The 72,089-nt window shown below is 39.5% G+C and overlaps 1 long non-coding RNA gene across 1 annotated transcript; it reads right to left on the reverse strand.

Annotated features, from left to right (window-relative positions):
* Positions 1–35,771: 35,771 nt before the first annotated feature.
* LOC110302789 (uncharacterized) lies at positions 35,772–38,794 on the reverse strand. Its single transcript, XR_002378838.1, has 3 exons — positions 38,732–38,794; positions 37,703–37,757; positions 35,772–36,023 (listed from the first exon to the last, which is right to left on the reverse strand). It is a non-coding gene; the product is annotated as an uncharacterized LOC110302789 (long non-coding RNA).
* Between the last annotated feature and the right edge of the window lie 33,295 nt (positions 38,795–72,089).

Here is a 72,089-nt window from a genome sequence, read left to right on the forward strand (position 1 = left end):
ATGCCTCCAGTGACTCAGACTGAATACAAATGATAATTATCCGAAGTTCAAATTTAAGATGACTTACATGGATTTCAAACTCACTAAAACCTTTAGTACCTTTAATATGGGCTCCAACTCCCACAGCACATTCTTCTTGCATGAGATAAAAATCTAAAGGCACAATAAGCATTAATTACCATTTCCTTTGCTCATCATTCACTTGAAAGCAATTTATCACTCTCTATCAAGGCTTTCTCATTTGTTCACAATATAAATAAAAGATAAAGGCCTTTAGTTCATTTTCATCTCATGACGTTTCCACGGCTGCTTCTCCTACCCTTTGATTTCTCTGTATGAAGCTTTGCTTACAACCCATTGTATTTAGCCTTTTTGTTCTTGGGCACAGTTGGAATGAAAATAACTGTATGCGTCTGGCTTCAGTCTCCTTGGCATGAGAAGTGTTGGAACAAGCAGAGTTTTAGCATTTCTGGTGCTGTTCAGAAAATTGCACTTTTGAACTTAGACAATAAAGGAGAATGCCACCCCCATAGTTCTTCTTTGTTAATGCTGTTTTTCCAATTTTTCCAGCTGTTAAATACATGAGTATATTTTCTACTGACTTCAATAGCATTAACTATGCAGGGGCTACATATGTGTGCCATAGTGTGTGGATAGATAGATGGATGGATGGACGGATAGATCTATACATAGATACACAAGGTACATAGATACATGGATGAACGGATGGATGGATGATACATACATACATACATACACAGATACATAGGTGCATCGATAGATACATGGATTGGTAGATGGATGGATGATAGAAAGATGGATATATACATAGACAGACTGACAGAAAAGACAGAAACAGAAACAGACAAACCACTTGGAACTTTTAGAAATAGTTTCAAGGGTGTATCTTTAGATCTGAAGTATCAGTTAGCCATACCCCACCCACCTCACCCCCACACCAGTCTCAGCAGTCTCAACAATGCAGCTTTTATGACTGTCTCTCTTTGTTCTACTAGCCATAATTTATGCTTTTTAAAAGAAATATTATCTTATTTATAAATGTGGATATTTCTTTTGACAGCATTCTTATTGTAAACTTTGAGAATAACCACTGATCTTACTAGCATGCTGTAAGATTACTATTCCATAGTAATTTGCAAGAAAGAAAATATTGGTAGTTTTGTAATCACCCTATTTTCAGCTTTCTTTTGGGAGAATATAAAGGGAACAGTGATGTCTGATCTATTAAACAACCTTTTTGATACATTTTATATTTAGAAGAATTGAAATGTTGTACTTGAGCTGAAATAGAAAAGACACTATATGGCTTAGGCATCAGTACATGTGACTGGTGGGATATCACAGTATGGATTGTATTGCTATGTAGGCACTCAGCAGGAACAGAGCAGAACAGCAAAGATTATCAGTCTGCCATGGCCAAGTGTCTGTTGGGTGGATTAGGAATTCCTGCCAGGACACAATGATAAGTGGGTGGCTTGAGTTCTCTTTCTTCCAGATGTGGCTTATCTCTTGCCATTGTCTTCTCCATCTCATGCTGATGAAGAAAGAGAAAATATTTATAGTGTCATTAACTGTAAGACTTTCTTCTTGGAGGGAAACCAGGACAAAGCAAGGAAACTGAACCAGAACATATCTTTGCTTCCTGCTCCTGTTTCTGAATTACTGGACTCCGCTACTCAGGTCCTGGGGGTTGGGATGTGAAGTTTCCCTATGTGTTCAATGCTTGGTCTCTGGAAGAACTGGTTTTGGAAAGTTGTGGAAGCTTTAGGAGGTAGAGCTTCACTGGAAGGAAAGAATTACTTGGTACAAGCTTAGCACTCTTTAACACTGATGGGCTTCATGCCTGCTCTGTGTCCTGACTTCAGACAGACGCAGTGTGACCTGTGACCTCATGCTCCTGTGACCATGCTTGTCGTGCCACAGACAGATGAATCCCTTCTTAAACAGTGAAGCATAAAGGACCCTTCCTCCTCCATGTCACTTCTTGTCAAGAATCTGCTCACAAGGATGAGCAGAACATGTGTCACCTGATTTCTTATCTCCGCTCCTCACATCTGTGTTTCTATGTGATCTCTCACAAGAGAATGTCAGCAGCTCATACTGTGTTTTTAATGCACTCTTCTTATTCATGTATCACATCTAGATTCCACCCTGACTCCCTCAGAAAAATGGCAGTCCTCCCAGAAACCTCAAACACACACATGGCATATCAAGCTACAATAAGATCAGGCATGTACCATCACATCAAGGCTGGATAAGGCAATGCAGCAGGGGGAAAATGACCCCACAAATAGGCAAAATCCCACTAGGATTTTCACAAGAACACAAAGTTACTCCTCCATAACATATACGCAGGGGACCTACAGGCTTCCTGATCTCTGCAAGTTCCCATGAGTCCTGGTCAGATGATTATATCACTTGCCAATCAAAAACAAAACAAAACAAAACAAAAATCTACCTATGTCCTAAAAGAAAAGAGATAGAATAGAAGGTGGACCAATCAGTAGCTGAAAGAGATTCTGGGGTAAAGTCACACATTGGAGGATTTGCCCAGGAATATGATGGACATGAGGATGGAAGCTGAATGGAAGTAACCCGCTATGTGGCAGAACTTGATAAATAGAATAAACAAGGTATTATGTTATGTTCTAATTGGGGAACAGACAAAGCTTATGGCCTAAGGTATTTGTAAAAATGTTTGAATCTCAGAGTCATAATTCTGGGAGCCTGGGGCCAGGAGGTAAAAAAAAGAACCTCAGATTTTACACAGGTGGGCTTGGGAACAGAAGAAATCAGGTAGGATGGAGAGAGGATAAAATATTGGGAGAAACAACTGGAATGGTTGGGGCAATTTCAGGATCCTGTGCAAACCTAGTGCAATGGAAACTCCATGGAATCTGAGATTACCCCTGGCAAAGACTCCCAGCAGATACAGGACCTGAACTGGCCAGTTTCTGAAACCAGGCAAGGCCTCAAGGGAAGGAATTGGGACACCAACCCAGCCACAAAACCTTACACTTATAGTCTGTTCTGCCTGCAAAGTGTACTGGGACTGGAGACTAGCAGACCCACCCATCATCCAAGAGATTAGAGACTTCATCCCAGCAGCTGATGGTAGTAGGTGTAGAGTCTCATAGCTAAACATTGCAAGAGATTTTCTCTTGTCAAAAAAGAGATTTTCCACAAGAAATTTTCTCTCCACACTGGTGCCTCCCATTCCACCAATTCAGGCAGACTCCTACCGCTCAGGCACAGGCTGAACCAGTCAGAATTACTCATGTGCTACTGCTACCCTGATCCTGGACGAAAATTCCCTCTTCTGTGCATTTGAACTGAATACATCTGCAGGTGTTCTGTCTCATTCCTGGAATGATTTTCAATTCTGAAAAGATGTGAAAGAAAGACTTTGGGGAATCCCTTATCTATCTAACATAGCCATTTTTTTCTACTGGTGTTTGGTCTGACTCTGATATTAGCAGATAAAAGATAATTTCCATTAAGGAGCTCTCTGTACAGCCCTGTGTTAACCACGTCCCATTTCTGTATGTGAAGGACATCTAATGGAGACACTTCAGCTATGGCAAAGGGCACCGTGAAGAAGAGGGTTGCTCTGTCGCCTCCAAATGGTATAATTGAGGCAATTAACATCTCTGACTACTTACAGTCTCAGCTCTCTGTTCCCAGATAAGGTCTTATGCTAACCACATAAAGGTAAAATTACATAGTGACTGAGATAGACTGATATCAGTAAGGCATTTAAATAGCAGAGCCAATTCTCTATATCTGGGATAGGGAGGTTCTTTATCTTTGAATGTTGCTACTGGGACTCAGCCGAGATGATTTTTCTTCTTGCAGCTTTGCATCTCTTCCTGGTACTCTGAACCTGTTATTAATTACAATAGCCTGCACCATTTATTCTTGACATTGCAAAAACAGGAAATCTGAGAGCCTAACCTAAGTACTTGCAGTGCATTAGGTGAGATGTTTTGCTAAAATCCAGAGAATAACTGACTCTAGGAAAACTGAAATTATATTTGTTCAAAACATTTAGTGTATAGCAAAACAAGATCCTGAAAATATATGTGGAGAGTGTCCTGTATCCTGGGCATGGAAATGGGATGATGGCTATTTTAAAAATATGTATTTAGGACTAGGGAGCTGTTTCAGTTGTTACTGTGAGTTCAGTCTTCACATCTTGTAGGAAACCAGTAGATTATGCTGGAACTTGCTTGTCATGCAGCACTGAGGAGAGCAAGATGGCAGAGCCGAGTGCACAGTGTCCATCTGGTCAACCCTGATTTGGATATGCCAAGGCTGGTGGATATACTTGGGATGTCTCCCCTTCTCTGAGGAGAAAGAGAGGGGGACTGATGGAGAGGGCATGGGGGGGGGACTGGGAGGAGAGTAGGGAGGGGAAGTTCCCATCAGGATGTAAAGTAAGTAAATTAATTAATAAGTGGGGAAAAGGCACCCTGCACTAAAACAAAAGGGCTATACCTGAGGCAGTCCTCTGCACACACACAAGTCCATGAACACAAACCCCTACGCATGCACACACATACAAAGTGCCACATTAGTTAACTGTCATTTGAGTGCAAATATGAACATCTGCTTTGCAAGTCCTGCCCTAATCATTAATTAGTAGGCCTGTTTTGGGGACCTACTTTTGGAATAGCACTTTTCAAAATGTTAGGTACCATTTGACTCATTCTTGTTTTTGTTAATGAAATGCATAGTATCTAGAAGAGATGGTATAATACAGTAAAGTGATGCTGCTTATAAGATCTGGCACAAAACTAGATTTTCATATATATATATATATATATATATATATATATATATATATACACATACATACATATACATATATATATATATATATATGTATACATATACATACATACATATACATATATATATACTGCAGATATACACAGGGACAAACTAGACTGAAGCCTAAAATCCATCAGGACAAAATCCTTTTCAGAGGTCTATGTCTGGCACCTGGGCCCATGTTGGAATCATCTGGACTCTGAAAGTGTTGGCAGCCTAGTCTCCGCTGTTTCCTACAACACAGAGGCATCTTCTTTGGGCTAGCTTTACTCCATGCAGGTAGCCTTCCTGCATAGATTTACCATGATTCTCAAATATTTGGTGTCTCCATTGCACACTAGGTTACATCTTCTCTGATACATGCAGTGGTCTCCCAGGGCCTCCTTGCAGTGAACCTGATCCTGCTGGACCTCCCAGGCTTCAGAAAATCTTCCCATAATCCTTATGTCCTCCTCCCTTTTAAAACTCTTATCAAGTATCTTGATCCTGAGATCAGCTCAAAATATACCATGTTCTGCTTGCATCAGAGTTACAGTGGCTCATATGTGCCCAGCAAACGCTGGGGTACACAATGCTTTAGGAGATTGTTTTTCAGCAGGGAACTCCTTCCGTGGGTCATCTGTTTAGGCTCTGTTCTTTGAGTGGAGTTTTCTTTTTACATTGGAGTCTTTGATGGGGAGAAGAGGGCTTGGTATAGAATGACCTCTAGGTAGTTCCTAATACAGTCCTTATTATCCTCTGAAACATCCTGAGCCAGGGACCCAGTTAGCATTTCTCTTAACACTGTGATCTTCCAACTCCCCTGCCCTGCACTAATGGCCCATTACTGGTTTCTTTTAGCACTCTGGGCCTCTAGAGCCCTAAGCTCAAATCCTCCCCTAAGTTCCCTATAAACTTGCTCTGAAGGCCGGAAAAATCACATGGTCAGGTCTCCTCAATACCAATTTTCTTATAGCTATGAGAATGAAATGCTTGAGACTGTCAACTTAAGGCATGAGTGGCAGAGTATTATGACTGGTGTATTAACGGAAACTGTTGATCCGTGTTTTAAAATGAAGGTCCACAATTATTTAAATGGTAAAGTTGTCAAAGAGGTCCATTCTTGCGGAGCTACACTAGAGGTATCAACTTTGAAATGTTTAAATTGTGTAAGTAAAAGAAGAGGCAGCACATACCTTTAGGAGGAACCTAAAGAAGGGTTTACCCAAGAGGTTAAATGTGGGATTAATGTCTAGTAACCATGACACTGGATTTGTTCTGAGAGCAGCTGACTGTCTTTGCTACGTCACTTTCTGGGCAGGCTCCATGCTAACCCTCGTAGCATTCACCCACTCTCCAGACTCTTCACCTAGTGTCACACTTATCCAACAGCCATTTATTTATTTATTTATTTATTTATTTATTTATTTATTTATTTATTTATTTATGTTAGAATATCCCCTTAGGTGTTTTTGTTATAATCCTATCTGATTACATACAGAACAATTTGCTTCTACTGTTGCCTTTTGTGTGAGTGTGGTATAGGTGAATGTGATATGTGCTCCTATTTATTAGGGTAGGGGTGGGTACATATGATTGTACATGCATGGGAGACAGAATAGGACATTGAAGGTCTGGATTCATCACTATTCCTCTTTTTCCCTTGAGCTAGTCTGTCTTTCCTTGAACTTGGAGCTAGGCTGGAAGCCAGCAATCCCCAGCAATCATCCCTCTGACCTTGCACAGTACTGGGGACTGTGGTTTCTTTTGTGCATATCTATCCTCAGGATTTTCTGGCTAGGCTGGGGTTCTGTATTCAGGTCTGAATGAAAATGAGGACACAATCTCTTCTGGGTATGTTTGAAGAGTCTGGTTTTTATTGTAGATGTGAGGGAGAGAACAGACAGAGGCTTCTCAAGGAGACCAGAATGAACATGGTTAGCAGAATGGACTAAGCCATGAGAGGAGGAAGGTTGAGGCAGGGAAGAGGAGGAGAAGAGAGAAGGCAAATGGACTAAGAGAGGAGTCAAGGACCAAGAGGAGATACAAGAGAGCACATGGCCAAAATGACTCCTTATGTGGGAAAGAGACGGTGGATAAGGAAAGAGAAGCTCAGGGGCTTGAGAGGTTTAGGGTAGAGGATGGGGATGGAGTGTTGGAGAGGCCAGACTCTATAGCAGGTGATTGGTGGAGAACCTGGTGGCCAGTGTCCACTCGGGTAAGATAAGTAAGTGCCTCATTTAGCCATTTGTTCAGGGCTTCTTTGTGACCTTACAAGGTCCTAATGCTCGTGCAGGACTAGAAGCCACTTTCCACTGCTCCACCACACTCTTCTCACAATTTGGCTCTTCTGTGAGATTCAAAATAGACTTCTCGGGATCTATCTTTGTGCTAAAATGGTTATCTTCTTTTCTTCAATTTTTCCTAATAATTTTGTGCATTTCAAATATCATCAACTCCTGCCTGAGCTATTGTAAGCAATGGAGTTTGCTGGGATAATGCCTGTACCTAATGCTCAGCAGATGGCTTGAACAGTCTAGTAGATCTATGGAAAATGGCTGTGTACTTTTTACATCATTGCCAGTAATGCATGAGAATTCTTTTTATTCCCCAGTGGGACATAAATTTCAGGAGAAAAAAAAATAAAATGCACTTTCTTTTCACTTGCTGTGGAGAATTTAAATCCCAGCTTCGTGCAACTTTCTGAATTATATTGATCTTAATGTGATTATTTTCAAGACCAAATGCACAAAGATGACTTCAGAATGTTAGCCATAATATCAAAGTGTAATTTCCATAAGATAACAGTCATCTGTTTTAATGGTACAGTTTTAAGAGCTTTAGATATATACTTATACATTTTCATGAATATATTAAATTTGGATTAAACATATAAATCTATATACTCTGACCTCATAAAACAGTTGGAATGTTTTCCAATGTTGTATGTTTTGTAAGAGAGCTTATATGGAAATCATTTTCTTCTTAAATAGGATAGGATAAATATAAAGAAAACGATCTCTATGGAACTTCAAAAGTAACCAATATAATAAAATTATACCTAGTTTGGCATAGGATAGATGGTTGTTCTTAATGTTAAGAGTGTGTATCTCTCTTACAGAGGATCTAAGTTTGGATCTTAGTACCCCTGTCAGGTGATTCACAATTATCTATAACTCCATCTCCAGAGAACACAATACTTCTTCTAAAATCATAGCCACACATTCCCAGACATATACACATGGCTAAAATATAAAAATAAATCTAAAAGAAAAATTATAGGTTGTTATAGGTTATCATATATCACTGTTTATACAGATATGCATTATACATTATTATACAATTATACAATAGATACAATTATATCTATCTGCTGAAACACTCATCATAAGACTTTTGTAGTTGTTTTCCCTAGTTTCCTGAAACATGTTCTGTGTTACCATCATTACATTGCCACTCTGTGTGGTAGAAATTCAAAGCCTACCTTTCAATAGAACCACAAGGTTGTGCCTGTTGGCCAAACCCAATCCTTCCTCCTGTCCACCTTTCCAGACTCTGGGAGTCACTAATGTAATCTCAGTATATATGAGGTAAGCATTTTAGATTCTACCTCAGAGATAGATGAAGCACTCTATTTCAACACAGGGCTTTTATCATTTAGCCCTATGTTGTTGCTAGTGATAGTCTCTCTCTCTCTCTCTCTGTCTCTCTGTCTCTCTGTCTCTGTCTCTGTGTGTGTGTGTGTGTGTGTGTGTGCGCATGCATGCACTCCTGAGCCAAGTCATCATTGTGAATTTTCCCATCCTTATTTATTTTCAAATTAGTCTGCCTTTATTTGTAAAGAGGAAACTCAATTAACATATTAGAAAGGAAATAGTCATATTTTAAAACATGCATAGTGTACTGTTTGGGTTTTGTTAACCTGACATAGACATTTCTGAAAAGAGGGACTCTTACTGCCTCTATAAGACAGGCCTGTAATTCTGTGGGGATATTACCTTGACAAATGATTAAGGTGGGAGAACCTTGCACATTGCAGTTCTGTGCCACCGGTGGGCAGTTGGTACAAGAAGCTGGGCAAGCCATGGCAAGCTCACCAATACACAGAGTTCCTCCCTGGCTGCTTCAGGTTCCTGCCTTGGGTTCACTCCCTTCCTTACTTATGCGACAGGGTATGACCTGAGAGCTATAAGCCGAAATAAACCCTCACCTCTCCAAGTTGCTTGGCTCATGGAGGTTGATCAAAACAATAGAAATCCTAATCAGAACACATATGGTGTTTTGCCACCAATCCAAAGCAGTTAGCATTTCCTATTCTGACTATTTCTCTATGATGGAGGATTCCAGCATCTCTATCCTAGAACTTCATCAACATAAAATAGATGCTTGTGAACTGTAGCCATCGCGCTGTGCTGGGGTGTGTCCAAATTTATTTCTTCTATTAAACTGTGCCTGGGCATCTGTGATGATTTTTATTACTCTTCAACACTTCTAGGTTCTATTAATACTATATAAAGGCAGATGTTTCTTAGTTTCTATACATGAGACAAAAGACATAGTTTCCATGAAAAAATTTTAAAAAAGATTTTTTTTCATTTTACCTCCTCCCAGTTCCATCAGTTTTGATTAAAATATATTCATTTCTTATTCTGTATAACAGAATATTTTTCATTATATAAAAAGTATAAAATTGCATTTTCTTGAGCCATTTACTAATGGATGGACAATTAGGCTGTTTTTATTTCTGACAGTTGTGGATACCATAGTAACCAAATTGCAAAAGCAGGCATTCCTTAATACACTGACTGCATTTTTGTGTCTATCATATACCCAGAGGTGGGATTACTCAGTCATGAGTAGCTAGCTCCATTTTTAAAATTTAAGAATTTCCATATTGTTCTCTATTACAGATAATTATTTTTGTTCCATCAACAATCACTAAGGACCATGCTATTGCCTCAATCTTACCAGTATCTGTTTGCTTTATACTTTAATAATTGTTCTAATTTTGAGTAATAACTTGTGATTCTGGCTTACATTTTCTTGGTAGTTACATATAGCATCTTTTGATGTACCCATTGGTCAGTTTATCCCATATTTTATAAATGTCTATTTAAAAATCAGGTGATCATTTAAACTGGATTATTGGGAGGACTTTGGTTGTATATTTTGCTTTTGAGTTGGAGGATCTTCTCCATGTTGATTGTTTTCATAGCTCTCAGAAAGCTGTGTGTGTGTGTGTGTGTGTGTTTAATCTCTCTTCCACGGTACCATAAATAAATGTAATTTTAAACATTTTTAAAGAGTAGATTCTTTTCTTGTTAATTAAAATGCAGAGGACAGCAACGAATTGCTGGATCTAAGCTAGGAGGAATATACTGTTCTGCTTGAACTAAATGGCACTTATTTCACATATTAAATGGAGGGGTTCAAGAACAATTGTAGGTTCTAAAGGTCTCTCGTTTATGAATTGATGAGGATGCAATGAAGGGAGCTGGTGTTCAGGAATGGAGGAATCATGGAAGAGCCAAAGTGCCCCATGGTGCTGGAGAAGAATACTCTCAGTGACAACAAGTCCCCCAATCCTCCTTCTCTGGAGAAGTGATAGTAGTTCCCTTCTCAGACAGAGACCTACTTGCCTTGTGGTCCCTGATTCTGCAGGAAGAATGGAAACTTCAGAAATATCATTGTGCAAGGATTGTTGCAAACAAAACTAAGAGTCAGCATTTCATTGTGTGTACATATATATATATATATATATATATATATATATATATAAAGCAGCTTCATCAAAATAAAATTCACATATCATACAATTTACCTACTTGAAGTAAATGGCTCATTGGCATGTCCATGGAACTATTGTCAAAGTCTGTTGTAGATCACTCACATCTCTCCTAAAAGAAAGCAGCATTTACTCATTATTACTGCTTTCCACACCATTTTTACCCTGAATCACTGGCAGACCACTGATTTATAAACAAACAGAAGAAAGAAAGAAAGAAAGAAAGAAAGAAAGAAAGAAAGAAAGAAAGAAAGAAAGAAGCCAAAGGAAAATCATAGGAAACACACATAGACTTAAAGAAATACACATTGTCACACCCAGAAATTCCATGACATAATCAGAAACCATAATATATACACAAATGACCTGCAAGGTGAAAGGGAAAAGAAGTTTCAACAAAATATTATGAGACAAAGAACTTCCCAAAATGCCATTGAATTTGTTTTATATTGGCCATCTCCTGCTGGGCCTGTCTTTAAGAGTGTTTTGCCCCCATACTCTTTCCTTAATAAGGGGGAGCAGGAGAGGTGTGTGGGAGAGACAGAGAGGACCAGAAAGCCAGGAGAATGAATGGAAATCTGCAACTGCCCTAGGAAGATGGAATCTCTAAGACCTCCTAAAGACCTGGGATGGGGAAAGCTTCCAGGAGTCAATGTGGGTGACCTTCGCTGATGCCTAACAGTGGGGACATGGAACCTGAAGAGGCCATCTCCTATAGCTAGGCAGGACCCAATGGAGGGATTAGGACACCAACCCACCTCCAGAACTTTCAACCCAAAATTTGTCCTGTTTACGATAAATGCAAGGACAAAGATGGAACAGAGACTGAATTAATGGCAAACCAATAATTGGCCCATTTTGAGATCCATCACGTGGACAAACACCAACCCTTGACACTCTTGCTGATACTCTGTTATGCTTACACACTGGAGGCTATCATAACTTTCTCCTGAGAGGCTCCTCCCTACAGCAGTCTGAAACAGATGCAGATACCCACAGCCAAACATTGGACAGAGTTCGGGAGTCTTATGGAAAAGTTGTAGGGAGGACTGAGGGCCCCAAAGGGCATAGGAACTCCACAGGAAGACCAACAGAGTCAACTCACCTGGGGCCCCTTGGAGGCTCTCAGAATCTGAACCATCAACCGAAGAGCATAGACAGGCTGGACCTAGGACCCCCTGCACATATGTAGATATGTGGTTTGGTATTCATGTGGGTCCCCTAACAACTGAAGCAGGGGCTTTCCCCTAAAGCTTTAGAATCTGTTTCCCAACAGGCTGCCTTGTCTGGGTCTTAGTGGGAGAGGATGAGCCTGATCCTGTGGAGACTTGATGAGACAGGATGGGAGGATACAGGGGTTGGGGGCAGGGGAAGGGAGATACTCTCTCAGAGGAGAAGGACTCAGTGAAGCTGTGATGCCAGGAACAGGAAGGAGGGCAGTGCTTTGGATGTAACTAACTAACTACTTTTGAAAAAAAAATGTGTGTTTTGTATATCAGTAAGACTTTGTTAGAGAAAACTATGTTTTCATTTGTGAGTGACTGTCAGTTGGAGATTGCTTTCTGGGTTAGGGATGGGGGCTTGTATCCACATCCTTTCTCTACTCTAAGACCCCAACCAGCTTAGACCTGTGCAGGTCCTGTGCATGATGCAATTCTCCATGAGCTCATATATGCATCAGTACTTTTGTGTTTAGAAGGCCTTGTTTCCTTAGCGTCTTCCATCCCCCCAGGCTAGTACAATCTTTCTGCCTCCTCTTCCACAGACTTCACTGAGGCCTGAGGGGAGGAATCTGATGGACTTGGTACACTCAGGGTTGAGTGTTCTTGTCTGTTGCAGGAGGAAGCTACTCTGATGACAGCTGAGCTAGGCACTGATCTATGAGTATAGCAGACTGTCATTACAAGTCATTTTATTGCTATGTTCCTTTAGCAGAACAGTAGTATTTGATTTCCCCCTAGTTCTCTGGACTGTCTAGTCTCAGCTTCTTGACCACCCAAGCAGTGTCATGCGTGGGTGTCAAAGCATTATTAATTTAATGCAACCCCACATCTCTATTTTGATGGATGTCTCTGAGCTTTAGACACATTATCCAAATAATACTTTGCCCATTCTATCATCCTATATATTTCTTCATGTTGCCTTTAGCAGTTTCAGTTTCTGGTTTTACATGTCAATTTTTAATATGTATTAAATTTGATTTTTGTGACAGGAGAGGACTCACCTAGTTTTATTATTCTGGAGGGAGACAGACAACATCCTTAGCAGCTTGCTAAGACCACTATCATTTCTCCAATCTATTTATTAAGTCCTTCTTATAGGATCTCACAAGCTGGATGCATTGAGTTTTCATTTTTATCCTATTTGAAAATTTTTCAAGTTTATTTACTTATTCTTTGACATACTTCTCGTTAAACTTAAAATATTTAGGATTTAGTGGGTACGCATTTATTGATCTGTAATTTAATGCTGGTATGGCTCAAGGACACACCGTTCATCATCTTATTCGATTTCCTTTTATGAAAAGTTATTTTCCAGTGTCACATATTGTCTGTGAAGTTATGATCACACTTCAAAAGTATGTACATTTTCTATGAAATAGTCTACAAATGACAGCTAAGTGAAATTGGTTGAAAACATTGCTCAAGTCTTCTCGCTGACTTTTCTGTCTGCTTTATGTGTTTCTTCCTGGAAATCTCCAATGGAAATGTGGATTGTCTTGCATCTCTCCTAATTTGCTTTTTATATCTGATTGCCTTAGAACATTTCATGGCAAAGTAATATCCAATATGGACTTAGAAATTATTTCTCAATCTGACCTTCCACTCTGTTATATTACCTTCTTCTCATTTGTCTGCAAGGAATGTATACTTTTCTATTACATTTGTTGTAACTGATGTGTTTGTTTACTTCCTATGCACAGTTAAATAGCATCTAGCAGCCAGGTGTGGTACTGTACACCTATATTCCCAGTAGCTTGAGAGGCTAGGGCAGGATTGTGCTTGAGAGTTCAAGACCTGCCTTCTGGGAATCAGGCTACCCTGAGGGAGCAAGGTCAGTGTTAGACTAAGATTCTGCCTCCTTTAAAGTTAATAGCATCTTACTTGGTCACATGTTTTAACTGCCCTAAAAATTGACCTTGGGACTGGAGAGATGGCTCAGTGGTTAAGAGCACTGACTGCTTTTCCAGAGATCCTGAGTTCAAACCCCAGCAACCACATGGTGGCTCATAACCATCCATAATGAGATCTGATGCCCTCTTCTGGTGTGTCTGAAGACAGCTATAGTGTACTTACATATTATAAATAAATAAATCTTTAAAAAAAATCCTCTGAGTTGCTGTGACTTTAGTATTCACATTCAGTACAGTTACCCATCAATCTGATTTTAAGTGTTACTAAATACTTTTATCTTCTTGTTTATGCCTGTCTTGGCATATTTAAGGACATCATTGTAGTTTTTGTCCAATGTATCATCTCTTTATTTTTTCTATGTGTGTGTCCTTGTTCATTTTTTTAATTAGGTATTTTCTTCATTTATATTTCCAATGCTATCCCAAAAGTCCCCCATGCCCTCCCCCCCTACTCCCCTACCCACTCACTTCCACTTCTTGGCCCTAGCATTCCCCTGTACTGAGGCATATAAAGTTTGCAAGACCAATGGGCCTCTTTTTCCACTGCTGGCGGACTAGGCCATCTTTTGATACATATGCAGCTAGAGACAAGAGCTCCGGGGTACTGGTTAGTTCATAATAATGTTCCACCTATGGGGTTGCAGTTCCCTTTAGCTCCTTGGGTACTTTCTCTAGCTCCTCCATTGGGGGCCCTGTGATCCATCCAATAGTTGACTGTGAGCATCCACTTCTGTGTTTGCTAGGCCCCGGCATAGCCTCACAAGAGACAGCTATAACAGGGTCCTTTCAGCAAAATCTTGCTAGTGTATGCAATGATGTCAGCGTTTGGAGGCTGACTATCGGATGGATCCCTGGGTATGGCAGTCTCTAGATGGTCCATCCTTTCGTCTCAGCTCCAAACTTTGTCTCTAACTCCTTCCATGGGTGTTTTGTTCCCAATTCTAAGAAGCAAAGTGTCCACACTTTGGTCTTTGTTCTTCTTGAGTTTCATGTGTTTTGCAAATTGTATCTTATATCTTCCCTTGTTCATTTTTTAAGATGTATCACTTTCCAAAAATGTACTATTTAGTGTTCTACAGCAAATTTCATCATCCCCAGGTCATGCATTCATCCTTCAGTCTGCACTTCGCAGCATGCTTCCTTAACACAGGCTACAGTCTAGAAAACTATCCTGTCTTGGATCGTGACACTTCCTTTTAACTGTCAACTTGACATAATCTAGGCTTAGCTGGGAAGGAAGTCTTAATGAGGCCTGTGCCATGTCTTTGAAGGATTTTCTTAATTGGGTTCATTTCTCCTTCATGTTACTGTAACAGGCCTTCCCCAGAGCAACAGGAAATGACTCAGACACACCAGTTTTGTGAACTGGCTATGTTTATATTTACCCTGGACTCACCCTGCATGCTTATCTTGAGTTGTGCTTCTGTCAGTAAAACCACAGGGTACATCATCATTTAATCCTGAAAGCTTGTTTGTCTTATAGAGGTAACCTTAAAACACAAATTCTTTATATTCACCTTTGTCCCATGTTTACAATTAAAAAAAAAGGACCCAGAGTTATTCACAATGCATTTTCTCATAATTGAATGTACTATATTCAAATTTACTTCATGGATGGCTTTATCGCTATTTTGCTTTATGTATTCCTGCAGTTTGAGCCTGTCCATTCACAGGTGTGATTTTTTTCCCCCAGTGATAACTTTCCCATTGTTTCTGTGATGTCCTGACACTTGAGCATGCGACTGTCTGTATCAGTCTTGAACAACCCCCTCTTCTTTAGCTTTCTTTCTATTTATTTGCCCCTAACCCAGAGTTTAGTGAATGGTGGAACTTACAGTTTTCAGTACATCTGATAAAAGACTGTCTGGTGGCTCCACTGTGTTTGTTTCAAGTCCCGTGGGAAGGTGTTGAGGGTCATTGGATGATGTTGGCATCCTTCTGGGGTACTTTTCTTTGTCTTTTTGAGCTTAGATAGCTCCAGTCCCTTCACATTTAACTGATCTCATCTTCTAGGGTAGCATTATTGTTGGGCTCATTCAGTTTATCATAAAGTCTAGATATGGTTTTTCAAGTTTATTATTTAGTAGCTTTCTCAACGTCTCTATTACATATTATACTAACAGCATTTTCAACAAATGGTGCTGGCACAACTGGCGGTTATCATGTAGAAAAATGCGAATTGATCCATTTCTATCTCCTTGTACTAAGGTCAAATCTAAGTGGATTAAGGAACTCCACATAAAACCAGAGACACTGAAACTTATAGAGGAGAAAGTAGGGAAAAGCCTCGAAGATATGGGTACAGGGGAAAAATTCCTGAATAGAACAGCAATGGCTTGTGCTGTAAGATCGAGAATCAATAAATGGGACCTCATAAAATTGCAAAGCTTCTGCAAGGCAAAAGACACTGTCAATAAGACAAAAAGGCCACCAGCAGATTGGGAAAGGATCTTTACCTATCCCAAATCAGATAGGGAACTAATATCCAATATATATAAAGAACTCAAGAAGGTGGACTCCAGAAAATCAAATAACCCCATTAAAAAATGGGGCTCAGAGCTGAACAAAGAATTTTCACCTGAGGAATACCGAATGGCTGAGAAGCACCTGAGAAAATGTTCAACATCCTTAATCATCAGGGAAATGCAAATCAAAACAACCCTGAGATTCCACTTCACTCCAGTCAGAATAGCTAAGATCAAAAATTCAGTTGACAGCAGATGCTGGCGAGGATGTGGAGAAAGAGGAACACTCCTCCATTGTTGGTGGGATTGCAAGCTTGTACAACCACTCTGGAAATCAGTCTGGCGGTTCCTCAGAAAATTGGACATAGTACTACCGGAGGATCCAGCAATACCTCTCCTGGGCATATATCCAGAAGATATCCCAACCAGTAAGAAGGACACATGCTCCACTATGCTCATAGCAGCCTTATTTATAATAGCCAGAAGCTGGAAAGAACCCAGATGCCCCTCAACAGAGGAACGGATACAGAAAATGTGGTACATTTACACAATGGAGTACTACTCAGCTATTAAAAAAATGAATTTATGAAATTCCTAGGCAAATGGATGGACCTGGAGGGCATCATCCTGAGTGAGGTAACCCAATCACAAAGGAACTCGCACAATATGTACTCACTGATAAGTGGATATTAGCCCAGAAACTTAGGATACCCAAGATATAAGATACAATTTGCTAAACGCATGAAATTCAAGAAGATTGAAGACCAAAGTATGGACACTTGCCCCTTCTTAGAAATGGGAACAAAACACCCATGGAAGGAGTTACAGAGACAAAATTTGGAGCTGTGACGAAAGGATGGACCATCTAGTGATTGCCATATGCAGGGATCCATTCCATAATCAGCTTCCAAACGCTGACACCATTGCATACACTAGCAAGATTTTGCTGAAAGGACCCAGATATAGCTGTCTCTTGTGAGACTATGCTGGGGCCTAGCAAACACAGAAGTGGATGATCACAGTCAGCTATTGGATGGATCACACGGCCCCCAATGGAGGAGCTAGATAAATTACCCAAGGAGCTAAAGGGAACTGCAACCCTATAGGTGGAACAACAATATGAACTAACCAGTACCCCGGAGCTCTTGTCTCTAGCTGCATATGTATCAAAAGATGGCCTAGTCGGCCATCACTGCAAAGAGAGGCCCATTGGACTTGCAAACTTTATATGCCCCAGTACAGGGGAACCCCAGGGCCAAAAAGGGGCAGTGGGTGGGTAGGGGATTGGGGGATGGGTATGGGGGACTTTTGGGATAGCATTGAAAATGTTAATGAGGAAAATACCTATTAAAAAAATAAATTAAAAAAAAAATTGAACATAGCTGAAAAAAAAAAAAAAACAAGGTGAATTTGCTAGGATTTTAAAATAATACCTGGAATTCTTGTGTTTTTTATTTCTTGCTAACATTGCTTTTATTTTCTTGGTTTACCTTCCACATTATCTTGTTACTTCAAATGTCAACTCAATCATGTGTGTGTGTGTGTGTGTGTGTGTGTAATATGATCATATTAGTTGTGCTTTGACATTAAAATGTTTTTTCAGCATAATCTATGGAGAATCACTCAGGCTGTTCCTTGTTAGTTTTCTTTCTTTCTGTAGCACTCAGTAATGTTCTGTATTTAGATAGCTCACAGTTTGTTTTATAGTTCACTCACAGATGGATATCTAAGTAGATTCCATTTCGGAGGCTATTAAAATAAAGCAGCTATGAACATCAATGGTGAAGATTTAGGCTGAAATGTGAATTTTTCTTTTTCATAATTTATTATGCATAATTTATCAGCTGTATGATAATTGCATGTTCAGTTATATAAGAAAATTCTAGGGGCTGGAGAGATGGCTCCATGTCTAAGAGGACTCCTTGCTCTTCCAGAGGACTTGTGTTATATTCCCAGCCTTCTAACTGTCTGTCACTCCAGTCCCACATAGTCTAACTGTCTCTTCTGACCTCTACAGCCACCAGGAACACATGAAACACACACACACACACACACACACACACACACACACACACACACACACCTGCATGCAGGGAAAACACTAGCACACATAAAATAAAATAAAAAGTTAATTTAAACCAAGAACCTTCTCAGTAGTCTGGATATTGTTCTAGTCTCACTGGCTATATGTGAGCAACTGACATCCTCTGCTCCCTTCCTTGCATTTGGTATTAGCAGATATTATGTTTAGTATTGAAACAATTTGGGCACATGTTCATTGGAACACCATTGTGACCTTCATTCAAAGGCATCTGAACAATTAATGGTTTCGAATAGCTTTTTACCTGCATAGTTCCTTCTAATGACACATGAAGTGTATAGTCACATATTGCTGGTGTTAATGCACTGGTCTGTCTCTACATTTCATGCTAAAATGACATAGCTATGTTGAGGCTAAATATCACACACTTTTTCCTTTTTGTCTGTCTCTTTTTGGGGGGTATGGCAAAAAACCAAGTGAGGCTGTCTCAGGAGAGCAGCAAAGACTCCCAATGTGCTGTTCAATCCAGCAAGGTCATGGTGAAACTTCTGATATTTGTTCTAAGTGTCCTCTGATGTGCCAGATGTGTGCATTCCTCTGAGAGGCAGATCCTGCTTCCTTGTCATCAGTTCAATGTCTAAATAAGTCCCTGAGACACACTGTAAGCACATCCTGGAACAAAGAGGGTGATGGAGATGTTTCCTGGATGATATGGGAACAGATTCTGTTCTACCTAGCACCTGTCAGTAGCACAGCTCTCTTCAAAGCTGTTTTAGACTCTATCTCTTCCACCTCTCACACATGTATGGGATGAAAACATCGAGTGTGGCTTCAGAATCATAAGATCCTCAGCATCTTTGTTTTCCAGAATCTCTAGTGATGCCCACAAGATGATAACCTACACAGAAAGGTAGAGTGTTGGGTTTTGGGGATGATATTCAGGAAATACTTTATTTTGTGTTTGGGGTTATGGTCACCATTTCTTGGCAATATTTGCTTACTTTAAATATCATTGCCTTTACCATCAGTTCATAAGACAGAAAGAGAATCTGGGTTCTCCATCACCTGCTTTGTTCCAGGATGTACTTACAATGTGTCTCGGGGACTTATTTAGACATTGAACGGATGATAAGGAAACAGGATCTTCCTCTCAGAGGAATGCACACATCTGACACATCAGAGGGCAATCAGAAGTTTCACCATGGCCTTGCTGGATTGAACAGCACAATGGGAGTCGTTGCTGCTCTCCTGAGACAGCATTTGATACACTAGACAATAAGGTACGTATTTTCAATGTGGAAGAAGCCATGTTGCATTCTTTTGCTCTGGGACTCTCAGTAAACTAATCTTACCATCTTCCACTGAGAGTCTATCTTTGTGCCCGCTCTCTGATGAATTGCTTCAGATACATTGGAATAAGCATAGTTTTCTGTCATTAGTTCTTTGGCTTATCTCCCTGTAGATAAAGCAGTCAAGCCAAAAGAAAAAAGCAAGTGCAGGAATGGCTAAGCATCCGAACCTGCAGTATAAAACATACCTGGTAGAGAGCCAATCCTGGAATCAGGCTCTTGGAATCTGCATGGAGACATGGTCCTGAGCTGGCATGCATGTTCATCCAAGTTAAGAAAAACTCAGACTTAGACTCCAAACCAATGACAACTCTCTAAACAATATATCTAAAGCCTATTAAAGATCTAAGGAAGGACCATCAAAATTGCATGCAGGAGTCTGCCTCACATGGCAAAGCAACTGTGGTGTGTTCTAAGCTCCTGATTTATCACTACTGTTCTTTATGTGTCTCGTAGGGCATTGCTTTGTTCCCCTGAAATGAACATGGTTTCCACTGGTGATTATTCTTGAGGTAAAAGTTAATTTTCTATGTTTAAATTACAGATTTCATATGGGAGAAAATGAATCCTGGTCATTTATGATAGTAAATGAGTCTCGTGAGCTGGGAATGATCTCTTGGCAACTCGCCTCTGTTTGGCCAAAGATGAGTGAAAGAGGCTTGGGAAACAAGAGACAACCTCAGCTAAGCCTGGCTCTCATAGCACTAGCAGATGCCAGGCATAGGTAGAATTTGCTGAAGTGGTTAAACTGTGGGCCCACACCTCTGTGCTATTTTGTTTTTTTGAAATACAAAAAGGGTTAGGGGTTTATTTTTTATTGATGTCTATGTCTATCTATGTGTGTGCCACATATGCGCAGGTATCTATGCAGGCTAGAAGATGTATCTAGATTCTGTGGAGTTAAAGGTAAAGGAGGTTCGCAGCCACTCAGTATGGGACCCTAGGAACCAAACCTCAGTGCTCTGTATAAGCACTGTGTAATCTGAGGTATCCCTCTAGCGCCTCCACACCTCCCTTCCTCTTTCTTCCTCCTTCATTTTCTTCCTCTGTTTTTTTTTAAACTAATATGAGGAATTGACCCTAAGGCCATGTACATAATTTTCAAGTACACTCCCTCTGGGCTATAATCCCCAGTCTTAAAATATACTTTTCTTCTTAAATATTATTCATCTTATATCACACTGAAAATATACATTGAAGAATTAGAACTTAACTTTATTTCTACAAATGTCCTAAACATCCTGGTGGGTATCTGGCCAAGGTGAATGATCACAGTGCATTGCAGAAGCCCCAGTAGCACCACTGATGTAGGCATAGCTATTCTGTCCTAATGGACCCCACTTGCTCTCATGGTTCTCAGTGACAGTACAGGAGCCCAGTTCAGATATTGTGTACCCTGGTGCATCCATCCCTCTATGTGCATGAATTTACTCTCTAGCTATACATATTGCTCTAGGAATGAATTCTACCCACACAATAAAAGCTACTTTCTTTACTTATCTGTCTACATCATCATATCTTTTGCTTTGAATGGAGTTCATGGTGTTAGAATAAAGAGTGCATTCCTGGACAAAGCACACCAAGCCGGCACAGGTCTCATATGGGAGATTTTATTAACAGAGGCACCTCTGAGTGGGCAAGGGGTGATGTGGAAGCTATGAAGAAGAGAGAGAACTGTGGGTTAAGGTACCTGTCTTTTATCCAGGCAGTGACACAGGTGACACATGCACAGAGGGTATGCTAAGGGTGCCATGGCAATGGACGCAAGCATTGAGCTGTCATCTAGAGATGATGTCATCGCTGCGTCCATGAGCTGACCTAACACATGGAATACTAACCTACATCTTTTCTGTCTATTGTTTCATGTAGATTTCATGACTGCCAAGTGGTTTTCCTGTACAACATAGCAAATTTTAATGTTTATAAACATGTATGCTGCACTCACCACTCAGATATTGTCACTGAACTCTTAACATGTGTTCATAGGGAAGTTCACCTGAAGAACAAAGACAAATGCCTCCAAATATCCCCAAAGAGAAAGCAAAGTCATGAAAGAAAAGTCTGTAATGGCAAATGTGTACCTCACCTACATGTGTACTTAACCTTTGAACACATCCCTGCTTTGCCCTGTGCTAGGTATTTGTCATTTATCATAAGACCTGTGTGACCACTCCCTGCTGACGTTTTCTGTTGATGGTTTTATATTTTAGGCATTCACACAACATTATGGTTGCGTTAAGTCAAATTTGTCCTCCTACTAAATGTTGTTGCCTGACTCACTGGCCATTCAAAGGACTGAATGCAAGTGAGTCCTTGTTTACTTTTAAAATATATTAACCACATTTCTCCTTGATATTATGAATGAAATGTCTGTAAAGTTTTGAAATGTCTCATCAGGTCAAACAGCTGCCAAGTATACGACTGAGAACAAGAGAGAACTGGAGCCGACTTAGTGCACAAGACCTCCACCCTCATCAATGGATGTTTACAGTAAGGTGTGTGTGTGTGTGTGTGTGTGTGTGTGTGTGTGTGTGTGTGTGTGTATCCACACAACCATAGATGTCATGCCTCAGATGCTCTCTTCCTTGTTCTTTGGCTCTCTCTGGACCAGAACTCCCAAGTAGGATAAGCTGTCTGGCCAGCAAGCCCCAGGGATCCACATGCCTCTGCCTACCTCAGATCTGGATTATGAATGCAGACCACCATGCCCACTTTTCTTTCTTTAACTTGACTTCTGGGGATAGATCTTTAAGCTTACACAGCTCTTCAGAGTCAGTATTATTCCTCTGTCCTCAGTCACAATGTCTTTAAATTCAATAAGTAATTGATTTGTGGATACAGAATAATTTGAGTCATTTTAACATAATTTTAGTAGTTGTAAGCAATCAATGCCACAAAACAAAAAACTCAGAACATATAGACAATAGATACGTATTTTTGATTATATTTTCTTTTCCTGTCCAAAAATAATTTGGCTGTTTCCTTTTGAGATTACAATTGATAGTATGCGTGTTTGTTGACTGATTTTACAGATCTCAGATAATTATACCAGTAACACTATGCCAGCATTTGATGACACAATTTTCAGTGTCTACTGACCTCACCCCAGGGCACCCCCAAACCCAGCTAGGTTGTGCCAGTGTTTCCTTTCAGTACAATCTTCCCTTTTCAGTATGCAGAGCCGGGAGGGATGCACAAAAAAATATGTTCAGGCTGATACCACCGAATAATGTGTCAACCACAGCATTTTCCGTGCCCGTACTGAAAGAGCTCCAGGGGTAGAGTAGGTAGAAATAATAGCAAAAGCAATTAATATAACAGACAATTATTTTGTTCCTCTGCTTTCTTACCTGGATCAAGTTAGATAGAAGGCATGCTAATGAACACACGTTGGCAGCCTGCCTCAGCCCTCACTCTCAGGCAGGTTCTATGAAGACTTTTCTCAGAAGACTTGGGTTTAGTCAATTTTCACATTCTCCAGCACCAGTTATCCAGCTGGATTATTTATGACTGGGAGCAATTATGGTTAGAGGCACTGGGTATTCATAAAGGGTCTTCCTTGCCTCGTAGATTGTGAGATGATGTTTGAAAAGCAATTTGGTTTTTCATATAAGATAGTTATTCCGATAAAATTGTATCTCAGCTCCTCAATCTTCCAGTTATTAATATGAAAACCTGAAAATCTCAATGACTCTGCTACATATTCATTTACATGAAGCTGTGCAAATTTTGAGAGAGAGAAAGGAATAAAAAAGAAAAAACCCTCACTGTAGACAAACATAGCAGCAGAGGCACTCAAAGCATTAACTCCTTCGTGACACACCCTTTCTCCATTGGCTGCCATTACTCTTACGAATTGGAAATGCTTTAACATGATACTTTTCCAATTTATTTTGTATCAAGTGGATAGATAAGGAGCTGCGTGACCACACTGTCTGCTCTGTGGGGAGATTTTTTTTTCAGTGTGTAAACCTGGGTGTGTGCATCCATTCAAGCCACCCCCGAGCTTTCTGTTATGATGTGTCTCTTTGGTTCACTTTAGGGTACACAGCAGAGAGTATCCCTGTGTCTTGTTAGTTTCTGTTCTGTTTTCCAGCTTCTGTTAAGTGCTTCTTGGTTCTGAAACACAGCCAAGCATTGCATTTAAAGTAGAGAAAAAGTCTGGGTGGGAGGAAGAGGTATGTGTGTCTGTCCAGTTCACCTCACAGAGTCCAATTTCACAAGCCATTACCACTTTGAAAAGGGAGATTAATCTGAATGCCTGCCATAATCTCAAAAGAGGGACAAAGTGTTTGGAGATATTGTTCAGTTCCTTTGGAAGGGACATCTTGAGAAGGGTTTTATTTATATTCACATAAATAAAAAGGATGAATGCCCATAGAGAGGTAGGGGTGTCTTCTTAAAACGTGTATGAAGAGTTAAATATTTTCTTTGTACTTTGCATTGTGTAAAGACAAAGATGAAAAGCAATACAGGTTTTACAAAGGATGTTCTGGTGAACTCAGCAATAAGTCAGAATGTGCATGTCATGGGATTGAGATGTGCATGGGGCAACCAGGGACATACATGAAGCCATGTGGCATTCATGTCAGATATACGCAAACAGAGACCAATGCAGCCTTTGCCATACTTAAAACCACTCATTCCTGACTATCATTGGCACAGGATCTCACTCTTAGTAAACACAACCAGCCATAGTGGTTATCTCTACAAGGAACAAAGATTAATGGACAAATAGCTTCTTAGTCATAGGAGGAGAGTGAAACCCTACAAGGGGGCCTTGTAAGAACTGTGGAGAAGACCCTAGGACTTTGAAAAATATGGAGACTTGAAACATCAATATAAAGCAGAAGAAAGTATCCTCAGTATCCTCACAGCTGTCATATTTCATAGCTCCAGTAAGAGCTTACCTTGTGTAGGTCATAATGCCTCAGGGGGATCTTGTAACCTCTACCATCTGACACTGACAGTCTCAACTTAAGGGAACTTATGGAATCCTCAGCCACCAGCATCCCAGGGAGAAAACAACCTGGATACCTCTCAGGGAAGGAATTCCTTTTGGAGAAGAAACTCACATTGCTCCCTCATCAAGCAGCAGAGCTTAAGCTACTGTGACTGAGCTGCACAGTAGGGAGGGGACCCCTGTCAGAACTCATACTGCTCAAACATGGCTCACATATTCCCACATCTGGGGACACTCAGCTATTCAGCCACAATAACACACCCAACCTGGAAGAGCAACTCTTGAGGTTGGCACTCAGGTGAGGTCTGTGCTCATTCTTATAGGAAGAGAACTGGGCTTCAGGTTAGAACAACGGGACTAAGGATTCACACTGAAGACCCAGTGAATCGGATGCTTCTCCTCTGAGAACTTAGGCCTGGCAGACATGAGTGGAAGCCTACCAATGCCAGTGTGGGGCCAGGAGCAGATGCCTGTGTGACTTCCAATGCCACATGGCCAGTAGTCAAATGTAATGCTTATACCACAATTGGGGCTGCCTGAGACAGCACATATGGGGCATGAAGAATGAGAGAGTTGTCAAGTTTTCTTAGAAAGTAATAGGTAGTAACTGAAACAAAGGAGAGGAATGTATATTCTTCACTTGAGGGATAACAGATGCTTTCTCTTTGAAGGCTCTTCTCCAAAGTTCTTATAAGATGTCCTTGCAGGGTTCCACAGTTCTTTCATGGCTAAAGAGATATCTGTCTGTTATGCTTTGTTCCTTGCAGATGTGGGTTCTAAGCCTGTTTGTCTTTAGTCATCCTGGAATTCACATGAGCAGTAGTTTTTATGTTTGTAATACTATGCTACCATTTCCTAAACATGACTTCTGTAAATATTGTATAAAATGTTGAGAGGTTCTAGCCTTTCAAATTAACAACTGCCATCTCTCAGTTGGAATGAATATATATATATATATATATATATATATATATATATATATATTTCTTTGTGTTAGCCACGTTTAAAAAACAGTATAGTCCTCTCCTCTCATAAAGGGAACTTCTATTTGCAACATTACAAAAAACCACAACCAATCAGAATGCAGAGTTGTGAGTCCTAGTCCTAGTGTATACATGTACAAAATGCTACCATGCCTAAGGCCCAGGAAACATTGCAGAAGAGGGGGTAGGAAGATGGTAACGGCCTGAGGGTCACGGGGTTTGCTGTAATATTGTGTCTCCTGGTAATGTCAGATGCTCCACACCTAAAATCTCACCAATATGACTGCTGATACATGAGCTGAAAAAGCACAGCACCAGTAGACATGCCCGAACAGATATGGAAAAGCACAGGAGGCATTGACTGTACAGAAAGAACCACAGGGAACTAGGGAATGTGGAGAGTAGGAGAAATTGTCATCTTCGGGGAAGAGCACAAACCATGGAAGACTATATGTGTGTGTATGTATGTATATATATATATATATATATATGATATATATATATGTATATATATGATATATATATTATGTATATAATATGTATCATATATACACACACACATATGTATATGACAACAATTAATGGAAAAAAGAGGCCATGAATTTAAAGACAACAAAGAGGCATACATGGGAAAACCTAGGGGAAGGAAAAAAAAGGAAAGAAAAGGGAGGAAGCATGGAATAATAGTATAACTTCAAAAATGAAAGAAAATAGTACATCATTTATAGTATTCCCTATTTTGTAATTAAAAAGACATAGACAGCATGTTTTTCTATTTAGGAAATACAATTAGCTGCTAACTTTAATGGCTTGCTGCTCTCACTGGATGTTATTCAGTCCCCATTTTCCAATCTCCGTGCTGTTCCCTGACTGGTCTTACTTCTGTCCATGAAGAGAACCAGCAAAAGGAGGAGCTGGTTGCATGTATGATGGAACATTAGAAGTAGGAATTCCTGCCCTGTCCTTTAGAATATGACTGTGGACTGAACTGACATCATCCTGCCCCAGCTCGTGGGGGATGCTAATGAGAATGGCTGCCTACCATGTAGGACAAGGTCATTGATCAGAAAACACTGGGCTCTTTCACATTTCTTGGCCTCTAATTTCCCAGAATGCTTTGGCCGTTGCTCTTTTTTCCCCCTTGGCTTTAAATATACTTTTATTTTATTTTATTTTTTTGTTGATGTGTGCATATGTACACGTATGCAAGTACCTACAAAGGCCAGAAGAGAGTGTCAAATCCCTTTAAACTAGAGTTACAGGCTCTACATGGGTGCTAGGTACTGAACTCTGGACATCTGGAAGAGTGGCCTGGAGACAGGTGCCAAGGGGGAGCCTCCTCATTATTCCTCATTTTATATATATATATATATATGATTCCAAATAATACATGATTTACTCAGGAAGTGGAGTCTTGCTCTCTCTTTCAGAAAGCCTTCCACCCTGCCTTTGGGCTGGTGAGTGTGCCTTCTCTTTGCCTCATAGCCCTTGGCACCTGCCCTTCCTATTGAACCAGTTTCTGCTCTGATCTCTGGACAGGAAGTGTGATCTCTGCATCACCCCGCCACCCACTGGCTTCCATTGAATACCTGTCTGTAAAAGCTGGAATGTGTAGGACAAAGTTGTATGTATCTGAAGAGATGGCTCCATGGCTAAGCACTTGGCTGCTCTTACAGCTTCTCTTCCTCCTAGGAAGAGCCCTGCAGTGACCTGGATCTTTGAACCCTGCTGGATTGCTCTTGTCTTTGCCCACTAACCTCACAATAAAGACTGGGGAGAGTTGGAAAAGTCTAGAATGAACAGGTATGCTCTAGCTCTGTTTCTTCATCAGAAGAAATCTTTTCAGCCCTGTCTGCTGTCATCTTTCAGTCTACCTCAAAAGTGCCAGGAAAGTCAAAGACTTATGGCATCTCCCAGGCACCTGTTTCTTCTGATCAATGAATGTGCTCTGATAAGTGCAACAAAAAATCATTAGGAGAAACATTTGCATGCAGATGAAGAGCAGAGGAGACAGTGTGCCCACAGACTTGCCTAACAGAACTACAAAAGTGTCCATGAATATTTACTAGACACACAATGGAGTTCTGTATCTTCCCCAGCTCTTTAACATATTCTATGGAGGATTCGCCTGTGGATGTTGTTTGTGCTAAGTTATTTCTTAGGATATCACAGAATGAACTCGCTAATTAAAATGCATGAGGTCCTCTCAAAACAAACATGTTGTAGGGTCAAACTGTCTCTCCTGATGACATAAACACATTGAAGAATAGTTTGAAGTCTTTCTAAATTTACATGGAATTCTTATTAATACTGGTAGGAAAATCTAACAGCCTCCAGTCTTTAGCAAATCAAGTTACACACACGCATATGCACACACACACACACACACACACACACAGACAGAGTGGAGATTGTGTATGGGGATTTTTTCCATTAAGATTTTAACACAGACTCTGTACTCTGAAAGTTTGCTTGTAATTAACATACATCAGGGTGTTGTCATGGTTTCAATAGATATAGCCCCTCACAGACTCATGTGTTTGAATTCTTGGCCCATAGGGAGTAGCACTTTTTGGAGGTGTAGCCTTGTTGAAGTAGATGTAGCCTTGTTAGAGGAAGTATGTCGCTGTGGGGGCAGGGTTTTAATGTCTCATATGCTCAAGCAGGCCCAGTGTGGCTCTTTTCCTGCTGCCCGTTGATCCAGATGTAGAACTCTCAGCTATCTCTGCAGAACCCTGTCTGCCTGTGTGCCATGCTTCCTACCATGATGATAATGGACTAAATCTCTGAACTTTAAGTTTGGCCCAATTAAATGCTGTCTTTTATAAAAGTTGTTGTGATCATGTTGTCTCTTCACAGCAATAGAAACCCTAAAACAAGTGTTTTGTAAGTGTTGACACTTCATGATAAATGAGAGTCCTTAGAAACTTCATTCCTTCTACACATCCACAAAACAGATCCATTTTCATCTGCACATCAAAGCACAGATCATCAGTGAAGCCATCCTTCTGGCTTCTTGAAATGGAAAGACTCCAATACCAAGAGAGGGTGCAGCGGGAAACATGCAAGAACAATCAAAAACTGGAAAATGACTATATCACACAAAGGTTAAAGGAAACTGGGTACCAGGAGAAAATAAAACTGAAAAAAAATTTTTTTTCAAGACAGGGTCTCTCTGTATAGCCCTGGCTGTCCTGGAACTCACTTTGTAGACCAGGCTAACCTCGAACTCAGAAATCAGCCTGCCTTTGCCTCCCAAGTGCTGGGATTAAAGTCGTGCACCACCACTGCCCAGAATAAAATTGAATTTTAATCAAATGTTGGTTGGGGTAAAACTAGGGTACATGTGTCCTCTATAAAGCACAGAAATGAAATAAAAGGGATAGGGACAATGCCTCTGAATGGCCTAAATCTCTGAGACAGACAGGGTTCTACTGTGGTCATAGAATTTGTGATAATTTAGTTAAGAAAATCTTAAACTAGCAAGGGCTCTGGGATGGTCCTTTATGTAACCAAGATGTACTTCCTTCTCTAAGGACACATTTGAATTTTGCTTGATTTGGAGGAATGAGTCTCCATGGAAGATTGAAAATGCAGAAGAAACAAAGTAAAAAACAAAGGGAATCAAAATCACTATACCCTGGGCTCCTTTGAAGCAAGAGTTTTTTTGAGTCATAATTATTGATAGAAGCTAAAGCAGAAATACCTACTGTCAACATACATAAAGTACAGCACTCTAGACCATTTATCCATAGCCAAATATGAATGATTATAACCCAGCAGCAGGCATTCATATTGTCTGTTGACATGCTGAGTGGAGGAAGCAGTCACATGAACCTTTTATTAATTACAGAACTAAAGAAAGTTATAAATCTAGGCATTTCTCAAATATGCTGATGGGATCCTGAAGAAGGGGTTACGACAAAGGAGAGAAGTCTCTGCTGTGGGTCTAGGTTTCAGGTGCTGTCTGGTGACATTCTTAACGCTGGAGTTGATGGATGTTAGTGATAAGATAATGTGACACATCAAGAGGTTTTACCTAATAACCCAAGGTTCTCTCTATTTACAATAATCCAGATTCCCCAAATCACAAATTTGTAATTAATGTATAGAGCCTTTAAAATTGGTGTGGTATTTCTTAAAGCCTCAGGTCACAAAGACAGTAAAATATGTATTATTCTTGCTGATTCTTCTTGCTGTTTCCATCCACATGACATAAAAGCAGAAAGTCAGCCTGAAACCCACTAATGCAATAGTGGAATAAAACATCTCTAGAGTGATGTTACAGCACAGTAGACTTAAGGATATGTTCCAGAGGGTCTAGTCTGTTTTATTGAGTGAATGCATTACAAACATAAAATATTTGTACATGAGAAATATGAATGGACATGCAGCATCTTTATAGCAACTGCTATATTGGTAGTAAGAATAGATTCTTTCAAACCCTTAAGACCTCTGTCTCTGACCTCAGACTTAACTAGTTGGTAGACCAAAAGGTTGAAGCGTACAGGCAGTGCCAACTTCTGTTCAAACAGAGAAAGATATTAAAATCACAAATGATGGTCTAAGACCTCAACAACAGAATCCTTATAGGCTCAATGGAAGGCAGCATCAACTCCAGCAGATTATCACATCTCTGCAACACATGTGAGCAAGGTCAAGCCCTGGAGACAGTCTGAGATTTTAGACTACAAATTTTATGCGTGCACTGTGCAAATCTTCCTTTACTTTGAATCTTTAAGATTTGACTATAGATAGTCCTCAGGTACATGACTAAAAGGATGAGGTATGTAATCAACAATTGAACTTATGTATCCTAAGAGTGATAGGCATTGGGAAATTCAAGTATTTTAAAAACAAAATATTCCCAAGTTCCTCCTCTGTGATCACCCATTTTTGTGAATCATATGCTGTGAGATTTGCCATGTATTCAAGAAGACAGTAATCTACACTTTATATGAAATATTCTATTTTTTTAAATTGGCTGGTATTTTACAATACTTAGTTGTTCAAACCAAACACACAACAAAAACATGCATATTTCCCTATGCTGATCTTAAATATAATCATAGAAGCAACTCAGCAAAATGTGTTTGTCAATTGACCATTCGGAATTATCATGTTTTTGTCAAATAAGCAAAGAGGACAAATTCATATTATCTTAGAAGATTAAATATTATTACTTGTCATAAATACCTATAATAGTTCATATTTAATCAGTAGGCACAAATTTTTTTCCTTTCTTTTTCTTTTTTTTAATATTTTTTTATTACGTATTTTCCTCAATTACATTTCCAATGCTATTCCAAAAGTCCCCCATACCCTCCCCCCCCCCACTCCCATACCCACCCATTCCTACTTTTTGGCCCTGACGTTCCCCTGTACTAGGGCATATAAAGTTTGCATGTCCAATGGGCCTCTCTTTCCAGTGATGGCCTAGTAGGCCATCTTTTGATACATATGCAGCTAGAGTCAAGAGCTCCGGGGTACTGGTTAGTTCATAGTATTGTTGCACCTACAGGGTTGCAGATCTCTTTAGCTCCTTGGATACTTTCTCTAGCTCCTCCACTGGTGGCCCTGTGATCCATCCAATAGCTGACTGTGAGCATCCACTTATGTGTTTGCTAGGCCCCGGCCTAGTCTCACAAGAGACAGCTATATCAGGGTTCTTTCAGCAAATGCTTGCTAGTGTATGCAGTGGTGTCATCATTTGGAGGCTAATTATGGAATGGATCCCTGGATATGGCAGTCTCTAGATGGTCCATCCTTTTGTCTCAGCTCTAAACTTTGTCTCTGTAACTCCTTCCATGGGTGATTGTTTCCAATTCTAAGAAGGGGCAAAGTGTCCACACTTTGGTCTTTGTTCTTCTTCAGTTTCATGTGTTTTACAAATTGTCTCTTATATCTCGGGTATACTAAGTTTCTGGGTTAATATCCACTTATCAGTGAGTACATATCATTTGAGTTCTTTTGTGATTGTGTTACTCAGGATGATGCCCTCCAGGTCCAACCATTTACCTAGGAATTTCATAAATTCATTCTTTTTAATAGCTGAGTAGTACTCCATTGTGTAAATGTACCACATTTTTTGTATCCATTCCTCTGTTGAGGGGCATCTGGGTTCTTTCCAGCTTCTGGCTATTATAAATAAGGCTGCTATGAACATAGTGGAGCATGTGTCCTTCTTACCGGTTGGGACATCTTCTGGATATATGCCCAGGAGAGGTATTGCGGGATCCTCTGATAGTTAAAATGAGTAATTTTTTTTCTGATGAATGTATAATATTTGAACCACAGTTGTAAATAACCTATTAAAGTTACTTAAGTCTGGAACGTTTTGGTTAATTTAAGAAAAATATTCATTTTATTTCATAACAAAATTAAACTTGCCACTGGTGGTGTTGCATGTTTTTAATCCCAGCACTCTTGAGGCAGAAGTATGCAGATCCCTGTGAGGTCAAGGCCAGCCTGATCTCCAGTGCAAATTCCAGGACAGAAAGGATTACATAAAGTCTGTTTCATTAAAATAGACAAACAAACATAACCAAACCAAAACTAAAAAAAAAAACTACTCTTTATTTTTTATTCATCTTTTTAAGACTCAATTCATGCAGAAACAGGATACACACACACACACACACACACACACTCACACATGATCACTTGCCTCACTATCCATTCGGTTAGGATGCCTATGGACAAAGCATTACCATTACCGTTCAGTGAGTTTGAAAGTTTGAAGTGATCACTTGAAACATGTGTTTCACAGAAAAGCTTTTAAGATGATGTTGTCCCAGATGCTCTAGAGTAACCTTCCTGAAGTTCAAGTGAACAGCAGGCTGTGTTACCTCCAGATGGCTGTACACCTCCTGCTAACAGTACATGCTCTCCTCCTCATTGCTAGTTACCAGTCCAAGGATTACGTGTCCCAGCAGGATAGAACAGTCAACACATTTTCCTGTTAAAAACTCCTGGCTAATTCAATTAACCTCACATCCTTCAACACTTTCATTTGTTTTCAGAAGTGTGTCTGAAGAAGGAAATAGTCTGCTTTGGTAAAAACCTGCCTGCCACCTTTGGGAAAATGAGTTAACATGTCATCACTGGAGAGATGCCATTTTGACCAGACCAAAGGATGCTGAAACAAAGTCACTTTACTGATAATTAGCAATTCTCCCTGATGTAAAATGATATAGACTTTCCTTATTTAACTCTTACAGACAAGTACCTACACTTACATGGTTTGATAGGAATTGGACAATACTTAAATGATGATTATCAGGTCGGAAATACAAGTGCCATGTGTTTCTGGTCTTTTCAGTGTCTTGAGGAACTATCCATGATTTATCGCATCATTCGATATGAGTACAAGGAAATATAATAACAAGCACATGAAGATAAAATTGAAAATGCTGTCTATTCCACCATCATGTCTTGAAACTATCCCTCATATTATTTTGAGATGGATTTTGAATATCAACTGCCTAAAGGGTGGGATTGGAAATGGAAATATCTCTAGCAGGTTCATGTGCCTCTCATTGTCCATATCTAGTGATTATGGAGCTTAGCAATATGTAGAATCATCCAGGAGACCATGATGTCCATCTCTATGTGTGATAACTGTGTGTCTGAGAGAATTAACTGAGCAAGAACACCCATCATTAATGCAGAGGGTCTACAGCATGAGCTGAAGGCCCAGGAGGAAGAACGAGAAAGGAGAATGTAATAGAGTCCCAGCATTCTAATTCCTTGCTCCTGGATGCCACCATATACACAGCTCTGTTTTGCTGTGGACCTCTGCCATGTTGAGCTGACACCTCTGACATACAATGAACCAAAATTAAAATCTTTCCTTAGGCTGCTTCTCGTGGTTATTTTGTCAGTGACATGAGAGATGACCGATGCACACCTTTCCCAAGAAGTGTACTTGTACAATTTTAAAGAGTTTAGATTAGGGGCTGGTGAGATGGCTCAGTGGGTAAGAGCACCCGACTGCTCTTCCGAAGGTCAGGAGTTCAAATCCCAGCAACCACATGGTGGCTCACAACCATCCTTAACAAGATCTGACTCCCTCTTCTGGAGTGTCTGAAGACAGCTACAGTGTACTTACATATAATAAATAAATAAATCTTTTAAAAAAAAAAAAGAGTTTAGATTAGACTAGTACTAGTGCTTAGTGAATCTCTACCTTCAAAAGACCTAATAGAACCAAATAAATCCAGCACTCCCTCTGATTAGGCGTAAACACAGATAACTATTGTATTTTCTCACTGTACAGAAGGAGTCATTCTTAGTCTAACTTTATAACTTGCCTTTTTGGATAAGTACTGCTTGTTAAATTGTAGAAATTTAACTACATACTTTTGTGTTTTAGATTTCATTTAGTTTATATTTATAACATAGGTTCTCCATTTTTAGAATAGTCTGGCCTTGAATTCAGAATCCATTTTGTCTCTACCTCCCAAGGGCTTTAATTAGAGATCAGGCATGTGCCACCACATGTAAACCCAATTGTATCTAGTTTCACAGCATGATTTTTTTTTCTTACTTGTGAGGGATTTTAGCACATAGAACTAATTTGACAGTCTTCAATCAAAACCTTAGAAATGTGATTTTTTTCCTAATATATATATCTACGATTTAAGTAGCAGTCCTTACTCAAAAGGCAAGTAATACATTGGATTAACAATTCCCCTTGCTGAACAGTGTGAAAATACACTAGTTATCTATGCTTATGCCTAATCAGAGGGGCTGCTGTATTTATTTGGTTATATTAGGTCCTTTGAAGGTACTGGTGACCTTACAGGGCACAGGGATTTACATTTCAATATCTGACAAATGTCTTTGCTTCTTCATTCTTCTTAAAATATGCTAAATTTTTACAGAAAAAAATGTAACAAAGATATGAACTAATTGCTAGATTCTCAGATATTTTGCATAAAAGCCCATGAGGAGACAAAATCACTACTGTAGGAACAAAGTCAGTTATGGAAGAAACCTACGGTATAATTATCTTTGTAATGAAAGATCCACTTAACTGCTCCTTCAAAAACATGTACCGGCTCTTAAGTCAATTCTCTGCTATTTCAAATATTAAGAAACTTTTATAAAAAAGGAAACTTTTTGGAGTTTTTAAGAATATTCCTCACATTATTTTGTTTTGAGATGGACTTTGAATATCAACTGCACAAGTTATGGAATTGCAAATGCAAATATCAGTAGCATTTTACTGTCCATGCTTAGGGATTTGAAAGCTTAGTATCATACAGCATCCACTGCCTTTATGCCCACTGCATCTCAATTCTCCATTGTGCAACGTAATGATTAACACACATGGTCACATGTGCACACACACACACCCTATATATTCAACTCCACCCAAACATGTGGGCATATAAACTTTTCTTATGAAAAATTTTAGCAATATGAAGTATTAACACTAACATATGAGAAGCAATATCTATTAGACTCATTTATCTATAATAGGCCGAAGTCATCTATAGTAGAGGGTAATGATAGATAGTAATAAGCTTAACATTATTCTAGAGTCTATAGTTTAGATGATAATGAGAAGATTGTTTGCCTAGATGCAACATAGAGAGCCAACTGTGGAACTAAGTTATGAGGAGCTCACTTTCCCATTACTAAATAAATAACTCTTTAAAATTTACTAAAGACTGTTTCCCCCAATATGGCCACAAGCACATACTACACGCATGCGCACGCACACACACACACACACACACGCACACACACACACACACATTCACATACACACACAATCCCCCTCATACAGTCATACACAGACACATACACACACACACACACACACACACACACACACAACCCACTCATAGGACAAGTTTTAAAAGAACGAAACTTAATGATAACAGTGTAAGCAGGTTTGGTAATTTAGAGTTCTCAGGTTGATAGTGGTTTATGGAAATGTCAGGCCTGAATCAAGTTCTACTTTGATTTGCTATGATGGGACAGTATGTTAGTTATGTTTCTTCTGGCTGTGACAAAATACCAGGCAGAAACCAAAATCTTAAGGAAGGAAACATTTCTTTTGTCTCACAGTTCCAGGCTAGAGTCCGTCTTGGTTGGGAGCTGGGTGGGGGAACCCATGAGGCAGGAGTTTGGAGTGGCTGGCCACACTGCCTCTGCTGTCAAGCAGAGAGGAATTAATGTCTGTGTCTAGCTTGGTTTCACCTTTTAATTCAGCCGAGGACCCCAGCCTACAGAGTAGTGTTAGCCACATATAGCGTGGTTTTCCCTCCTCAACTAATCTAATCAAGGTAATTCCTCACATGAAAGCTCAGAGGTTTGTTTGTATGGTGGCTCCAAATCCCATCAAGTTGACAAGCAAAATCGGTGTCCAACCATCCAAGAGGAAAATCCAGAGGGAAACACAGTATTTGAATCATACTGGACCAAGTAATACATAGAGGGTGGGAATGGAAACTTCTCCCTGTGGTGACAATAAAGCATGAGAAATGCTGTTAGCATTAGTAATTATTAGTGAACTACAAATTACTCTTAAGGTGTGACTCACACCCACTAGAACATCTTTGAAACATCAGACAATGAATGTCATCTTGGGTGCACTGGAAATGGAGCCCAACATTCCTGGGGGGAATGCACAATGTCACAGTCTGAAATCCAAAATTAGACTTGTGACCCAGGAACCTGACCTCTTATGGGAAAAGACTGACTCCAATCTTAACGTTTTCTCTTTCTCTAGACAGTATCAGAGGAATCCACCCAGAAACTGATTAGTTTTGAAAATATTTTGCTTATCCAGAAATACCATTTTGATGATATGATAAGAAATATTTAAATTCAATAATGCCATTTTTAAATAAGTAAGAAGAGATGAGACCTAGCTCTTAAAGCTGTCTGACCTTATCTTGTCCTAGAGACAACAAATTAGATTGAATACAAATTATTTAATCTAAGTAATGTAGTCCTGAAGAATATAATATATTTTATGCCTCTTAGTTAGAGAGACAAATAACATGTTTTAATGCTTCTAAAAACAATATACCAAATGCCAGCAGGTCTTGTAGAGTAAAGGAGGATATGTCATACAGTAAGGGACTAAAATACATACCAGAATCCAAAGATTCAACACCCCAGAGTCATCAATTTCTACATGTTTTTATACCAGCTTTTAAGTCGTCCTCACCATGCCCTCACTATAACAGTTGGCAACCCAAGAGAATGGAAGTTGCATTTGCCTTGAAGGACAACCACTCACAGGATGAAATTCTAACATGTCCTCACTTTAATAATAGACAACCCAGGAAGTTGGAGACTGCCTTTACCTTGTGGGTCAGTCATTCACAGGATGAGTTGAGGAGCTAGCTCTCACCCAGCCTTGCAGCACAGGAAGAATGGTCTATTGGATAATAGAGATGCAGTTTTTGGGACACCTGTGCAGTGTTTGTAGTAGGAATTCAACTCCCTAGTGTCACCCTTTGCTTCTTCATTTTGTCCATGCGCATTAGTAACAACCAGCCAGTCTAATTTAAATCACTGGTTTACAAAAGCTATCCTAAGATGATATCTGTCACCAGTTCCTCACATTTTGCATTTGGTTAAGGATATTCCATAGTGAGTTGTGTGCATCTTGATTGTCAGATCACAGGCTCTCTCTTTACTACTGGCAACAGTCACTACTGCCCTTTGATCTAATTGATTGACAATCAGTTCCAGAAACACCAGGAGCAGATGGCAAATGCTTCCTCAAGATATGTTTCTTTATCATTTTCAGGGGATAGAATTCAGTTGTCAAGGACTCTTAAGGGAATGGAAGTGTAGGCAGCCATATAGATAGACAATAGGTTGGTGAACAGTGGAAGATAGCTGTGTACATAATGGGTAAGTAGTTGATAGGTTACACATAAATAATGTGTAGATGATAGATAATAAATGATAGTGATTTATGATAGAATGTAGATAAATGGGAAGATGGATTCACTCAAGTGGTTATATAGACTGATTAGTCCAGTGTCTGCCAAGTAGGCTTGAAGCAACTTAGAGACCTGAGATAATTAATGACCAATTTGAGTGCAATCTGGAACTTGAAGAACTAGGAGGAGCCACTATCCAAGGACAGTCCACTGAACAAACTTGAAAAAAATTTACCTTGCAATGAAGAGTCTTGACTCACCTCCCCCCCCTCACTTGTGTTGGATTCAATCTACAACAACAAAGGAAGTATGCATCAGTTAAAGAACAATTACACACATATTCAATACTATTTCATTTCATCCGAAAGCTTTCTCACAGAACAGCCAAGAGTAATGTTTTATCAAATACCTGGGCATTCCATGGCCCAATCAAGTTGGCATCTAAAAGTAATTATCATGTATCTACAATACACTAGAAAATGATAAATTTTCTTGGAATGAATATTTCATTGTGCTCCCAAATTAGGTGATAATCATGCCTCATAAATCACACTGTGAACTTGGGATGAAGATGGGATTAAATTGAATCATAAAGTACTTGTTTCAAAGACAGGAGAATGCTTTCATTGATGATAATCACAGGCTTCCTCTATAGTGTTTTCAAGGACATGTCTTTAATCAAAGAAAGAATTTAGGTACCAAAGTTTAGGTTTTAAAACTTGAGACCTAAAAATTGAAAAGACATCGTTTGAAAGTTTGAATAGCAAAGTCAAACTTGAAAGTCCAGATCAAAGGTATTATACGTGCTAACTAAGGCCACTAAAAGGATCTATATTCACATATTTTACATTTTAATGAGCTTAAAATTTTTCTACTTGGAAAAGCTCTACAGGAAATATGGCAAAAATTCTATATATCAATTTTTCTGTATTGTCTTTATCTGTTTTGGTATCTTACTCCATAACATATTAAGTACACATGTTGATTATGTTGGAGAATCCTTGGTTTGGTTTCAATGTTTGTATTTAATTTTTCCTCTCTCTGGCCACAGTCCCCATTGGAATTTTAATAGTTACATTAACAACAATCAGAGTTTAACTTAGTGTCTTCGTTAACATGTTAAGTATCATTTAACCTACTACATAACAACATGTCATATAAGTCAGTTCCTGTGAGGAACACATGATTTCTGTATATGGAAGATACAATGTTAACCTTTCATGAGAAGATCCTCAGAGTGCATAGAGGAATCTCTTCATCTTACCAAAGAGAGCAAACAAGGGCACAGAGACACTGAGATCCAAGTCCAAAAAGAAGTCTGTGGTCAAGCTCTATGCCTTTGCCTTTAAAACAAAACCAAGATGTCTCTATTCAGAGTTTGGAATATGTCACAGATTACCAAGATTTGGGGAGTGTCATCTTTTATCTATAAAAGTAATGTTGTAACCTTTAGTTAAATAATGCTTTTATTTTAAACAGCAATCACAGTATTTTAGCATGTAAAAATAGTGGAATATTTTTGTTCTTTTCAATATTGTGTCACATAAGATTGAGTGAAGTCACTGCTCATTAATATTATACTAAATTACCTAAACTTAATGTAGTGCACCCTGGGTTTTATTAAAGGCCAGATAACCATTAGCATTTTCAGAACACGATTTCATAATTACTAATGAGGATTCTAAATATAAACACAATTTGCTTTCCTAATGATCGACCTGCATTTTATTAGGGATTTAAGTCTAATGCATGATTTTATGCACTGCTTTTGAGGCTGGCTAGGAGCTCACCATGTAGCTTAGGCTGGCCCAGAAAGTCTACAGACTGAATACTAGGGATTTTGATTGCTACAGTTTGATCTGAACCAGTTTGGTGGTTGATGAAGTTGGGTCTGGAGGATGTCTTTATAGACCAGGAAAAGCTGCTTTTTAAATGGATTAGATGGCATTTAGGGAACTCCTGAGCTTGGACAAGCATGAATTGTTAAAGGGCAAAGTAACCACTGACTTCTCTCTGGCTTCCTGTTTGAAGATGCAACCTCTACCAACAGATGTAAGCTCCTGCTGCCATGATCTTATCCGTTTGACAGATGCAGGAGGGGGTCAGGGGCAAAGATCAATGGTATTAGCCAGTTTTGCATTTTCAGACTCAGAAACTCCAAGTTCAACCTCTTTTCATGCTAATCTTCTGCTTTTCTAGTTTTATGATTATCAAACACTGACTATAGGCAGTGGTGATGTACAGATTTTGTGATGCTGGCATTTAGATACTACCTGCAGAATGTTAGGTAAGCTTCAATGGCAGTATTGAGGTGCCCTTAAAACCAACTGCTGGGAAATTTGTGGTAGGGCTGTCATTTTGCTTCATAATCTAAAAAAATAGCTTTATCATCAACTTATACTTCTTTCCATTTCTGCTTTCTGGCAGTTCTCTAGAAGCTATGGCTGAACAAACACACCTGGCTTCTTATTACACTCAAAAACTTTGTAAAGAAAGTTTTTGTCTGTTTGTGTTTAGCCTGAAAACTTGTATGTAGGAAATGTCACCCTTATGTAGCATAGAGACAAATAAAATAGAGATTTAATTCAGATACAACAGGATTGTTTGATTCTTAACTTCCTTTGATTCAGAGCTCATATTTGTTCTCTGACACCAGCAATTTTCTTCCTAGTGGTGTTTGAGAATGTTGTTTCCATTACTGTGCTTCTGAGGAACTCATAGCACTGTCTGTCCCATATCTATTTATCAACCTAATATATCTGTCTGTATGCCTTTCTATCTGTCCTTCCATCTATCTATACATACATGAGCTGGCGGGTAGTTACATACAGTTTGTAAAGGGTTCTTTTCTAGGATTAACTTTAGGAGGCTTTAGTTAAATAGTGAGGCAGCTCATCTGTAAACTTTCATGTCTTTCCATCTTTCAGGTTAAGGTATCTCTAATATATTTTGGAACTTCCACTCCCATGCAAGGTACCCAGAGCAAATAAGGTTATCTCCAGGAGAATAGGTTTCCTTATCTGTGAAATGCAAAGAAATATTAGTTCATGCCCCATCCCAAGCAGCATCTATTCTAGATTTGAAATGTTGATGAAATATGTTTAATCAGTGTTAGTGATTTGAAATGTTAATGGGCTACATTGCTTTACCTAGTTATTTAATAAAACATTAGTTCCAAATGTATTTTATGGACATGAGTAGAACTTATCATAAGCTTATTTTAATAGGGGAGTTTTCTAGATCATTATGGAACTGTCATTCAGTATGTTCCAGGTTAAATAGCATATAACACCTTCCTTGAAGGAATTCAGCTTCCATTCATGTCAAGGGTTTCATTTGTCTTTCCTATTAGACAGATTTTGTTAAGGTCATTTTTCCCAGTAAACTTTATCCTGTAACTCTATTTGAGCTCTACTATGTTTGTTGAACCCTAATGGGCACACAATACCTTAATAGAATAAAGACATAAAGACAAAGGGCATACACTAGGATGGGAGGTTCCTTATCAAACAAGCACTAAAATCAAAAGTTAATAAATGGGACCTCAGATAACTGAAAACATCTATAAGGCAAAAGACACCATCATTCAGAAAAAGCAGCAGCCTATGGAATGGGAATTTTTTTTTCCAACTTTATTTCTGATTGAGGACTAATATCCAAAATACAAAAATAACTCAAGAAACTAGTTATCAAAAATAAAAAAAATAATCCAATTAAGAATGGAGTCCAGATCTAAACAGAAGTCTCAACAGAGGAATCTCAAATGGCTAAGAAACACTTAAAGAAATGTTCAGCATCCTTACCCATTGGGGAAATATAAATCAGAATGACTGAGATTTGACCTTACACAGTTTAGAATGGCTAAGATCAATAACACAAGTGACAGCTCATGCTGGCAAGGACGTGAAGCAAGGGTGACACTCCTTCATTGCTGCTGGGAGGGTAAAGCCATGCAGCCACTATGGAAATCAGTATAGCAAATCCTCAGATAATTAGGAACTGATCTCCCTAAAGACCCAACTATACCACTCTTGGGCATAACCCTAAAGGATACTCCTTTCTACCACAAAGACACTTGTTCAACTATGCTCATAGCAGCTCTATTTAAATAGTAGCCAGAAACTGGAAACAACCTAGATGTCCCTTAACTGAAGAATGAATAAGGAAAATGTGTTACATTTACACAATGGAGTATTACCCACCTGCTAAAAACAATGACATCATGAAATTTAGAAGTCTATAAATGGAGGATACTGAGTCTAAAATGGAGGATACTGAGTCTGAACCCGCCGTTTTTGTAGCCAGGAAAGGGTCCCAGTAGTGGACCAAGGTTGCATTCAGTAGAGTTGTTGACCAAGAGAGTCCCATAGAGATCCCCAAACAACCCAGCCTGATGCTAGGACAGAAGAAAGCTGGGTTCCTTTGTGAGGAAAACATCCATACAGATCACTGAGCTGAGAGGTTGAACTACTGAGTTCATGGAGCCTTCACCTATGTCCTAGTCTCTTCAGTGCAGGAAGGTACTCTGCATACTATAGAAAGACCAACCTGGACACCAACCCAGCCACAAAACTTTTGGCCTATAATCTATTATACCGGCAAGATATGTGTCTTAGTCAGGGTTTCTATTCCTGCACAAACATCATGACCAAGAAGCAAGTTGGGGAGGAAAGGGCTTATTCAGCTTACACTTCCATACTGCTGTTCATAACCAAGGAAGTCAAGACTGGAACTCAAGCAGGTCAGGAAGCAGGAGCTGATGCAGAGGCCATGGAAGGATGTTCTTTACTGGCTTGCTTCCCCTGGCTTGCTCAGCCTGCTCTCTTATAGAACCAAGATTACCAGCTCAGAGATGGCACCACCCACAAGGGGACCTCCCCCCTTGATCACTAATTGAGAAAATGCCTTGCAGCTGGATCTCATGGAGGCATTTCCCCAACTGAAGCTCCTTTCTTTGTGATAACTCCAGCCTGTGTCAAGTTGACACACAAAACTAGCCAGTACAATATGCTAGTGCATTGGGAGCATCAAGTTTGCAGGTCCCATGCCACAGGAACAAGCCCATGCCCTACATTGACTGGATTTTCAGAAACCTGATACTGGATTGACCAGAGACCTAGTATAGAATCAAATACAATGGATGGAAAAAAATCAATCAATTAACCAATCAAATCCATGAAATGATTCCTAAAGATATTCTGCTCTAGTTATATGATCTATGAGTATTGTCATCAGAGGGCACTGTCATCAGAGAGACTTCCTCTGGCAGCAGATGGGAGTGGGTGCAGAGACCCACAGCCAGACATTATGCAGAGAGGAAGAGTCTAAATTGGAGGTTTCAATTGAGTCTCTCCCAGAGCTTGGGGAACCCTGTAGAAAAGGGGAAGGAAAGATTTTAGAAGTCAGAGGGGATGGAGGACACCACTGAATCAACTCAGCAGGGCTCATATGAGCTCAGAGACTGAAACAGCAAGCACTGGACCTGCATGGGTTTGTTTCAGGCTGTCTCTATGTCCGTTAAGGCTGTTATCTTGTGGGACTCCTAACAGTGGGATTGGGTGTGTCTCTGACTCCTTTGCCTACACTTGGGACTCTTCTCCTTCTACTGGGTCAACTTGTCCAGGCTAAATATGAGGGCTTTTGCATCATCTTATTTTTATCTTGTTTTGACCTGTTTAATAGTTGTCTCTTGGAAGCCTGTTCATCTCTCAAAGGAAACAGAGGGGAAGTGAATCTGGGGGAATGGGAAGTGTCAGGGTTGGAAGTTGTCGAGGGAGGGAAGACTGTGGAGGGCAGGTACTATATGAGAGAAGAATCTACTTTCAATAAAAATAATAATTCTAACTTAGATATATCACTTCAAACTTTTACATAAACTACCATCTAATAAGTCTGTGGGTATTTGTATTGTTTACTAGAAACGCAAATAACATGTTCAAGTGTCCAGTTTTCAAGCAGCCTTGAATAGCTGTTTATTTAAGGACCATTTTCCATCTTTTTGACAAGAGTTACTAAATCTGTTATTGACATTTTTTTTCCTAGTAAGCTTTGGGGCATTAAGACTATTTGAACTTATCCAATTAGTATCAAATTTCCAAGTCTTATACCTATAACTGCTAACAACAACAATAACAACAACAACAAATCCCATTTTTTTAAGTGCCTAGGAAGTAAGCATCAGGATTTCTGAAAAATTCATGGAGTTAACATGTTGAGCCTTAGTTCCCATCAGTACTTTAATATATATTTATTGCTGGAAAGAATAAGTAATTTAAGAGACACAAATTAGACACTTCAGTTGTACTATTTGCCGTCTATCTACATTATTTCACAAGTTTATAAAAAATCCCTAAGTCTACAGTCAAAAGTCTTATTTTCTAGTAGGGAGACAAGGCAGAGAGAGAGAGAGAGAGAGAGAGAGAGAGAGAGAGAGAGAGAGAGAGAGAGAGAGAGAGACAGACAGACAGAGAGAGAGAGAGACAGAGAGAGAGAGAGACAGACAGAGAGAGAGAGACAGACAGAGAGAGAGACAGACAGACAGAGAGAGAGAGAGACAGACAGAGAGAGAGACAGAGAGAGAGAGAGAGAGAGAGAGAGAGAGAGAGAGAGAGAGAAACAGATGCATACATTCATAAACAGCATGGAAATGTCACCGTGTAGAGGACTGGTTGGATGGTACAAGTTGGAAGTCCTATTTCCGTACATTTTCTAGAAATGTTAAAGAAAGCCACTAGACGTCTATCCCTTTATATGATTTCCTTGTGTGGCCAGCCTAAACAAGCCCACAATGGCAACAATCTTTCTTGCATAGAACCTTTTGCTGGTCTATTGTTTATGTCATAAGGCTGACCCAAGGCATCTGAGCATTTAGCTTTAACCACAAACATGCTACAAGCATGGCGTACTCGGACACAGCAAATCCCAGTATCTTACTTGTTCTTCTTCAACAGAACTTGTGACTGTTATGGATGTTAATTAGAGTAGCCGAAAGTTAATGAAAATAATGCAGGGTGTGGGTGTTGAAAGAAAGTCTTTAACTAACAGAAGCTTTGGGTTGAGAGGCATTGAGATGCCAGGTAGGTCTACCTTGCTCATGGCTGTCCTTGCATTTAAACATCAAGACTACACTGGGACTAAAGACATGCAAGTAGAATTGGAATAATTTTGGATAACAACTAATTGGAGCCTTTGTATTTCAACATTCAAATAGAGAACTATGATATTTAGAGTACACATCATACAAAATATAAAAAAATAGAGCTTTACTAATATAAATTCAAATTAATTCATAGATAAAATACTTTGTATAATCTAAATAGCATATATAAAATTCTAAAAATATTCTTTAGACTTGCTAAGTATTTAAAACCAAGAAGCACAGTGAGAAACTAAAATTATTAGGTGATTAATATGAAAACCACTTTCTCCTACTCCTTCACAAAGTACGTGTATGTGTGCGTATGTGTGTGCGTGCGTGCGTGCGTGTGTGTGTGTGTGTGTGTGTGTACATCTGTATATGTACGTGTGTGAATAGAGATGTGAAGGCCATAGGATGATCTTAGGTGTTGTCCTAAGGCCCTGCCTGCCTGTTGGAACTCAGTAGTAACTAGGCTGGCCAGCAGAGACCCGTTGATTTCCCCTTCTCTAGCTGCTCAGCATGGTGTTATGGACAAATGTATGGCTTTCTTTTGTATGGATTCTGGGGATGGAACTCAGCTCTTCATGCTTGTGTAACAAGCACTTTAGCAAATGAGCCATTCCCCCTATCCCTATTAAAGAATTTATTTTTAAATATCTAGTCCAGATATTAAAAATATGCATAAAACTCCAGCTGATAATGGGATCATTTGCAATGAACAGGAGTATGCACAGAATGGTTTTGACCCCTCCTAAAACTCTGATACCTGCCTGAGGATGTATGAATCTCAAATGAGTTTTGCGATATTGCTGAGCATCAAAACAGTTTAAGCCGTGACGGAAGCAGGAGGCAGTATTTCAGGATACGACTTACTGTCGCATAACTTTCTCAAACGAACATGAGACCACACAGCCACATGATTTATTTCCAATGGGATAGCTGCTAAATACCTCTTAGAGTGGTAGATACCAGTGGTAATTAAATTCTGACAGGGAAATGTATCAGCTGTTCTAAGCCACAAGGGCCTTGCTTGGGCTAAGTAAGGCAGGAATCTCCTATCCCCAAGTGTCCCATTAAAATTAATATGCCTTTTCAAAGTGTGATTTTCTTCTTCTTCTTCTTCTCTTTCTACAAGTTCCCAGGAAGACTGGTTCAGTAATTGTCTAAGTTTTATCAGACTCTACCAGAAAATTATAGTTAGAGGAGTCCATGAATCGTGAAACTTAAGTGAGGGAATGCAAATGTTCACAGAAGTGAATAGGAAGATCTCATGTGTATATGGGTATATAAATTCATCATTGAATATTTTAATACTTCATCTTATTTCTCAACACGTCACTGATTCTTGTGCTCAAAGAACAAGAACAACTGGCTGCCTTTTGATTGAGACTCACAGTAAGAGTTTGATGCATCTACAATGGAATGTTTCCACTCCTTTAGATCCACTCAACTGGCTACATGGAACGGGAATAAATCAGGGTACGGAATGAAATATTCGCAACCCTTCTTATGGAGACAATTTAAGGAATAAGACTGGCTGAGCATTGTGAGATCATCCAGTGTAGAGTATAATTGCAGGGGCAGTGGTAGCCACTGGATTATCATACAGAGAAAGTGTCACATGGTTAAGGTATAAAATTGAATGATTTATTGCCTCAGAAGCCAGATGGTGATCATCCTTAGAAGAGATGAGCCTAAAGGAAATGCCACTGTTAACCTCTTTCATAGGCCTTGTATCTGAAATCTATTTCCATAAATGTAAATGACCTATGCTTAACTCAATGATAACTGGAAAGAAGCCTCAAGGTGGCTTGCACATCAATGCTAAAGGGAAGGATGGACAAATGCTATCAGATGGATGAAGACTTGAACACACAAACCACCGACATGTGCCTTTAACTAAGTGTTCAAATGATTTCTCCAGAACCTACTCAACGAAAGTCACTGGTTAATTTGAGAAATGGTCTTTCACTGAAGCTCAAACTACTACCCTGTGAACAACATGATGCTCTAATAGGGCATGATGACAGGCCAGCCACAGAGAAAGAACCTTTAACCCAACCCTTGTTGCCGTCCAGCCACCAATCAGCAGCTCCAGCCTTATCCTTCCTCTACTCCCCTCAGGACCCAACTATCTATGCACAAATACTTTGAATATAAACAGTATGTTTTGTTCTAACTTCCTGATGAAGAAAAGGCTGAGAAATATGGAGGAGGGAAAGGAGGAAGAGATTCTTAAGTATTAGAGCCCATCTCTGGAATTAGACCTCATCAACATAAAGATTATCACACAAGTCCTTTATGAGTTTTAACTTCCCATTTCTGTCCTCATCCATGAAGAGATCTACCTGTAATATAAATCCTTTCATGGTTTGGGATGATAGCTTACAATAAGTAACATCCAACCAAATGTTTGATAATGAAGACTAGTTGATGTTTCTGGAAGTTTAAGTGTGAAGGCACACCTAAGGAAGGAAGTATTTGAAACATATAAACAGTATAACCTAGACATTGTTGGTGAAACATAGTGTTGTTTAGTATGGATAAGTCTTCATCCTTTTAAAAATTAATTTCTATAGCCAGTAAAATAAATATTCCACATGAAGTTGCAGGAAGGCCATAATCAAAATTCCTTTCATAAACCTTCATGAATGGGGTTAAATTCCTCAGAAACTCACAGCAGGCATTCCCTCAGTGCTTCCACCATGAGAGTAAAGCCCAGTTAAACAAAGAGCCAACCTTTACCTACAGCTAGGGGTGGGTTCTTGATCCCTACTTTTCCCGTCTCTAGAACTCAGACATGAAAGTCTGTTGTGTATAAGCCAGGTTGATGGTATTGTTGCTGAAGCAGCCAGGGTAGATGAGGGTTTGTTTGCAATGGCTTTAGCCTCTAACTCTTTGCTTTTAGATGTCATTGTGTTTCAATAAAGGCATTTGAAAAAATTGGAGTTTCAATTTTTCTCTTTCTGAGAGCTCTGTGCCACTGACATTAGAGGTCTTACTATTCATACACCCAAGCCCGGAAATGCATGAATAGGCATGTGTATGATATTTTAAACAATTTGAATATAAAAATTATCTTCTGTTGTTAGGTAGCCTCAGAGTCTCTTGGCGTCCTATGTTCTCTCTGTGTGGCTCTGTTGATACATTCCTTCTGAAAGACTGACTTAAAGTTTCTTACAGCAGAAGTTCACTGCAGATGAATTCAGTCTGGATGCTTCTGAATTCTTCTTTATTCTGTCCTCTTGATTTGACACTTGTTTATTTCTGAGTAGACACTTTGTATGTCATAAGTGTCATTCACCATGGCACACATGATGTTGCTGCTCTCTTCCTATGTCAATTGTTTTCATGAGTTCCCTTATTCTTTGTCTACCTTTGATCCCTTTTAAATCATGGCTTCTCTTCAGGGGCATTTCCATCCTGTGTTATTGCTACAGCATCTTGGACCTCATCTGCCCTGAACTTACACATTTCATCAATTTTCAGAACTATTTTAGCTGCTGCTCCTCAAGTGTATTTTCATTTTTCCATATTCTGTTCTCTCTTGTGAGATTCCTCAATACACATGCTCACTACCAGTCTCTATCTCTCAGCTCCATGAAGCGGTTTGGATTTTAATGTTCTTTTTGTTTTGCTTTAGGGATTGGGAATTCATCTCAGTATTAGAGTGCTTGCTTGGCATGCATGAGGCCCTGACTTAAACTTGAGCTAGTCTCCCAGCACCAAAACTAAAAGTAACAAAATTTAAAGACTGCTCCTTAAAAAATATATATATATATGTATATATATATATATATATCCCTTTTATGTGTACAAATGAGTGCCTGCAGGCATGTAGGTATGCCCTATGGATGCCTAGTGTCTGCAGAGGACAGAAAGGGTGGCCAGGTTTCCATGAGCTGAACCCAAGTCTCTTTGCTTGCACAGCCAATATGGTAAATACAATAAGATTGACCCAAATAAGCTGTTTTAAAGAAAATGGTAATTAACAACACAGCTTGACACATCAAAACCAATAAATCTCATTATAAAAAACTATTTTAAAAATCCTTTTAATTATGATAAATAATTCAGAGATAATGCCACCATGAAAGGTGAAAATCTCACATGGAAATAGACAGAAAAAATGAATGAACCCCAAATCAGTGTAAGGTAGCAATGACAGATGAGGCAAAACAGGAATCCAAGATTGAAGAGAACCAGAAACATGTTGTGCTTAGAGAATACACATGAAATAGATTTTTACAAAGCTGTCTGACGACACCACAGTATGGAGTCACAGAAGCCCCTTGGCCATACTTAGGTCCATATAGACAGATACCATATGGATTTTATAGCATGCACGTCCTCTGCTCACTCAACAAATTGCTCTTATCTGTCCTTCCTCCATGTTGCCGAGTTCATTTGCTCCCATTGTGTATAGCAAAGCATTGCAGAAATCAAGTTTTCATTCACATTCTTATCAACAGGCATTTGTGAAGCTCTGCTAGAATTATTATGGGTATAGGTAGTGCGCATTTCTATTGCATGTAATATGTGTGACCGTAAGAGTGTACATTTACTCACCTTGGCTTGATAGCATTAGTACAGCCGACTTGCCAACAACTGGCATACATAGTAGTTTGATGTTCCCAGAAGCTCGTGTTAAAGGCTTGGTCCCCAAATTTAGAAGCTGGGGCCTCTAAAGGAGATCTGGTTTGGGTGGTCTTCCTCCCTCTCAGTCTGCCTGCCTATAGCCCTTTCTGGCAATTGCTTTCTTCCCTCCTAAAGCTAAGATTTTCTGCTTCACTCAAGCCAAAGCCATAAATCTAGGTGACTAATGATGTAACCCTGAAAAAGCTCAGAATGCCCCAGATCCAGCACTTTGGGAGTTGGAGGCAGGAGGGCTTTGAACTTGAGATTGATCTAAATTATATAAAAAAGACATCCTCTCAAACAAAGTGAAAAAACAAACAAACAAACAAAACCAGATCAATATGTTGTGGATTGCCCTGGTGCTGTTTGTATTTTGATGCTAATTCTGCTTCCTCAAGAGGGGCTGCCCCAAGGAAGATTAGGTCACATATTCAGATGATTTCAGGTGAACCTTCTCTTCATTTTAACTGGTCAAATCAAGGCTAGAGCCTGTGATTGGGCAGTGGAATGTAAAGGTGGGGCTGGGAGTTTTAGAGATGGTGAGAGAGGAAGGAGGAAGAGGAGATGAGGAGACAGAGGAGAGAGAGGAGATGAGGAGGAAGAGGTGGGAAGAAGATGGAGTAGAACCACCTGGGCTGGAGGAACCGCAAGTAGCAAGGGATTTCATAGTGGGAGAATAGAGTAGTGTAGTGGTATATCTACCCAATATAGGCCTACAGCTTATAAGTATTATAACAGAGTTCTGTGTTCTTTGCACAGGCTTATTGGGGTTGGAGATTTACCACAGCATCAATAGTAATAAATAAAGGCTGTCTCCCTTACTGTGTTCTGTTACTGAAAGGCTGGCTAACAGGGAATGTCAAGTTTTTGCTTTTGCTAGTCATGCGTGTTAACAATGTATCGTTTTACACTTCCCTGATGGCTACTGAATACAGAATCTAATGTTTTACACATTTGTATATTTTTAACTCAGTAGACTTAATTTAGAAAGACATTGGTTTTCATCGCAACATAGTGTCAACTTGGCAAAACATCAAATCTCTGTGGTCTATTATGTGTATTTGATTTCACAGTTTTGATCCCCCCCACCCCATACTTTTCTACATCAGTCATCTACTGAGCAATGGTGATGCTTCCCAAACTGAGCAGGATGTCTGCTCATCTGAGCACATGAGTTTTGCTCTATCCTTTTTAATTCTCTGTAGTACTGTTTACTCTGTACTTCTCATAAAAGCTTTAGAAACAAATTTTACATTTGTCATTATACGTATTCACATGTGGTGGGCTTTTAGTTGAATTGCTTAAAGCCTATAGATAATTTAGAGCATATTATCCATATTGAAAATAAATCTTGCATCTTATTCATACTGAAATTAAATCGTTTAGTATGTAATCACAAAAGAAACCTCTCTTTAATCATTCAAATATGTATTTAAGTCATATACTTGTATTTTATGTACTGAGTTAAAAGGCAGCACGGTCACACTTACTGTTAGGAGATGGTACCAGTATTCTTATAATTGTAAATAATTATAAATTATAAGTATATATTATAAATATATGTTATATATTTTATGTATTATAAATTATAAATAATTGCATGTTTATGAGCCTTTCTTTAGGATAATGGCTAGAATACTTTGATTATTTTCTCTGAAGAACTTTCATCCTTTTAATGAGTTGTGATAGAACATTATGACTTTATACATAATGTTATCATATTAATAGCATTCTAGGATCCCTAACTCATTAATTTTATTTTTTTCAAGAGCTATTTGGAACCTATCAAATTGTTTAACTAAATTATAATTCTTTTCATCTATTAGTACATCAAGTCACAGAAATGATCTTTGTAATACTAAATAACCTGTGTAACAGAAAGCTTTGTGTGGGGATTCATTTCAAGCTTGTGGGATCTCTTTATTGTATTTTATACTGGATGGAGCTTTTAGTCTGTGATCATGAGAAATGTTGTTCTATAATTTCTGACTTTGACATTCTTTGTCAACATTTCCTAGGTGGCATCTTTTCCCGCCCCCTGGAGTCATTAATTATATCCCCAACCAATTCCTTACCTTAGTGAATGAGATGACAAACATTGCTGATACTTTACAGAAATGAAGTCATGTAATAGAGAGTCCTCAAATGTAATGTGCTTTCGCGATGAATTGCAAAGTAAGTGCAAGTAACACACAGTAAGGAAGTAGACAGACAAGCAGCAATAATCTCGAGTTTCCCCTTATTATTCCTCTGGGATATTAAAATCTCAGTATTCTACATGGGCACCATTTCCATGTTCTCAGTTCCACGATCTTGAGGCTCTGAAGTCTCTTTGTTCTCCAGAAACATTGCCTGAATTCTTCTAGTCCTGTTAAACCTCTGCCTTTCAGCAACAGACCCACAGGCTTCCTGCTAACCCTCTAGCTGTCACCCAGGATGGGGTGTGAAGCCTAGTGGCTCAGCTCAGCTCAGTTCCCAATGTGTCTGACAACTTCATTCTAACTGAAGTTCCTGGATCTCTGAGGCCATCAGGGGTTTGTTGTCTAAGACGTGACTTTGCTTTCCCAGGTAATCTTCAATTCTACAAAGTGCTATAGAGACATCGCGGTTGGAATGTATTCAATTTTAAACTCATGTTGCTCTTTAGGACAGCGTAGCACAGCACTGAACATTCCTGTACCCGGTCTCCACCTCAGCTCTAATGAAACAGTAGAGCTGAAGAATGAGTCCTGAGATTACAGTTTACTGGGCGTGACTCTTCCTGCCGTGGAAGATGAAGATGTCAGGCCAGCCACAAAACAAAGGCTTTATCAAAATAAAAGGGGACTACTGCTCTTGAGGCTGCCTTTCCCTTTAGTCTGCCTCTGGAGAGCCTGTCTCTGCTTCCTCCTCCATGTACCTCCCATCTTCCTCCCAAAGACTTTTTAAAATTATTATTAAATTATTTTATTTATTTACATTCAAATTTTTGCCTCCCTTTCTGGTCCCCTCTCCCAGAATTCCTTACCCTGGTTTGCCGTGTGTGTGTGTGTGTGTGTGTGTGTGTGTGTGTGTGTGTGTGTGCGTGCGCTCCCCTCATGTACCCCACCTTACCACCGCAGCATCCCCCAACCCTGGGGCATCAAGTCTCTCCAGGGTTAGGCGCATCCTCTCCCACTGAGGCCAAGCAAACCAGCCTCTCTGCTACATATTTGTCGGGGGCCTCGGATGAGCCCATGCATGCTCTTTGGTTGATTATTTTTTGATGTAAGAACTTTAAAGACTAAGGGAACATAGAGGCTGGAATAGAGCTTCTTTAAGAAGAATGCTAAATATTGTATACACTCCATCCAGGGGATTTACCTGAGATGAGAGGCCGTGTGTGAAAAACTCCGTTTTCTTTCTCATGTAGGTAAGTATCCTGAGCAGATGGCATTATCCAATTATTAGCAGTTGGCCCAACAGGTAAGAAATGAGAAAAAATTAAGGGCTATTGAACGCTAGGGAGCAATATTCATCCTGGCACTTGGGGAATTAACCGTAAAGCTCTCGTTAGTTTTAATGAGGACGCACGGCCAATCTGGAAATGCTCACATTGACTCGGCGCACACTACACAGCACAGGTGTTTAACTGTCAGCAGATTTAACAGTCTGATCTGAGAAGATGAAAAGACTGTAGGATAAAAACCAGTCTCTTACAAAGCCAGAAAGGTCTGGGGAGCAAAACTGTTATTTTTAAGTTTGAAAATAGTGTGAAACCTTGAGGAGCCTATTAAACACGCTTAGCTCAACCTCACAACACACTATGTGTTGATATATTTTGGTTTCTTAGCAGTGACATGGGAAGTGATTGGGTTTGGGGAATGCCAGTATTATTATTGTGCGTAGTACTATTGAATTTGTTCAAGATTCATTATTAGTGCAACATCAGAACGGCTTCGTGTTTTAGGGACACACTTTGCAGAATGTACAGGGACATATGGTTTTCGTGTTCATAGGGGAAGAGTGGAGTCTAGCCAAAGAGTTGAGCTACCTGTACTATGATAGGGGAGCACATTTGCTGTTTTGTATACAACTGATGACCACTGAAATCACATAGAAACTGGAAAATTTGTACTAGTGGCCCAGGATTACTTTACCTGATGTCTTTTTAAAAAATAAATTAATTTACTCACTTTATATCCCAATCACAGTGCTCCTCCTCCTTCCTCTCCACCCAGTCCCTTACTGAAGTTACTTGAGAGATGCCTCATGACATCCTTATTGCTCTTAATCTTACTACATACATTTCACTGCCTGGATGGCTGTCATCATCACATGTCTGGAAAACCATATATGCATGAGTTTCTTCCTGTTGTTTTACATGAGTCTTAGGTCACTGTTTAAAGACACATGACAAAAATCAGGACTAAGAATTTGTGATTCCTTTGTAAACTATATCTTGTGTCTGCTAATCAAAGAGAAAGTCCCTCTGGTCCAGTGAACCCCCAGAGCTACACAATTAAGATGATGTGATGCTTACAGAATCCCCTGTAATTCACACTCATGCATGGGTTATTCAAGTTTCTGACATGTAGGATAAGAGTAAGTTCTATTTTTATGATAAAAAGAAACTATGATTAGATCACGTGTGTAGTTCGAGAGCTAAACGTATTGGTTCTTCTGTTTAAAAGATGTTGTCCACAAGGAGAAGAGTTGAGGATGAATACAAACTACATTTCTAATACTCCATATTCCCAGGCCATAGTTCTAATTTGTTAAACATCGGTTGATATTTATCAAATGTTTATTATTTGTATAAACTTTAAACTACTAACTTCATTAAAATATGTACATATGTTAGGGCTAAAACAATATGAATAACATTGATAGGTTTAGTAAAAGTGGAATATAAATTTAACCAGAATTCTGTGCCATCCTTCTTGAGTTTTTCACAAGAAAACATACCTGTAGCTATTTTATTTTTCATTGCTTCTAATAAAAGATAAAATGTTTAGTGTGGGAGACAAAAGGCTTATAGAAATTTTCAAACCCATAAAAGAAAAATATGCCACTCACAAAAGCCTGATACTACCAGATACTGCAGCTAGGTGTTCTGAATTCTCTGGGGGCCATTCCAGCCTAACTGCATTATTCTTCCTTATGCAGATGCTCTGATCACTGGTTCTCAACCTGTGGGCTGTGACCCCTTCAAGGGAATCACCTAAGACCATGGGAAACACAGATATTTATAATATGATTTTTAACATTAGCAACATTATAGTTATGAGGTATCAACAAAAATAATTTTAAGTTTGGGGGTCAGTACAACATGAGAAACTGTATTAAAGGGCCAAAGCATTAGGAAGGTTGAGAACCCCTGGGCTACATGAAAGCATGAAGTTTCACCTCTGTGGTTCTGCTTACCATTTTCCTGGATTTGAATTCTTTACAAGCCCTAACCATCCTACAATACCTGGCTCAGGAGGTCTCTAGGATTGCTTTTCAGCCCACAGACCCTAACAGCATCTCTCATATAGGCACCTTAGCATGTTTCTGTGTCAGTCTTTCATGTCACCAGTATCTGATAGGGCATCCCTGAAGAACAGAGACTGTTGATTCCTTATACCCACCCCCACCCCGAGATTCCAGATAGATGCTCCATGAACGTGTCTTGTCTGGCTAAAGGATTGCTAATTTCTCATCAAGTCTGACCACAGCATGGCTTCCAGAAGAACACAGAGATGGTTGACAAGTAGAGATTTTCTGCAGACTATTGATGCAAAATTTCACAAATGACAAACCTGTGGAAATGAACTCTTCTGTAGTTAGCTAGTCAGAAAGTTGTTTGAACATCTCCCAACATGTTTAGTTTTTAACATTGCTTCCAGGTTAATGATGGGAACAGATCTCACAGGATTGTACCTGTGCATGACACAATGTCTGGAAATTGCATTTTAAAAAAAAATCTTGATATATTTTTCCATGTGTTTTTTTTTTCTGACATTGATTTTCACATCAATATCCTACTTTTAAATTATGGTCCAGAGAAGGGATCCTCAGATGGAAGCTATATCCATCTTGTGGCTCAGGATGCCTATAGCTTCACAGGTGTTTTTAATTAATCACCAAGACTCACCCAAGTGTTGTAGGAGAGAGCACTTTGTATCGTAAATCAAGGAGGTACAGCCACCCCATTGATAATAGAAGTCATTGTTCTTTGGAGTGTGTGAAGGATGAAGAACTTTTGGCTCTACAGAGGATCTTCAAAGTCAACAGAATCATCTTAGATAAAAACACACCTTGGAAGAAGAAGTCAGCAGACTTTTAGGAACAGGGGTGGGCGATGAGAAAATATTTACAGTTTTTCTTTTTTTTTTAAAGAATCAGAGTTAGAAGCACTCTCAAGCTTTGATGAATTATAACTGAACCAAATATCAATGGTGATAAATTATTTTAAGATTATCAAGGATTCATTGAAATCTAAACCAAAAGTGTATTCAATTTACCCCAAAGTCTTCTCAAAATGGCCCATGCCTTATGATATCTTCTTAGTCAAAATATATTTGATGTTATTATAAAGTCAGCCCTGTTTGGAAAAGCATCCTCTTGGAGTAGACTGCAACTCACAAATATTTGATTACTGGAAATTGCTGGCTGCTGAGGAATCAAGAGTATCTCTGTATCTCTCAGAGGAAGAGAGGAGGAGGAGGAGGAAGAGGGAGAGGAAGAGGAGGAGGAGGAAGAGGAGGAGGAGGAAGAGGAGGGGAAAAAGAAGAGGAGGAAGAAGGGGAGGAGAAGGAGGGGAGAGAGAGACAAAGAGAGAACATGAAATGTTTGGGAAACATTGACTGAAGGATAGAAAGAACTGGAAGAACGGAAATGGAGTATGGATTTGACCAAGACATTATGCACATGTATGGAATTTTCAAACAATGTATTAAAAAACACTGAAAACAGACTATGATTAAAACATGACCTTCCATTGTCAAGTGAGAAAATAGGTGGAAATATTTAACAGACTACATGGTGCCATCTCATTGATAAGGAGAAATTATTCAATGTATACAGTGGAGTAATTATAACCATATTAATAGTAGGTCTCTGCATATGTGTTAGGGATGTTAGCTTTCTGTGGGACTTCTAACAGTAGGAGTGGGGATGTCTCTGATCTATTGCCTGCTCTTAGGACCCCTTTCCCCCTACTGGATTGCCTTGCCAAACTCTAATATGAGGGGTTGCACCTAGACTTGTATCTTGTTGGGCCTTGTTCAGTTCATAATCCTGGGAAACCTGCTTGTTTCTGAAGGGGAAAAGGAGGCGGAGTGGATCTGGGGAAGGGGGTACTGGGATGAATGTAGGGAAGGGACACAGTGCTCAGGATGTATAGCATAAAAACAACAACAACTGCAATAATATATTGATAATACCTCTATATGCCTAAAATATTTTATCATGCAGTGTATTTTGATTAAGTTTTCTCTCACTGTACTCCTCCCAGTTCCTCCCACCTCCCTTTCCATCTGGATCCACTCCCCTTCTTTCTCTCTATAGGAAAACAAATAGGCAGCTAAGGACTAATAATAAAATAAGATAAAAAAATCAAATCAACTTCAATTGGAATAGAACAAAATAACCAAATGAGAAGAAGCCAAAGAAAAAGTACAAGAAATGCATAGAGATACAAAGACACACATTTGCACATAGAGGAATCCTGTAAGAACACAAAATCTGAAGCCAGGATATCTATAAAAAGGACCTATGGGTATACGTATAAATATTAATTATTTAGTTAATAAGACTAAAAGTCCTAACTTAACCTGATGAGGCAATACAACTCCAAAGTGCCACTCAGTTAGTTTTCTATTGGCCATCGACTGCTATACATGGGGCCAACTGTTAAGAGTGTTTTCTTCCCTGCAGTGAGTCTCCTGTGGAGAAAACTAATGTTTCCTTTGCTACTGGAATACACACACACACACACACACACACACACACACACACACACACACACACACACAGGAAGTGTCTATTGTGTTAGGTCTCCATTAGCCTTCAAATGACCCATAGTTTTATGTCCCTTGCCATATTCCCTTCTTTGCCCCCTCTATCCTACCCATCCCTGTTCAATCCTCTTATTCCAGTTCCCCCATCCACCCACCCATCCATCCACCCATCCATCCATCCATCCATCCATCCATCCATCCATCCATCCATCCGTAACTAACTATTCTATTTCTCCTTCTTAGGGAGATCCTTCCCTTCCCCCAGTCCCATATTCTACCTAACCCCATGTGATTAGACTGATTGTAGCTCACCTAAAGTTTCAACTTAAATGATTTTACGTGTGATTTGCAATGCACAAAAAATTGTCATGGAATAAATGAACACAGATGTCTTTAAGGAAAAATTTATTTTCATTACATATAAATATACTCTATGCTGAATATTTAGATCATGGTATTTGACCTCTGTATTTAGGAAGGTGAACATAAAATTATCATAGAGGTGAATGTTTTCCCAAGTGCATTTTAAATGTATATGAAGAGATTTTGATTTTTTTTATATATTTATTGATTCATTGAGAAATTTATATAGTATATTCTCATCATATTCTTTCTTACTCCCACCCTCCCTGTCTCTACTTACTCAACTTCATGTTCTTTCCTTTAAAAAAAAAAAAACAATCCATAAATTAGTACAGCATACCCACGCTAAACTCTGCAAACCTAAAGAAGCTAAAAAAGGAGGAAAGCCCAAGTGAGGATGCTGAATCTCATTTAGAAAGGGGAATAAAATAGTCATAGGAGGCAGGTGCATGGAGAGAACTGATGGGAGAGGGGATAGAGAGGAGAATGGGGGCATGATCAGGTGCATGGTGAGACATTATAGAGGGCCAGAGGGTCAGAGGGCCAGAGGGCCAGAGGGCCAGAGGGTCAGAGGGCCAGAGGGCCAGAGGGCCAGAGGGCCAGAGGGCCAGAGGGCCAGAGGGCCAGAGGGCCAGAGGGCCAGGAGAATGAATGGAAATTTGCAGCTAGCAGGGGTGGGGGCATCTCTAAGACATGCCAGAAACCTAGGCTCCCAGGAATCAATGGGGAGATCTTAGATGAGACTCACAGCAGTGGGTATATGGAACCTGAAGAGGTAATCTCTTGTAACCAGGCAAGATGCCCAGTGGAGGTATAAGAACACCAACCCATCCCCAAGACTTTGGACCTCAAATTTGTCCTGTCTACAAGAAATTCATGGACAAAGATGGAGCAGAGACTGAGGAAAAGGCCAACAAATAATCAGCCCAACTTGAGACCCACCCCATGGGCAATCACCATTCCCTGACACAACGAATGACACTCTGCTATGCTTCAGATAGGAGCCTTGCATAACTGTCTTCTAAGAGACTCCACCATACATTTGACTTAAGATGCAGAAACTCATAGCCAAACATTGGATGGAACTCTGGGATTCTCATGGAAGAAATTGATTGAGGAGCCTGGAAGGATTGAGGACCCTGGAAGGGACAGGAGTGTCACAGGAAGTCAATGAACCTGAATCTTTGGGGGCTTTCAGAGACTGAACCACCAACCAAAGAACATATACAGGCTGCACAGAGGTCTCCAGCACTTATGTAGCAGATGTGCAGCTCTATCTTCATGTGGGTCCCCCAACAACTGGAACAGGGACTGTCCCTAAAGCTGTTGCCTGCCAGTAGAATCAGTTCCCCTACCTGGGCTGCTTTGTCTGGCCTCAGTGGGAGAGTATGAGCCCAGTCCTACAGAGACTCGATGTGCCATGGGGCAAGATACCCACAGGGGTCCTCTACCCTCTCCTAGGAGAAGGAAAGGGTGAATACTTTGTGGGGTACACTGGGAGGAGGAAGCAGTGGTAGGGATATAAAGTAAATAAATAAAGTAACGGAAAATATAAAAAAAAAAACACAGAAAAAATTGATGAAAAACCATGGAGTCTGATTTATTTTGTGAGAATACTTCTGAACATGCAGCCTGCACTAGAGTGCATTTGATATGTCTAGTGTCTCTCCAATGAAGAGAACTCATTTCCCTTTCTTAGCAACTATAAATTTCAAGTACCTTCTTGGTCAGAGTTGGACTTCCTACCTACTTTCCCTTCTGCATGCTGAGAATCTGAGTGCTTATAAATAATGATCAATTATTTGGCTTCAAATTTTCTTAGGTGAAATTCAGTTTCCACAATATCATTTATCCCATAATGTTGAGGTAAATACATTATTTAGTTCTTAACATTAAAATGTATTTTAAATTCATAGCTTCTGCTGTGGGCTGAATATTACAGTTTCTTTAAAATCTAGATGTTGGATATTTAACTCCCAGTGTGACTATATTTGAAGATGTGGATTTCTGGAGGTACTTAGGTGAGATGAAGTTAGGGTGTGAGGCCTGGGACCTGAAAATTAGAAGAAAATATTATATGGCTCTTTTTCTCTCACAGCCTCTACCTCTTTCCTGACTGCTCTCCCCTCCACATGATCACAAACAGGAGCCCTGTAACACTCAGAGAGATGCCAGCTTCTGCCAATTGAAAAGAGGCCTCGAGTGAAATCAATTTTTCAATCACCTTGATCTTGGACTTCCAGTCTACAAAGCTTTGAGAATTAAATTCTTACCATGTGATGACTTGCTTTGTGGTATCATATGTTATATCATAAGATGGCCTCTGAGTGAGTGAATTATGTATATGCATTCTCTTTCTGTTTCACTACTGCATAAAATCAGAACGCACTTACTAGTTCAGACCAATACCCTTATAATGACTAACTGGATCCTACAGGGGAAACCTCCAGGCATTGGAGAGTCTATGCCATCATTTAGAGACTCATGAGGGAAAGAGGGGGATCCCAAGGACTCCCTGTATGATGAAGGGAGTTGTTTTTTCTTTCTTTTTTCTTTTCCTTTATTTGTTAGACATCAATTACAATTTTTGCTCGTTGATTTAAAGCTTCCCTGAGTTTATATCACTTGCACTTCTTTACCATGACTATTTCTCCAACAACGCCATCACCAGGCCAACTGGAAGTGTCTGGATTTCCTGGTGAAGCAGCAGTCATGGGAATGTTACCCTGGGACTTCTTTCATATACTATGTTCTAAAGTGTCTATTGAAAATATTGTGTTAGTCATGCTATATTGATCACGAGCAAATTACATTTTTTTCTACAGCCTCAAGCAGAGGGGACCCTTCAAATGTAACGCTTTCGGGTGGTTGATGTAGTAAAGCAGTGTCACTTCAGGGCTTGGCTGTCATGGACACTTGTCACATAGTTTCTTGCAATAGAACACCAATTGATCCCCCATGAGAGGTGGTGCCAGGAATCTCTCTCAATTCGTAGGTTGGTAATGACTTATAACAGCTGTTTGCTATATGAAAGTTTCAAATATTTAGATAGTATTGCCATGAATTAGTGCCTGTTCCCAATGCCTTACTGGAAGTTCGCCTCTCATCAGACTCTCCACCCCTCTGCTGGAAACCCTCAATTCTGTCTCTTGGAGCAGCTGCTCTGCCAGCCACCACTGTAGAGGAGTAGAGAGTGGAGGGGTGGAGATTCCAGCAGAAACTGTAACTCTCATGCATAGACACCAATATGAAAGTGCACTCAACTCTGCCCCACACCTTCATAGGTGTTCAAATGCCTGTCAAAGATATGTCCTTTTCCACAAAGCTCTTGTCTTCATCCTCTTTTCCATCTTGATTACAGGTTTCTATCAGCAGATATCTTCATGTTCACTCTTTTTTTTTTTTTTTGCTGCACACCTTTAGCACAAGCACCAGTTTCAAGAGATTAAGTGTACAATGAGGTTATCTCATTTCTTTGCTATTCCAGTACGGCACTCCTTTTTCTGAGAGGATTGCTCTCCCTATGTATGTGTGAGTCTATCTGGGAATTTTCAAAGAAGGAATTGAAACATTTATAAATTTATAAATGTTATCTTATCTCTTTGTCCAGTTCCATAGGTCTGATCATGTTGTAACTTCTCCATTGACTTGATAATGCTAAAGTGTACATTTCAGTGTTAAGAGAGTCTCCAAAATATAGGCTTAATTCTTTATTAATGAAACCAAACCAACCAAACAAACAAAAAGATATGTTTTTGGCAGTCCTAGCAAAGAGAAGACAGACAAAGAAAGGCATGAGAATTGTAGCATTGCCTACCTGACCAACAGTGTTTCCTGAGCAGATAGACTTTGGAAAACCCCTGCTGTCCCATATAGAAAGAAGATACACAAAGCTATTTCATCTCATGATTTCCTCAAAAAGTTGCTCATGAAAAAAGTGGTGTCAGAACACTGAAACCAGAAGCCTGTCTCCCACTCCTATTCTTTCAATAATAAAAAAGAAAGCAATGCATTAGTGCTCCTGATTAGAGTGTGGTAAGTGTATCTTCTGCAGTAGCCAGTGCTGGAAAGAAGAATGAGAGGTTATATTGCAGTTGCCAATTAATCCTGCTCAAATCAACCCATTGTCTATGTGTACCTCTCTATCTGCCCCAATGGTCTGTTCTGGGTTCCCAAGTAAAAGACACACACACATACACACACACACACACACACACACACACACACACACACACAGAGAGAGAGAGAGAGAGAGAGAGAGAGAGAGAGAGAGAGAGAGAGAGAGAGAAAGCCTTACATTTTAACATTCCTTAATCAGCTCAATAGTTGGGCCACTTCTAAACCCCCCCACATGGCTAACACCTCCCCATCTCTTACATGATTGGTGTGCTCTCTCTTCTGCACTTCTAAGCCTGGTCCTTTCCCTTCCCGGCATGGTAGTTCTATCTCTTTCTTCCTCCCTCAGTCCCCTTGCCCTCAAATCCTAAAGTCCCAGCTCTACCTCATGACCCAATCATTGGCCACTGGCAGCTTTATTTACCAATAAAAACCAACTAGGGGCAGTGACTTTGGTTACAGCAATAGAGGCAAAGCTAGAACGGGGATTCCTTAAATTATTTCTTATGTCTATGTCATGAGAAAATTTTCAGCTACTAGGAGAAACCTTAAAAATATGCCTTAGATTTCAATTTGCTTTGACTGTAGTGTATGCATATGCTTGTGTGTGCTGAGCTTTTAATAGTCAAAGTGATTAAGTCTCATTTTTAGATAATGCCATTATGGATGTTGGATAGTAGGTAAAACAAATACTTCTTATCAATCATCAATTTATCCTATATAACTGTGTCTTTTCCTGTATGTCTTGTTTTGCTCTGACAAGATATGTCTCAGGCTGGTTTGTGATTTTTCTGTATAGCTGACTCTGAACTTCTGATCCTCCTGCATCTACATCTTGAGTGTTGGATCACAAGCATGCATCACCAACTATTGCTTATATGGTCCTGGGATCAATCCCAGGGTTTTGAGCTGCATGCCTAGTCCCTTGCATTAGTGCATTGGTGGAGTATTCATGGATGGAAGCTAGTGTATGAAGGAAAGCATGGCTCTCTGAAAAGAGGCATTTCTTCACCATGTTTCCTTTTGAAAATATAAGCCTTGCTAAAGACCAGCCAAGGAATGGAAAGTATGAACACAAGACCTGTGACATTCATCTAAACATCAGGAGAGTATGAAGAAGCCTTAGACTGTGAATAAAAGTCATTGTTTTTCACATCATCACATGGGTGAAGATTACATTCAATATTTCCTGTAGTCCTCAGCCTCATGAAAATACTAAATAGCATGTGATACATCCATATGACTGTTCTAACTCCAGAGTCAGGCACAGCAGCAATGACACAGTAAGAGCTTAGTAACATTATTACTTTCTTTTTAGATTAGTGAATAATGTTCTCTCATGGCCAGTGGTCATGAATTTAGAGAACCAGGGTCTTTCGTAGGCACAACACTGCTTCAGAAAGTCATGGTGCTGCAGTCCAAATGGGAGAAACATAAAGCGGGAGAAACAAGCCTGGTTCTTTTGAAAGCTGAGATCTTTCTAGTATTTTCCAAGTGATTGGGCATTGAAATATTTTTAGGGTAGAAAGTGCTTTTCTTGGGATCTGATTTTCTAGTATGTGTTGGGGGAAATAAAGGTCACTTAGATGTATATTTTATTTTTGTGTGTTTGTGAGGTTAAATGAAGAATCTTACATGTTATGATAATAGTTAATGTGATCTTTGTTGGACATGGAGTTTATGGTGAAAGCCAAACTTGCTTTTTTTTTTTTAAAGAAGCATTCTTCAGAAAATACACCTACTCAGAAACCATTTCATAATTCACAACATTGTAGTTTCTGTATTCTTTTGTGAGCATCTTACCAAAATGTGTAATTATCTGACTAATGGGTTTTTCCCTCTGAACTCTGAGTGATTGCAAGCCAAGCTGGCACGAGTTGTCTCAGCATAATACACTTCTCTTAAGACTTTCAGGGAGAGGGTGAGTTCTTATGAATTGTCTATTGCATGTAAATTGAGATAAATAATAACACATATCTGACCCTTCCTGTAGGGAATATGGAAGCTAACAGGCAGGCTCCTGTCTTTAGAAATAGATGGTACTTACTATAAAACCCCAAATATAAATAAAAGTGAGAGCAATAAATTGTGTGTTGTATCCAGCAGCTCATTTTCCTGTGAAATTGTACTGGGCAATTTCCAACAACAACAACAACAACAAAAACTTGTAAGATGAATCCTATTTACTCTGAGTCTATTTACTTCTTCTACAGAACAATTTAAAATGAGCTACTTGTACGTCTGATATGAGATCTTGTTTTGTTGTTGTTGTTGGTTCCCTCATCTTCCCCTTTAATATGCCCTTTTCTCTGAAATAGCAGCCATACTTTTGCTATCATTTTATTACTGTATTTGAAAACAACCCATGTTTCTCAAAAAAGTATTTCCTAACCATTCTAATTATACAGTACATGCCTTTCAATTTCCTCGGGATAGTTTGGCCAATTGAAAAAGATGAAGTAAGTTAGCAGAATACAACAAGACTCAGAATCTGCTGAGGCTCTGGAAAGTCTGTGAAGGCCTGCCCCACTCATACATGGAAAGCAACATCACTCACTGTACACTAGCCCTGTTCCTTTAGGGATATGTCCCATGATGCAAAGAGCAGACTAAGACAGGGGACAATAGGATGCAAGGCACTTTTGTTGCTGTTGTTTTGTTTTGTTTTGTATTTCTTTTTCCTGTTGGAAGATTTCTTTTAATTAGGTATTTTCTTCATTTACATTTTCAATGCTATCTCAAAAGTCTCCCCATACCCTCCCCCCCACTCCCCCCCCCACTCCCACTTCTTGGCCCTGGCATGCCCCTGTACTGAGACATATAAACTTTGCAAGACCTACAGGCCTCTTTCCAATGATGGCCGACTGGGCCATCTTCTGATACACATGCAGCTGGGGGCGGGGGGGGGGGACTAGTTATTTCAAATTGTTGTTCCACCTATAGGGTTGCAGACACCTTTAGCTCCTTGGGTACTTTCTCTAGCTCCTCCATTGAGGCCCTGTGATCCATCCAATAGCTGACTGTGAGCATCAATTTCTGTGTTTGCAAGGACCCAGCATAGCCTCATAAGAGACAGCGATATTTGGGTCCTTCAGCAAAATCTTGCTAGTGAATGCAATGGTGTCAGTGTTTGGAGGCTGATTATGGGATGGATCCCTGGGTATGGCAGCCTCTAGATGGTCCATCCTTTTGTCTCAGCTCCAAACTTTGTCTCTGTAACTCCTTCCATGGGTGTTTTGTTCGCAATTCTAAGAAGAGGCAAAGTGTCCACATTTTGGTCTTCTGTCTTCTTGAGTTTCATGTGTTTTGCAGATTGTATCTTGTATCTTGGGTATTCTGAGTTTCTGGGCAAATATTCACTTATCAGTGAGTACATATCATGTAAGTTCCTTTGTGATTGGGTTACCTTACTCAGGATGATGCCCTCCAGGTTCATCCATTTGCCTAGGAATTACATAAATTCATTCTTTTTAATAGCTGAATAGTACTCCATTGTGTAAATGTACCACATTTTCTGTATCCATTCCTCTGTTGAGGGGCATCTGGGTTCTTTCCAGCTTCTGGCTATTATAAATAAGGCTGCTATGAACATAGTGGAGCATGTATCCTTACTAGTTGGAACATCTTCTGGATATATGCCCAGGAGAGGTATTGCAAGATCCTCCGGTAGTACTATGTCCAATTTTCTGAGGAACCGCCAGACTGATTTCCAGAGTGGTTGTACAAGCTTGCAATCCCAACAACAATGGAGGAGTGTTCCTCTTTCTCCACATCCTCGCCAGCATCTGCTGTAACCTGAATTTATTATATTAGCCATTCTGACTGGTATGAGGTGGAATCTCAGGGTAGCTTTGATTTGCATTTCCCTGATGATTAAGGATGCTGAACATTTTTTTCAGGTACTTCTCAGCCATTCGGTATTCCTCAGGAGAGAATTCTTTGTTTAGCTCCGAGCCCCATTTTTTAATGGGGTTATTTGATTTTCTCTAGTCCAGATTCTTGAGCTCCATGTATATATTGGATATTAGTCCCCTATCTGATTTAGGATAGGTAAAGATACTTTCCCAATCTGTTGGTGGCCTTTTTGTCTTACTGATGGTGTCTTTTGCCTTACAGAAGCTTTGCAATTTTATGTGGTCCCATTTGTCAATTCTGGATCTCACAGCACTAGCCATTGCTGTTCTATTCAGGAATTTTTCCCCTGTGCACATATCTTCGAGGCTTTTCCCCACTTTCTCCTCTATACATTTGAAAGTCTTTGGTTTTATGAGGAATTCCTTGATCAACTTAGATTTGACCTTAGTACAAGGAGATAGGAATGGATCGATTCACATTCTTCTACATGATAACCACCAGTTGTGCCAGCACCATTTGTTGAAAATGCTGTCTGTTTTCCACTGGATGGTTTTTGCTCCCTTGTCAAAGATCAAGTGACCATAGGTGTGTGGGTTCATTTCTGGGTCTTCAATTCTATTCCACTGGTCTACTTGTCTGTCGCTATACCAGTACCATGCACTTTTTATCACAATTGCTCTCTAGTGCAGCTTTAGGTCAGGCATGGTGATTCCACCAGAGGTTCTTTTATCCTTGAGAAGAGTTTTTGCTATCCTAGGTTTTTTGTTATTCCAGATGAATTTTCAGATTGCCCTTTCTAATTCGTTGAAGAATTGAGTTGGATTTTTGATGGGGATTGCATTGAATCTGTAGATTGCATTTGGAAAGATAGCCATTTTTACTATACTGATCATGCCAATCCAGGAGCATGGGAGATCTTTCCATCTTCTGAGATCTTCTTTAATTTCTTTCTTCAGAGACTTGAAGTTCTTATCATACAGATCTTTCACTTCCTTAGTTAGAGTCACGCCAAGGTATTTTATATTATTTTTGACTATTTAGAAGGGTGTTGTTTCCCTAATTTCTTTCTCAGCCTGTTTACCCATTGTGTAGAGAAAGGCCATTGACTTGTTTGAGTTCATTTTATATCCAGCTACTTCATTGAAGCTGTTTATCAGTTTAGGAGTTCTCTGGTGGAATTTTTAGGGTCACTTATATATACTATTATCATATCATCTGCAAAAAGTAATATTTTGACTTCTTCCTTTCTAATTTGTATCCCCTAGAACTCCATTTGTTGTCGAATTGCTCTGGCTAGGACTTCAAGTACTATGTTGAATAGATATGGAGAAAGTGGGCAGCCTTGTCTAGTCCCTGATTTTAGTGGGATTGCTTCCAGCTTCTCACCATTTACTTTGATGTTTGCTACTGGTTTGTTGTAGATTGCTTTTATCATGTTTAGGTATTGGCCTTGAATTCCTGATCTTTCCAAGACTTTTATCATGAATGGGTGTTGGATTTTGTCAAATGCTTTCTCCGCATCTAAGGAGATGATCATGTGGTTTTTGTCTTTGAGTTTGTTTATATACTGGATTACACTGATGGATTTCCATATATTAAACCATCCCTGCATCCCTAGAATGAAACCTACTTGATCAGGATGGATGATTATTTTGATGTGTTCTTGGATTTGGTTAGCGAGTATTTTATTGAGTATTTTTGCATTGATATTCATAAGGGAAATTGGTCTGAAGTTCTCTATCTTTGTTGAGTCTTTCTGTGGTTTAGGTATCAGAGTTACTTTGGCATCATAGAATGAACTCGGTACTGTACCTTCTGCTCCTATTTTGTGAAGAACTGGAATTAGGTCTTCTTTGAAGGTCTGATAGAACTCTGCACTAAACCCATCTGGTCCTGGGCTTTTTTTGGTTGGGAGACTATTAATGACTGCTTCTATTTCTTTAGGGAATATACGACTGTTTAGATCATTAACCTGATCCTGATTTAACTTTGGTACCTGGTATCTGTCTAGAAATCTGTCCATTTCATCTAGGTTTCCAGTTGTGTTGAGTATAGCTTTTTGTAGAAGGATCTGATGGTATTTTGGATTTCTTCAGGATCTGTTGTTATGTCTCCCCTTTCTTTTCTGATTTTGTTATTAGGATGGTGTCCCTGTGCCCTCTAGTGAGTCTGGCTAAGGGTTTATCTATCTTGTTCATTTTCTCAAAGATTCAGCTCCTTGTTTGATTGATTCTTTGAATAGTTCTTTTTGTTTCTAGTTGGTTGATTTCACCCCTGAGTTTGATAATTTCCTGCTGTCTACTCCTCTTGGGTTAATTTGCTTCCTTTTGTTCTAGAGATTTTAGGTGTGTTGTCAAGCTGCTAGTGTGTGCTCTCTCTAGTTTCTTTTTGGAGGTACTCAGAGCTATGAGTTTTCCTCTTAGAAATGCTTTCATTGTGTCCCATAGGTTTGGGTATATTGTGGCTTCATTTTCATTAAACTCTAAAAAGTCTTTTCTTTCTTTCTTTATTCTTTCCTTGACCAAGGTATCATTGAGAAGAGTGTTATTCAGTTTGCCTGTGAATGTTGGCTTTCTATTATTTATGTTGTTTTTGAAGATCAGCCTTAGTCCATGGTGATCTGATAGGATGCATGGGACAATTTCAATATTTTTATATCTGTTGAGGCCTGTTTTGTGACCAATTATTTGGTCAATTTTGTAGAAGGTACCATGAGGTGCTGAGAAGAATGTATATCCTTTTGTTTTAGGATAAAATTTTCTGTAGATATCTGTTAAGTCCATTTGTTTCATAACTTCTGTTAGTTTCACTGTGTCCCTGTTTAGTTTCTGTTTCCATGATTTGTCCATTGATGGAAGTGGTGTGTTGAAGTCTCCCACTATTATTGTGTGAGCTGCAATGTGTGCTTTGAGCTTTACTAAAGTTTCTTTAATGAATGTGGCTGCCCTTGCATTTGAAGCATAGATATTTAGAATTGAAAGTTTCTCTTGGAAGATTTTACCTTTGATGTGTATGAAGTGTCACTTCTTGTCTTTTTTGATAACTTTGGGTTGGAAGTCGATTTTTTTTTTTTATATTAGAATGGCTACTCCAGCTTGTTTCTTCAGACCATTTGCTTGGAAAATTGTTTTCCAGCCTTTCATTTTGAGGTAGTATCTGTCTTTTCCCCTGAGATGGGTTTCCTCTAAGCAGCAAAATGTTGGGTCTTGTTTGTTTAGCCAGTCTGTTATTCTATGTCTTTTTATTGGGGAATTGAGTCCATTGATATTAAGAGATATTAAGGAAAAGTAATTGTTGCTTCCTATTATTTTTGTTGTTAGAGTTTGTGTTCTGTTCTTTTGGCTGTCTTCTTTTAGGTTTGTTGAAGGATTACTTTATTGCTTTTTCTAGGACGTGGTTTTCGTCCTTGTATTGTTTATTTTTTTTCTGTTATTATCCTTTGAAGGGCTGGATTTATGGAAAGATAATGTGTGAATTTGGTTTTGTCGTGGAATACTTTGGTTTCTCCATCTATGGTAATTGACAGTTTGGCTAGGTATAGTAGCCTGGGCTGGCATTTGTGTTCTCTTAGTGTCTGTATAACATCTGTCCAGGATCTTCTGGCTTTTGTAGTCTCTGGTGAAAAATCTGGTGTAATTCTTATAGGCCTGACTTTATATGTTACTTGACCCTTTTCCCTTACTGCTTTTAATATTCTATCTTTATTTAGTGCATTTGTTTTTCTGATTATTATGTGTCGGGAGGAATTTCTTTTCTGGTCCAGTCTATTTGGAGTTCTGTAGGTGTCTTGTATGTTCATGGTCATCTCTTTCTTTAGGTTTGGGAAGTTTACTTCTATCATTTTGTTGAAGATATTTGCTGGCTCCTTAAGTTGATATTCTTCATTCTCATCTGCTCCTATTATCCGTATTTTTGGTCTTCTCATTGTGGCCTGGATTTCCTGAATATTTTGAATTAGGATCTTTTTACATTTTGCATTTTTTGATAACTGTGCCAATGTTCTCTATGGAATCATCTGCACCTGAAATTGTCTCTTCCATCTCTTGTATTCTGTTGCTGATGCTCACGTCTATGGTTCCAGATTTCTTTCCTAAGTTTTCTATCTCCAGCTTTGCCTCACTTTGGGTTTTCTTTATTGTGTCCACTTCTTTTTTTAGGTCTAGTATGTTTTTGTTCAATTCCATCACCTGTTTGGATGTGTTTTCCTCTTTTTCTTTAAGGACTTGTAACTCTTTAGCAGTGTTCTCTTGTATTTCTTTAAGTGAGTTATTAAAGTCCTTGATGTCCTCTACCATCATCATGAGATATGCTTTTAAATCTGTGTCTAGCTTTTCTGGTATGTTGGGGTGCCCAGGACTAGGTGGAGTGGGAGTGCTGCGTTCTGATGATGGTGAGTGGTCTTGGTTTCTGTTAGTAAGATTCTTATGTTTGCCTTTTGCCATCTGGTAATCTCTGGAGTTAGTTGTTATAGTTGTCTCTGGCTAGAGATTGTTCCTCTAGTGATTCTGTTAGCCTCTATTAGCAGACCTGGGATACTAGCTCTCTCCTCTGAGTTCCAGTGGTCAGAGCACACTCTGCAGGCAAGCTCTCTTCTTACAGGGAAGGTGCACAGATATCTGGCATTCAGACCTCCCTCCTGGTAGAAGCTGAAGGCCTGAAACAGGACCTGTCCCAGAAGCTGTATTGATTCGGCCTGTCACAGAAGCTGTTAGCTTCTGTAGTCCATACTCTCACCCCCACAGACTTGTCTCAGAGGGACCCGGGAACCAAGATGGCTCCCCCAGGTGCTCTGGCAAATTCCTCCCGGGCAGAGTGGACACCTCTCCTCTGGCAGGGAAGGTGCCCGGATATCTGGAGACCAAAATGGGGTCTGTTTCAGAAGCTGTCCTCTAGGGACCTTGGGTGTTTCCACCGACTCTGTGCCCAGGTGACCAAGTGCTGGCTCTGACCAGAAGGGACTTGTGACCCTGGTCAGTCCGGGTTTCCTGCTTCTCTAAGGCTGTCTCAGATCCCGCGCAATTGGATTGGAACAGAAGTTATGTTCTACTCACTGGTAGTCCTAAGATTGCATGGAGAGACACCCCTCTAGATTGGGGGTGTCTCCTAACCCTGCTCCCAAGGTGCCCTGGTGCTGGCGCCAACCAGAAGGGACTGCCTATACTACTTCTAAAGACTGTGTAGTGTTTTCCAGAGAAGCACTGGTTCTTTTAGTTGTTCTCCCAGATTCTTGGTGAGGAGCAAACCTTCAAGTTCTTCTGGATCCTTTGTGAGAGTTTCCTTGACCTTTAACCATACAGGGCTCTTAGTGTTGATTTACAGTTATGCACACTTGGCTGAGCATATGAACACCTGGAAGGAGACAGAACCAGCTGCTCAATGTCCTAGGAGACCAGTACAACAATTGCAGCTTAAGGAAGTTTTTTTCAGGTTCCGCAAATACTAGGCACTAGTCTCCCTCCAGGACTTCCTGACCACGAGGCAGCCGAGATACAAGAAGAATGCTGAAATGCCTCATATGTCTTTCTTGGACCAACAGTTCTTAGCCCAATGTTTGCCCATTCCACAGTAGCTACAATACCCTGAAAGTCATTGTAGCTCATATCAACCAGAACCTACTTGTTTTTTTTTCAATGGATACCATATTTTCTAGAGTCAATGTATGTGCGATTTAGAACTCTGAATCCCCTGGCCTTACAATTTCTTTGAAAATGACTACATTTTCCACAATTAAAGCATTGGACATTTTGATTCCATTGGGTATTTTGATTCCTAGCTACAATTTGCCTTATGATATTGTCATTATGCCCCTAGAGCCAATACCAGTTAACTTTGTTATCCATTTGTATATTGTGGCTTCTCGTGCTTCCAATGGTCTGATCGCTCTCTTACACTCAGCATTTGCATTTTCAAATACCAATACTTCTAACAATTACTGGCTAATTTCAGGGTCTTGTATGACTCTATTTACAGTTGAACCCAACTTCTGTAAGAATTCTTTCATAAAGGCTTCGGCAGAAACCTGTATTATCTTAGTAAATGAGGTGAATCCCACCTCCCCCCCCCCCAGGCTTCTCAATCCTATCTCAAGTTCTTAAAGCAAAAACATGACACTGTTCAATTTCAACATCGTTAGATTTGATTTGTTCTTCGAAGTCAGCATAATGTCCTTCACCATGCAGCTAGTCATTAGTAACATTTAACCCCCCTCACTAAATTATGTTGTTCTATTTTGGTGGCTTTGTGCCTCTACTACAACCTTTATAATTGCTTTCAAGCTTCTAGTACAACTGCCACCCATCCCTTCCAATTTTGGATGATAACCCTATGCTGTGTAAGCCAGTTATTTAGCATTTCTTTATCAGATAAAGAATGCAAGCCATACAACACCTTTAACAGCCTCTTTAACATGCTTTGACCTAGCATTTTTATCAGCTGCTATATCAATTCATTTTAAGCACCATCATTAGTAGGCATATGCAGTATGTACAAAGACCGGAATAGCTGAAAGTGCCTGTCTTGCCCCAAGAAAATCCTCTGGTGGTACACTT

This window comes from Mus caroli, unplaced genomic scaffold (genome assembly GCF_978045245.1).
Source record: "Mus caroli unplaced genomic scaffold, Mus_caroli_1 scaffold_9, whole genome shotgun sequence".
Classification (NCBI taxonomy): Eukaryota; Metazoa; Chordata; class Mammalia; order Rodentia; family Muridae; genus Mus; species Mus caroli.